The sequence below is a fragment of the Lathyrus oleraceus genome, chromosome 3 (assembly GCF_024323335.1).
Source record: "Lathyrus oleraceus cultivar Zhongwan6 chromosome 3, CAAS_Psat_ZW6_1.0, whole genome shotgun sequence".
Classification (NCBI taxonomy): Eukaryota; Viridiplantae; Streptophyta; class Magnoliopsida; order Fabales; family Fabaceae; genus Lathyrus; species Lathyrus oleraceus.
Window position 1 is genome coordinate 199625940 of NC_066581.1, and position 72089 is coordinate 199698028.

General features: G+C 39.1%; 2 non-coding genes across 2 annotated transcripts; both read left to right on the forward strand.

Moving 5' to 3' along the window:
• The first annotated feature begins 26168 nt into the window (after positions 1-26168).
• On the forward strand, positions 26169-26270 carry LOC127134117 (small nucleolar RNA R71). Its single transcript, XR_007807885.1, has one exon. It is a non-coding gene; the product is annotated as a small nucleolar RNA R71 (small nucleolar RNA).
• Positions 26271-37500: 11230 nt separating this feature from the next.
• Positions 37501-37602, forward strand: LOC127134118 (small nucleolar RNA R71). Its single transcript, XR_007807886.1, has one exon. It is a non-coding gene; the product is annotated as a small nucleolar RNA R71 (small nucleolar RNA).
• The last annotated feature ends 34487 nt before the right edge of the window (positions 37603-72089 follow it).

Sequence of the window (72089 nt, forward strand, 5' to 3'; positions counted from 1 at the left end):
ATTACACCCTGGGGAACATTCTATTATAGAGTGATGCCTTTTGGTTTAAAGAATGCTGGTGCAACTTACCAGAGAGCAATGACTACTCTTTTTCATGATATGATGCATAAAGAGATTGAAGTTTATGTCGATGACATGATTTCTAAATCAATTGATGAAGAGGAACATGTTGACATTTGTTGAAGTTATTCCAGCGTTTGAGGAAGTATAAACTCTGCTAGAATCCCAATAAGTGTACTTTTGGTGTTCGTTCTGGTAAGTTGTTGGGCTTTATTGTCAGTGAGAATGGTATTGAAGTTGATCCTGCCAAGGTCAAAGCAATACAAGAGATGCATGCGTCCAAAACTGAGAAGCAAGTCATAGGTTTTCTCAGCCGCTTGAATTATATTTCCAGATTCATTTCCCACATGACTGCCACATGTGCGCCTATATTCAAGCTTCTTCAGAAAGATCAGTCTTGTGATTGGACCGAAGACTGCCAGAAAGCTTTTGACAGTATCAAAGAATATTTTCTTGAACCTCCGATTTTGTCTCCTCCTGTTGAAGGAAGACCGTTGATCATGTATTTGACTGTGCTAGAAGATAGTATGGGTTGTGTTCTTGGTCAGCAAGATGAGACTGGAAAGAAAGAATTTGCAATCTACTACCTCAGTAAGAAGTTCACCGACTATGAGACCCGATATTCAATGCTTGAGAAAACTTGTTGCACATTGGCTTGGGCTGCTAAGCGTCTGCGTTAGTATATGTTAAATCGTACCACTCGGTTGATATCCAAAATGGATCCAATCAAGTATATATTTGAGAAGCCTGCTTTAACTGGGAGAATTGCCCGTTGGCAGATGTTGTTATCAGAGTATGATATCGAATACCGATCTTAGAAAGCGATCAAAGGTAGTATCTTGGCTGACCATTTGGCTCACCAACCGATTGAAGATTATCAGTCAGTGCAATATGATTTTCCTGATGAAGAGATTTTGTACTTGAAAATGAAAGATTGTGATGAACCATTGCTTGAAGAAGGGCCAGAACCTGGTTCCCGTTGGGGCATGGTATTTGATGGAGCTGTTAATCAATATGGAAATGGCATTGGGGCAGTGATTATTACTCCTCAAGGCACACATCTACCATTTACAGCTACATTAACTTTCAAGTGTACAAACAACATGGCAGAATATGAAGCTTGCATTATGGGGCTTGAAGAGGCCATGAATCTCAGAATCAAGTATTTGGATGTCTTCGGTGATCCGGCTTTGGTTGTGAATCAGATCAAAGGTGAATGGGAGACAAATCAACCCGGTTTGATACCATATAGAAATTATGCGAGAAGGATTTCAATTTTCTTTACAAAGGTTGAGTTTCATCATATCCCTCGGGATGAGAACCGGATGGCAGATGCTCTTGCAACATTGGCATCCATGATTGTAGTGAAATATTGGAATGAAGTTCCCAATTTATCTGTGACGCGTCTTGATAGGCCAGCTCATGTGTTTGCTATTGAAGAAATCAAAGATGAGAAGCCATGGTATTACGACATCAAATGTTTCCTCCAAAGTCAGATTTACCCGCCTGTGGCATCTTTGAAAGATAAGAAGACTTTGAGAAGATTAGCCGATAATTTTAACTTGAATGGTGATATACTGTATAAGAGAAACTTCGACATGGTTTTTCTCAGATGTGTGGATAGACACGAAGAAGACTTGTTGATGACTGAAGTGCATGAAGGTTCCTTTGGTACCCATTCCAATGGACATGCAATGGCAAAGAAGATGTTGCGAGCAGGTTACCATTGGCTGACAATGGAATCTGACTGTTGCAAATTTGTGAAGAAGTGCCACACGTGTCAAATTTATGATGATAAGATTCATGTTCCTCCGACATTATTGAATGTTATCTCTTCCCCATGGCCCTTCTCCATGAGGGGAATTGATATGATTGGGATGATTGAGCCCAAAGCTTCGAATGGACATCGTTTCATTTTAGTGGCAATTGACTACTTCACAAAATGGGTTGAAGCGGCTTCGTATGCAAATGTAACCAAACAAGTTGTTGTAAGGTTTATCAAGAATCAGATCATATGCCATTATGGTGTGCCAAGTAAGATCATTACTGATAATGGATCGAACTTGAATAACAATATGGTGGAAGCTCTTTGCAAAGACTTCAAGATTGCACATCATAATATTCTCCATACAGACCTAAGATGAATGGGGCTGTTGAAGCTGCGAATAAGAACATCAAGAAGATTATCCAGAAGATGGTTGTCACATATAAGGATTGGCATGAGATCCTCCCATTTGCTTTACATGGGTATCATACATCTGTCCGCACTTCAACAGGGGCAACCCCTTTCTCACTTGTGTATGGTATAGAAGCAGTGCTCCCCGTAGAGGTTGAGATTCCTTCATTACGTGTGCTCATGGAAGCCAAGTTGACTGAAGCTGAATGGTGTCAAACCAGGTTTGATCAGTTGAATTTGATTGAAGAAAAGAGATTGACTGCCATGTGTCATGGTCAGTTATATCAACAGAGAATGAAAAAAGCTTTTGATAAGAAGGTCAAACCTCGTGTATTCAGAGAAGGTGACCTTGTGCTCAAGAAGATTTTGACATTCAATCCAGATTCCAGAGGAAAATGGACTCCCAATTATGAAGGCCCATATGTTGTCAAGAGAGCCTTTTCAGGCGGCGCATCGATTCTTACAACTATGGATGGTGAAGAGTTCACTCGTCCTATGAACGCAGATGCAGTTAAGAAATACTTCGCCTAAAAAGAAAAGAACAACTCGCTAAGTTGAAAACCCGAAAGGGAGGCTTAGGCAAAAATGAGCGTCTCGGTGGATTGAAAACCCGAAAGAGCGATCCAGGAAAAAATTAGAGACATAAAAACAGAAAGAATTTCCCGATAAGTTGAGTACTCCACCTTGGGGTAACTTATGCAAAAATTAGGGATTTTGGCAAGTAACTACATTCTGCTGATCTTCAGTGATTTTTGAAGACTTGTTTGAGCACATGGGTTGATATCAGTTCATCTTCAGCAGCGGTCAAGAGTACGGCGGATATCAAGAGTTGGTAGAAGGATTAAGGATCATTTGTATTCAATGTAACCCTTTCCCATCTAAATTACCATTTTCAACTTTGTAAAATCTATGGAGTCTTGTCATTTACAGAGTACCATTCTATTAAATAAAGTTGAGCCTTTATCCAAATTGTTTCTACTCTTATTTACCTTAGCCAATAGTTTTAAATTTTATTATGATCATTTTGAAATTAAATAAAAATCAAGTTTCCTTTAAAATATAAAAGCAAGAACTTTTTCAAAGCAAGTAAAAGGAATATCAACAACATTTCAATAAATAGCAAGTCCTTAAGTGCGAAGCATCAGAGGTTCCCCAAGCAGTTAACTCTTCGGGTATCCCTAGACATTAGTGTTGATTCATTTCCTCAATGGAATGCCGTTATCCCCAACTGATAGATTCAGTTCCCCGGTGGAGTGTTTGATCCCTAGTGGAGCTTCTCTCTCTATCCCCAACAAAGTTTCGGCCTTCCCCAACGGATTTTCTGCTTTCTCTAGCTAAGTTCGTATCTCGTCAGCAGGGTTGATCTTCAGAGATTGTTTGATCTTCCCCGGTAGATTGCATTTGCTCCCAGTCAGAGTTTCCTCCTGGTTTCTGAGCAGCTTTTGTTGATTATTTTCTCTGTAGGGTTGTCTCCCATTTTTATGGTGTTGACTTAAAATTCCCCACAGATTGGATGTTCTATCCTCAGCAGGTCTCCTCCATCCTCAACTAGGGTTTGAGCCCTTTGGGATGTTGATCTCTCTATTCTACGATTGTTGTCTCCATATATTCTGTGGATTGACCGAGGATTGTACCAGTGGTTCAAATTCTTTGCGACACCTCTGTATCCTTTGTGATTGTTTTATCAGCATAATCATCATATATACATATATATATATATATATATATATATATATATATATATATATATATATATATATATATATATATATATATATATATATATATATATATATATATATATATATATATATATATATACATTTATATAATTTCATAATTTGCATATCTAGGATCTTCATTTGCTTGAGATTCTTATTCTCTGTTATGGTGGTACTTTATCCCCATACCAGATCTGGTGTCTGTCCTCCTTCAATTGTAGAGTGTCAGCTCCTTAAGCAGAAAGATTTTAACCTTTCTCTGTTTCCCCACTGAGTCTGTTTCCTCGTGGATGGTTTTTTATTTCAGTTTCCTCTCTAGTCACTTGAGGAACAAAAGTAATTTAAGCAAAACAAAGTTGTAATGTAAAGTGCTTCTAACAGTAAGAAAGTATTACAAAAAAAGTATTTAGAGCAAGAGATTTTCACGCAAGAGCAGCAACTCGTGAAAATTGAGAGAGAATGCGAATGATGTTTCTATGGGGATTGTGGAGATGGTGATAAGGAAGATGAAGTGGTTTCGTTTAGCATTTCTGCTTCTGAAACAGGTAGAGTTATGGTGGCAAGATTGAATTTTTGAGATGGTTGGTTAGAGGGTATAGAGGTTGAGGGAGGAGTATCAGAGGTTGTATATATGGGCGAAGGTTGAGGGAGTAAGGAAGCAACATGTTTAATTTTGACAGAGGGAGGGAGAGATACAAACTTACCAGGTGATCCAACCAGAGGTACTGGAGGTCTTGATCCAGATGGTTCTCCCAGCTTCGCTCTCTTTGCCTGCTTGGTCTTCTTAGATGGTTCTCGTGTCCTCTTCTAGAAATCTGGAGGAAATTCGGGCAGCCAGTCTAAGGAGAAATCTGAGATGTCTACTCCTTGTTTGTGCAGATCCTCTAAATAGTACGCGACTACCTCTAGAGGGTCGATCTTTGAGAAAAGATAGAGTCCATTTGGAATCTCCCTCTGATCTTTAAGTGCTTCCTAGGAGGTGTCCAAAGTTGGTTTGACCCTTACTTGATTAATAATTCCCATGCTCTTCAGGTTGCGAGCGTTCAGAGGTTTTCCAATATCTATCATCACGTCTTCCATGAGTCTGAGCTATATCAGATGGTCCACGAGGCCACTTTCAATGAGCACATCAGATATGAGTCTCCCCAGAGGAATGTAGTTTCTTGTCTTCATGTTGTTTATGGTATCTTTCATAGAGTCTCTAAGATATTTGAAGAGGAGTGCAGGAAGGAAGAGCTTCAGACCCTTGTGAATGCAGTAAAGAATGCATTTCTGGTCTGTGTTGATGTAATCTGAGGAGTTAGAGGTTGGGCGGTGATGGATGGTGCCTAATATGATCTTCAGCCATACCCGGAGGTTCTGATGCAGTTCCTTGTTCTTGGAATGCTTGCCTTCAGCATTCTGTTGAAAGATTGTAGGGTTTATCTCATGGGACAGATACTTTGCCCTAGGATTGATGTTGTATATGCGTCTTCCTCCAGTCTTCCCCATGTTCAGAAGAGCAGCAATAGATTTCTCTATGATAACTATCTTGACTCCCAGAACATAGGAGACAATGTAGTGATCGTCAGAGTCAGCGAACCTCCAGAATTCTTTTACCAGATTTGTGTAGACGGGGCCATAGAGGCGTTGAAAGTAGTTTTCCCACCCTTGCTTCTTTAGTTCATCAGTGAGGTCGACACCATTTCTTTTCATGTTGTCAAAATCCACCAAGGTTTCACACAACACTTCCAGCTTTTCAAACGGTGTTGCAAGGTGAATATGAGGCTCACAATCAAGAATGTGAGGTTCTTTGTAGATGGGAGTGGAAACGACGTCGGTGACTGCAGGGTTTTGATGACTTGAACTTGGAGCTTGCTCAGTTGAGTTCATTTGTTTAGAGAAGTTGTACACGGACTGTTATTGAGAATCCATGAAGATTGTTGATGAACATGAGATGAAGGTTGAAGAACTTGAGTACAACTGCAGAAATGCCTTTGAGAGAGAGGAAAAACTGAAGAGAGAGTTAGGTGTGTTTGTGAGTGAAAAGTGTGCAATTGTGAGATGTGAAACGTATAAATACCCAAAATAGGGCGCATACAAAACGACACAGAAATGGGAGTTTAGCACAAAAACCAAGTACACACGTTAGAGGGGAGAATGATTACATCTCATAAATGATGTCTAATCCCAAAGTCAGCATACTGCTCGAGGAGATCTCAAGAGACTGTTTCTTGATTACTGCTAGACAGCTGTCTAGAAGTTCCAAGGTCAGACGCATGATGCTCCACGTGTTACTTTATCTGATCTTCAGGAATACCAAAGGGTTGGTTCTTGAAGATTTCTAACTCAGATGACTTCTAACTGGTAGTAGCATCAGAGTCAGATACAGAATCCAACTGTTTACTTAAGAGTCTTATTTTGCTAATTCAGAGGCACATTTTATTTAGGACAATTTTGAATGTTTAAATTCTTTAAGATAAAAGAGAATCTATCTTCAGCAAGGGGTTTGGTAAAGGTGTCAGCCCATTGATGGTCTGTATCAATAAACTTTAACGTTACTACCCCTTTCTGAACATAGTCTCTAATGAAATGATGTTTTATTTCTATGAGCTTAGCTCTGGAGTGCAAAAAAGGATTCTTACTTAAACATATGGCATCAGTATTGTCACAGAAGATAGGAATGTTACTCTCAAAGATTTGAAGATCTTGTTGGTGTAAGCCCTAGAGGCCAATACTTTTGGTACTTGTATCGAATTATTTAAAAGGAATTTTCTTTATTATGGTTGATTAATAAAGTCCCTGGAATAGATAGTCCGTTTAATGTATTAAGTGTGACTTAATCATGAGAACACATTAAACATAAGGACACTATTCTTAAAGTATCCGTAGTCGAGCTTTAATGTGAAGTGGGATAACATTAAAGCATTAAGACTATTATGTTTGTAGACTGATGATCACATCTCATGGATCATGGATAAAGAGTTATCAAGTCTTAAACATAGGTATGAATATTAGGAGTAATATTTATACCGGATTGACCCGCTATGAGAATACTATATAGAAAGTTATGCAAAGTGTCATAAGTTATTCTCATGGTGATAATAGTGTATACCACTCTTCGACCTGAAACCACTATGGATCCTAGATGTAGAGTCGAGTGCTTTATTGCTGATCCAACGTTGTCCGTAACTGGATAACCATAAAGACAGTTGATGGGTACTCCACGAAGCATGCTGAGGGACATGAGTGTCCTAGATGGAATTTGCCAATCCTGCGTAACAGGATAAATGTCTATGGGCCCAATATTGAACTGGACAAGGGTGACACGGTCTATACCTTGTGTTCAATATAGACATAAGGGCAAAGGGGTAATTATACACATAATTATTATCACAGGAGGTTTTGTCAGATCATATGACATTTTCGTGACTTGGGTAGCAGTGATGTGTTGCTAGATACCGCTCACTGTTTATTATGTTAAATGTGTGATTTAATATAATTGCCAACGTCGCGAAAACCTATAAGGGCACATACAAAGGACGGATTGATGAGAGATAGAATAATTCAGGAACATCGTAAGGTACGGTGTACTTAAGTAGAATACGAAATATGGTAATGTACCAAATACTTAAGTGATTTTGGCATACTATGAGATATGGGCCAAAATGCACTTAAGTGGGCTTTTTGGCTTGAAGCCCACACAAGTGGTTCTATAAATAGAACCCCTTGGGTAGAAGCATTGTAACTCACTGAGACAAAAAACACAACTGAAGAGTTGGAATTTCGTATCTCTCTCTCACTCAAAGCCTTCATTCATAACAGCTAGCACTGCGATTGAAGGAATCCGTTCGTGTGGACTGAGTAGAGACGTTGTCATCGTTCGACGTTCGTGATCGCCCCATGGATCTGTATCAAAGGTTTTGATCATTATCAGAGATCTGCACCAAAGGTTTGAATCGCCACAAGAGGTAACGATTCTATCACTGATCATGCCCATTCGTAAGGATCACTAAATGGAGAAAATTTTAAATTCCGCTGCGCCTTGGATGGAAATTCTCCAACAGATCCTCTAGTTGATTCTTCATCTAGAGCATCTGAGTAGTGCATAGTGATGCTGAAATATATTCTGCTTCTGGAGTGGACAATGCTATGGTTGATTGTCTTTTACTGGCCCAGGATATCAGATTCTTTCCCAAGAGCTGATAACTTCCAGATGTACTTTTAAGTTCCATTCTGTCCCCTGTGTAATCTGCATCACAATAACCAGAAAGTCTATACTCTGATGTTTTCTCATACATCAGGCCCATGTTAGGAGTTCCTTTCAGATACCTGAGTATTCTTTTAACAGCTGTTAAATGAGATTCTCTAGGATCTGATTGGAATCTGGAACAGAGACATACAATAAACAGAATATCAGGATGCATAGTCAGATAGAGAAGAGAGCATATCATACCACGATAGAGCTTCTGATAAATCTTTTGACTAACTTCTTCTTTTTCCAGAATGCAAGTTGGATGCATAGGTGTCTTAGCAGGTTTGCATTCCGCTATTTCGAATTTCTTCAGAATGTCTTTTATGTATTTACTTTGATGAACATAGGTGGCTTCTGAAGCTTGATTGATTTGAATTCCTAGAAAGAACTTTAGTTCTTGCATTAAGCTCATTTCAAATTCTGCCTCCATTAGCTCAGAGAATTCTTGACATACAGAAGGGTTAGCTGAACCAAAAATAATGTCATCAACATATATTTGGCATATCACGAGGTCGTTATTAATGTTTTTACAGAAGAGTGTAGAGTCAACTTTCCCTCTAGTGAAGTCATGTTCCAGAAGAAAATTGCTTAACCTTTCATACCAAGCTCTAGGAGCTTGTTTTAGTCCGTATAAAGATTTCTTAAGTTTAAAAACATGTTCTGGACAATTTGAATTTTCAAAACCTGGAGGTTGATTGACATACACTTCTTCTGATATATAACCATTAAGAAATGTGCTCTTGACATCCATTTGATATAGTTTGATAGAATGATTTACAGCGAATGAAACAAGTAAGAGAATACATTCTAACCTGGCGACCGGGGCAAAGGTTTCGTTGTAGTCAATGCCTTCTTGTTGATTATACCCTTGTGCCACCAGTCGAGCTTTGTTTCTAACAACTTCGCCTTTTTCATTTAGCTTGTTTCTGAACACCCATCTGGTTCCAATAATGTGAGTGCCTTTGGGTTTGGGAACAAGATCCCATACGTCATTCTTTGAGAATTGATCTAGCTCTTCTTGCATGGCTAGAACCTAGTCATCATCTTGAAATGCCTTATCACTGGAAGTAGGCTCAATCAGAGATACTAGTCCCAGAGGAATTTCTTCAGGTACCTTGAATGTTGACCTAGTTCAGATGGGTTCATCCTTGTTTCCCAGAATCAAATCTTCAGAGATGTTAGGGCGACTTTTTGATTTCTTTTGGATCGCTGGGGCTTTAGTTCCTTCTGAACTTTGTATATCATATACTTCTGGTGCTTTGATCTTTTCGTCCGAACCTGCAAGAGTAATATCCAGATCTGCAAGTTCAACTAGCTTTGACTTTTCAGGGTCAAGCTTATCATCAAATCTGACATGAATTGATTCTTCCATAATTTTGGTTTCTGTGTTGTATACTCTGTAGCCTTTAGAGCGTTCTGAGTATCCTAACATAATACCTTTTTGTGCTTTTGAATCAAACTTGTTCAGATGTTCTTTAGTATTCAGAATAAAACAAGAGCATCCAAAAGGATGAAAATAAGAAATGTCAGGTTTTCTTCCTTTACACAGTTCATAGGGAGTCTTTTCCAGAATAGGTCTTATGGAGATTCTATTCTGAATATATTATGTTGTATTTACTACTTCAGCCCAAAAGTGCTTAGCCACATTTGTTTCATTGATCATGGTTCTGGCCATCTCTTGGAGTGTCCTATTATTCCTTTCTACAACTCCATTTTGTTGTGGAGTTCTAGGACAGGAGAAATCATGGGATATTCCATTAGAGTCAAATAATTCTTCAAAAAATTTATTTTCAAATTCTCCACCATGATCACTTATGACTCTGATGATTTTAGAGTCAAATTCGTTTTGCACTTTGGAACAGAAGCTAGTGAATACAGAGTGAGACTCACTCTTGTGCTTTAAGAATTTTACCCATGTCCAGCGACTAAAATCATCAACAATAACTAGTCCCTATTTCTTCCCATTGACTGATGTTGTTTTAACAGGACCAAACAGATCAATGTGAAGAAGTTCCAGAGGCTTAGAGGTAGAAACAATATTTTTCTTTTTAAAAGATGATTTTGAAAATTTTCCTTTCTGACATGCTTCACATAGAGCATCTGAAGAAAACTTCAGCTTGGGTAGACCTCTGACTAACTCGAGTTTATTTAGCTGAGATATCTTTCTCATGCTAATGTGGCCCAAGCGTCTATGCCATACCCATTGCTCTTCATGAACACACATTAAACATTTTACATTTTGTTCTTTTAAGTCTGAAATATTTATTTTATAAATATTGTTTATCCTCTTGCCAGTGAATATGACTGTTCCATTGTTCTGATTAATTGCTTTACATGTTTTTTGATTGAAGATTACGTCATACCCGTTATCACTCAATTGACTTATTGATAACAGATTATGCATTAATCTTTATACATAGAGAACATCAGATATAGAGGGAATAATACAATTACCAATAGTTCCGGAGCCTCTGATCCTTCCTTTCTGATTTCCTCCGAAACCTACAAAGCCAGCATCTTTAAGTTCCAGGTTTTGTATCATATACTTTCTTCTCGTCCTATGTCGCGAGCATCCAGAGTCCAAGTACCATGACTGGTGTCTTAACTTTGCTACATAAGATATCTGTAACATAAACAATCTTATCCTTTGGTACCCAGAATCTTTTGGGTCCTTTGTGATTAGTTTTTCCAGAATTTCTTAACACTTTGGGTTTTCTGGCATTATCAAAGCATTGTGCTTGTGTATGTGTGTAGTGATAAGAAAACGGGGATTTAGGTTTTTCATTAGTAGAAGATTTATCTTCACTAGGATCATACCCAATTCCTCTTCTACTGTTCTGATTGACCCCATAAATCATGGATGTCATTCTGCTTCTCTCTATCCCATTCTTCAGACACTTTTGAAAAGATTTTTCATATTCATAAATTACAGTGTTTGAAGTTTGTGGAGCTTGAGATAACGCTTCTTCAAGTTTTAAACATTGTTTATTTGTGGAATCTCTTTCTAATGTTAAAACTCGATTTTCATCTTTTAGATCTGAAAATGTTATCTCAAGTTTACCACATTCTTCGAGGGTTTCTTCAAGCACCTCTTTTACAGCTTTAAATTTTTGTTTAAGTTTCTGATATGAGTTTAGAGTTTCAGATAGGCATGATTCAAGGTCAGAGCGAGAAAGATCATAAAATACCTCTTCAGATTTAGATTCTCCATCTGATGTATTCATGGGGGTGGTAGCCATGAGTGCCACATTTGCCTGTTCATCAGAGTCTGATTGTGATGAGTCAGATCCACTATCATCCCAGGTAGTCATCAGTCCCTTTTTGGTTCTGACGGAACTTTTCTTGAAGTTTTCTCTTCTGGAGCTTTATTTCTTCAACTTGGGACATTCGTTTCTGTAATGACATGTTTCCTTACATTCATAACAAGTTATATCTTTGTTAGATTTACCTTTTGAAGTTGGTTCTGATCGATCTCCTTTGGATCTTGGTTTTCTGAAATTATTATTCCGTTTTCTCCAGAGTTGTTTTACTCTTCTGGTTAAAAGGGATAATTCTTCCTCATCATTAGAGTCATCCTTTTCAGAGTCATCAATGTCTTCTTCTTCAGCCTGGAAGGCTTTGTTTCTATCAGACTTGCGTCTTTCTGATCTAGACTTTAGTGCTACAGACTTGATCTTCTTCTGAGGTTCATCTTCCTCCAATTCTATCTCGTGACTTCTGAGTGAACTGACGAGTTCTTCAAGGCTGATGTTGTTCAGATCCTTTGATAGTTTTAAGGTTGTGACCATAGGTCTCCATTTCTTTGGCAAGCTTCTGATGATCTTTTTGACATGGTCTGCAGTTGTATATCCTTTATCTAGCACTTTGAGTCCTGCAATTAAAGTTCGGAATCTAGAAAACATTACCTCTACAACTTCATCGTCCTCCATTTTGAAGGCTTCATATTTCTGGATTAGAGCCAGAGCCTTTGTTTCTTTGACTTGAGAATTTCCTTCGTGAGTCATCCTCAGGGAGTCAAGTATTTCTTTAGCTGTTTCCCTGTTGGTGATTTTTTCATACTCATTGTAGGAAATAGCATTGAGAAGTATCATTCTGGATTTGTGATGGTTCTTGAATTCACGCTTCTGATCATTTGACATTTTACTTCTGGGAATAGTAACTTCAGCATCTGTCACAGGTGGTGTGTAGCCAATTATGACAATGTCCCAGAGATCAGTGTCGTAGCCCAGAAAGAAACTTTCAATTCTGTCTTTCCAATAATCAAATTTCTCTCCATCAAAGACTGGAGGTTTAGCGTTGTAACTATCTCTTTCATTGGTGTTAGCCATAGTTTCTCACTCTGGATCTCTCTACACTGTTAAGTGTTTGATTAGAAAATCAATAATAGAGTCGAAGATCTGATACCAACTGAAGGTGAGAAAAACAAGAAAGGGGGGTTTGAGTTGTTTTGGAAATAAAAGCTTTTTCAAAGAATAAGAACACATAGAATTTTATACTGGTTCGCTTGAAAAACAAAGCTACTCCAGTCCACCCGGCCAAGGTGATTTCGCCTTCAAAAAGGACTTAATCCACTAATCTTGAAATATTACACAACCAATTGTCTAAGAGAATAATCTCTTAGCCCTCTCAAGTATACAAACTGCGCATAGTCACTTGAGAAACAAAAGTAATTTAAGCAAAACAAAATTGTAATGTAAAGTGCTTCTAAGAGTAATCAAATTTCTCTCCATCAAAGACTGGAGGTTTAACGTTGTAACTATCTCTTTCATTGGTGTTGGCCATAGTTTCTCACTCTGAATCTCTCTACACTGTTAAGTGTTTGATTAGAAAATCAATAACAGAGCCGAAGCTCTGATACCAACTGAAGGTGAGAAAAACAAGAAAGGGGGGTTTGAATTGTTTTGGAAATAAAAGCTTTTTCAAAGAATAAGAACACACATAATTTTATACTGGTTCGCTTGAAAAACAAAGCTACTCCAGTCCACCCGGCCAAGGTGATTTCGCCTTCAAAAAGGACTTAATCCACTAATCTTGAAAGATTACACAACCAATCGTCTAAGAGAATAATCTCTTAGCCCTCTCAAGTATACAGACTGCGCAGAGTCACTTGAGAAACAAAAGTAATTTAAGCAAAACAAAGTTATAATGTAAAGTGCTTTTAATAGTAAGCAAGTATTACTGAAAAGTATTTAGAGCAAGAGATTTTCACGCAAGAGCGGCACCTCGTGAAAATTGAGAGAGAATGTGAATGATGTTTATGTGCGTCTCAGATGTGTCTCTCTAGAGAAGTAATATGTCCTTTATATAGTAGTTGAGAAGGATCGTTGGAGTGATGACAGAATCTTGGTCTTTGATGAGTATTTAATGTCATTACTTCTATTGTTTCTTTCTATAACCATTTTTTTCGCCTCTTAAAATCTTTCTTAAAATACTTCCTTTCCATAGTGAGATTTATTTTTGTTACGCTTTCTGGACTTGTGAATCTTCATCAGAGTCTTGATGTACCAGAGTCATTCTTCAGAGGATGATCACGTATGACTTCATCAGAGCTTCTCAGAGTACTAGTCTTCTTAAGTATCAGAGTCTAAGACCAGTAGTTTGTTGGAGCTTCTGACTTTTTGCTGTCTTTCTTTGATCAGAATCAGAGCTTCTTGGACGTACTCCTTACTTATGGGAGTCTGATCCTCTAATACTTTGTATCTGACCTACGTTTGTATATGATATATGATCAGAGTCCTTCGTAAATAATCAGAGTCCTGCATGAATGTTCAGAGTCCTGCACACTTAGAAAAAATCTCGTTAGAGTGCCATTTTTGGTTTCATCCTTTGTTATCATCAAAATCTTAGAAATCTATTGTAGAACCAGTTTTGTTCTTACATCCTTGATATGTTCACTTTAACCAGTGACAGATTTTCTCTTCTTTTGTATTCTATCCAGTAACTGATAGATGTAATCCCTATTTTTGCTCCCCTTTTCAGAGTCTATCCTTGATATGTTCATCTTAACCGGTGACGGATTTTCTCTTTGATCGGTCTTCTACCCAGTAACCGGTAGTTGTAAATCTTGCTTTGTCCCCTCGTAGAGTCAATCCTTGATATGTTCATCTTAACCGGTGACGGATTTTCTCTCCGACGGTTTTCTATCCAGCTTTTGATAGATGTAATTACTACCCTTTTGTTCAGTTGGTATATCCTTGATATGTTCATCCTAACCGATGACGAGTATCCTCCTTGACATTTGAGGCAAGTTAATCCTTGATATGTTCATCCTAACCGATGATGGATTTTCTTCCCTGTCGAGTTTATCCTTGATATATTCATCCTAACCGATGACGGATACTCTCCCCCTTGGTCTTCTGCCCAGTAACTGGTAGTTGTAAATCCTATTTTTCGCAGTTTGTCCCCAGCAAGGCTATTCTTACCCAGTAACCGGTAATAAATACTCCCTCCTGGCGATCCCCAGCGAGTCATCCTTGATATGTTCATCCTAACCGATGACGGATGCTCTCTCTGTCATACTTCTATTATCCCCTTACCCAGTAACTGATCGTGTTGGATTCGCAAGTGCACGAATAACATCAAAGTAATATAAAAGAATATCGATCCCATAGAGACCAATCGTCAATCTATCGATTACTATCGTTACAGTGTTTATCTAAGGCGGTATAAAAGAGATATTGGGTTTGCAAAATAACGGTAAATAATAAATGCAGGTAAAGACAGGTTGAATGTATCTTACGTCAGTTAAGTGATGTTTCGATTGTGTAAATAGAACTACTTATGAGGCAATATTTTCTACTCTTGAAAAGAATCCATTTAACAGGAACTGTCGCTTTCGCATATTCAGAACCGAGTTTACCCTTAAATTAAGGCCTCTTATTGTCACTTATAAAAGGTGCGCAGAATGCTAAAGTAGTAAACTTATTTTTAAGAAATGAGACTCGTAAACTTAGTTGAAAAGTGATTTTGATTTGGAAAGTTTACCCAAGGAGTTTCCTGATTTTAAATCTATCAACGCGTCCGAAAACAGTTTCAAAAATAGTTTTTCCTTAAAGTGATAAAAATTCCTAGTTACTAACCCATGGTGCTTTCGCACTCCTCAAATAATTAAAAGTAACCAAGTTTGTTTTAGAAAACTCAAGTTAAAAATCAAAACAACCTTTAAAGTATTTCTCCATATTCAATATGTGAAACATTACTTTAACCGTGATCCTTACATTCTGACCTTTAAAAGATTTAGCCAGACATGGTAACACAAACGAACACAACGGTGTTAATCATGATGAAAAGTTTGTTTTAGAATGTGAGGCGTAGAGAGCGAGTAAAGTGCGTAAAGTAAATAAAGTAAAGCGAGTGCGGAAAATAAATAAAGTAAAGTGAGTGCGGAAAATAAATAAAGTAAAGCGAGTGCGGGAAATAAATAAAGTAAAGCGAGTGCGGAAAATAAATAAAGTAAAACGAGTGCGGGAAATAAATAAAATAAAAGCGATGCGGAAAATAAATAAAATAAACGCGATGCGGGGAATAAATAAAATAAAAGCGATGCGGGAAATAAATAAAATAAAAGCGATGCGGGAAATAAATAAAATAAAAGTGATGCGGGAAATAAATAAAATAAAAGCGACAAATAAGAACCTGCTCCAAATGGAGGGCTTTAAATCTGGTACAAAAATAAACCTCCGACTCCTGAAGCTAAAGACGATAGCAACTCAAAGTGACCCAACTCAATCTCACTAAGGTGCGATAACCCCTCGATGTGACGGATTACCGCTATTACAAATGATAAATATATGCTTAGTGTTGTAAAACTAAGTTGGATCATTAGAAAACAAAATGGAACGAACTATTTATAGAGGATTTCAGCAGCTTGTAAAGACCATGGTGCCCTCCAACTTCTCCTTAATGGGAACCTGACTTCCAAAGGTGGCGCCCGCCATCCCTTCATGGCGCCCGCCATGTATGTAAATGGGGTGGATCATGGGAATGTGGCGGTTACCTCCTAGTTAAGGGCTGATGACTCATGGCTTCTCCTATAGCGGCCGCCATGTGCAACGCCATGTGTGTAATTTTGCTGAAAAACCCTAATTTTAGGTCTTTTTGCTTCATTTCTTCCAAAAGAGTCCGAAAGTGCTAAATATCTGAAAACAAGAGAAAAGAGAGCATAATACAAACAAAATGGTAATAAAGTCCTAATAAACATGTGAAATCCGAGTCAAAAACACGGTGTAATTCAGTGTGATCAAATTCTCCCACACTTAAACCTTTGCTTGTCCTCAAACAAAACTCTTTATAGTTTATGCAAGAAAAATCAGTATCAACTAGAGTTGATTCAAGGCAAAAAGACTTATGAGTTCATTCAAGGAATGTATCGTTAGGTACGAACGAATCAAACTAAGGATATTGTAGTGACACTTCCCGCAATTGCGGTCGTAGGCTTTGTTCCTATACAAATCAATCCACGTTACCCCACCATACCTAAGCCTTCTTTTTGTTTTCTTAAAGTCCTTTTTCATTCAGGTGCAATCACATTAAGCCCGTTATCCGTACATACTCATAGTAAAGTGATCGGTTAGTGATTATGATCTTAAGCATGGGGCTCTGGTACATAAGTTGGTGTAACCCCTTTATTCAACCCAATTTGCAGTCGTGGGGGATTGGATCGTGATCCACCCTACCAAGTTCAGCACTAGATACCTCTGAACCAACAAATAAATAGGCTTATTATTTTATTTTTCTAAGCATGGGGCTCCGGTACATAAGTTGGTGTAACCCCTTTATTTTACCCAATTTGCAGTTATGGGGGATTGGATCGTAATCCACTCTATCAAGTTTAGCACCAGATACCTCTGAACCAATAAACAAATAGGCTTATTTGTATATAATTTTTATTTTTCTTCTGCATGTTTCATATATGTCTTTATTTTGCTGGGTTAAATGACCGTGTGAGAGTCACCTAGCCCGGATTTTCATATGACTTGAGAACACAACAGGAATTTTTGTGATCATTCACTTATTTTCATAGGTCCCCTACGTAGAGCATGCTTAAGCCGGAGCTGACTGTTAGGATAAACTACTTAAGGACTTATTTGAAACAAAAATTGGGGCTACAGCATATGGGGTATCGGGATCGACTCTTATAATCATGAAGCCTAAGGTGTTAAGACAATACCGATTTTTAGAAAAAGTTTTCCCAAGTCTTTTACATCCTGTTATAAACCTGTCTTATAGCCTGAATGTTCAAGATGTACTATTTTCTTGGCAAAATGTTTTTTGGTGAGGTTAAAGAAATGGGGGAAATAAGGATACACTACACAGATGACTCGTCAGACACATGTTATTTTATTGAAAGGGAAAAAACAAACAACTAAAATAAACAAAACATACTAAAACTAAAAGAAAATGGTAAAATGCGATAAAAGTAAAGGAAAGAGATAAAAAGCAATAAAAATAAAGGAAAGATGAGAAGCGATAAAATCTTCTCCCACACTTAAACCAAACATTGTCCTCAATGTTTCGATATGAGATAGGGTAGGAGTAACCTGGAGGAGAGAGAGAGAGAACTAGGGGTGAGCACCGGTACCGTCACCGTCACCGCCCTAGTCAGGATGCCTGGGTCGACGACGTCTGGTTCGAGTACTAAGTCCTTCCTACAGCTGCTGAGAGCGACCTAGGAGAGATCCTTGGGTGGCCTCGATGAGAGCGAAGTGACGCTCATTAGTCTGTCGCTGGCGTTGCTTTTCATTAGTGATCGCAAGCAAGGACTCAGTGACACTCCGATGTGCTTGCTCACTACGCTGCTGGGAAGCTACCATAAAACTCATATTATCTGACAGTTGTTGGTTTATGGTATTCAGGAGGGTGTCACGCCTTTCGTCATGAGCCAGGTGCTCGCGCCACATCTCCTCAGTGATGTAGAAATTGGGAGTGGTACCTGCAAAAGGGTTAGAGGAAGAAGGTGAGGTGTGTGCAGGTGATGCAGTAGGAATATCACGAGCAGGTGACTGGTCGCGCCGGTCATACTCATCATCGGTCCCTTGCCCATCGTCCATAGGAACGTTATGTGGCAAAGGACCGGTAAAGGGTGGAGCATCAAGATCGTATGTCCAGTTCCTCGCATGTCGTACATCTGTCCGCTGAGAGCAAGGTAGAACAACACTAGGTACAGCTGCACCATGTATCATGAGGTAGAAACCACCTTCTCGCCGCACCTTGCATAATTTCACATCTTTCAAAAACTTGAAGTTAATGGTGCGGTGAGGGAGTGGTTCCAAGGTGGCTAACTCAACGTGTAGATTCAACGCTCTAGCAATGGAGGTAATCAAACCACCGAAAGAGATGGTTCCTCCTTTTTTGAGGATGGAAGACATATGGGTCAACATGAAAGAAACATGATTGATTCTGCGATTAGTGAGACAACCCTGTAAAAACAGCAATTCTCGGGCATTTACTTTGTTAGAATTTTCCCGGCCAAATATAGTACATGCCAAGAGGTATCGAAAAATACGTATGGCAGGGTTATGGATATTAGAAGCCAAAATTCCTTCAAAGGAAGTGACATTCACATTAGATAATCTATTCCAAAAAGTAAATGCCTCGAGTGCCCATTCAGTATCCAAGGGCATCTCACAGATAACACCATCACCATAAGGCATTCCGAGCAAACCCGTTAAAGCATCAATTTACTCGTATTCTACATTAAACATTCTAAAACAGACGGTACCTACCGTGCTAGCAGTGCCGGGGTAAACAGTGTAAATTAGGGAACTCAAAAATTCCCTAGTGAGCCTATCGTAGTTGGGTGCTTTACTAGCAAAAATATAGTGTAATCCTAGATTATCAAGCATGTGGAAAACACTATGGTATGTGCCTAGAGTGTACAAACAGTCTTCGCCGACATACCTGGTAGCGAGGATCTCCTGAGTTTGCAATCTTTGGAAAATCTTGTTTTGTCGCTCACCGGGCTTTCCTCCACGAAGAGTGATGTTGTTAAACTCCATTCCGACCATTAATGGTGATTGTAGAGAAAAATGATTATTTATAAGAAAGAAATGAAAAAATGGAATTTAATGGGTTTTTAGTGGAGAGATGGAGAAGTGAAGTTGGGAAATGGTAATGGCTTGTAGTGAAAATGAGAAGGTTGGAAATTTTTTATGAAATTTGGTGGAGTTGGGAGAAGAAGAAAATGGGTTTGGAGAGGTTGAAGAAGGTATAAATGGTGAAAAAGGGAAATCTACCCGTTACGTCATGGCGCCCGCCATGTCTTCGGATTTGGTTGGGCCGGCTATGCTCATTGCTACTTGGGCTTTTGTCCTTTTGTCTTCATTTTTTTGTAAAAAAAGAGAGGGGGGGTGCATATAGGTATCCATGAATGCTATTTTTTTTGTTTTTGATTTAAGCTTGATAAAACAAAATAAAACGAAATAAAATAAAATAAAATAAAGTAAAACAAAATAAAATAAAACAAAATAAAATAAAATAAAACGAAACAAAATAAAATAGTAAAGTAAAATAAAACAAAATAAAATAAAATGGACATAAAAACATAATAATTATAATAATGCATATATATATATATATATATATATATATATATATATATATATATATATATATATATATATATATATATATATATATATATATATATATATATGAGGAGTCAATAATAATTCACGAGTTCAGAGATCTTAGGAAAAATAAAGCAAGCATAATGTCAGAGGAAACAATAAAAATAGGAATAAATAATAAGTAACGGGAAAAATAGGGAAATTCAAACGGTATTTCTCGGTTCATGATGGCATCAATGCTCGGGGTATGGTGGAGTCTCTTCGTCTTCGTATCCTCAAAGCTCTACGATCTGGCGTCGGAGGTCGGCGATCTCATAATGCAGCATATCAGTCTCAGTGTCATGCGAGGCAACTGATACTTTAACCTGCAAAGCAACATCAGCAAGCTCCTGGCGAAGCCGAGCTATCTCCATGCGAAGCTTAACTAATTTGGACTGCATGCTAGGAGTCTGGAGATTCAGATTGTTGGTGCAGACTTTGATTCTGATCGGTGCGATTTTCGGCGCGTCTACTATCTCTCCCTGTCCTTCTATGGCGTAGGCCCAGTTGGCCTGATCAATAACACAAGTCACCTGAGGGTCAGGTAAGGTGAAGTAGTGAATGGTCTCACCCTCGATTAATAGCCTGTATTGATCCGGTTGGAAAGAAGATCTCCTCATGAGGTCACGGTCCAGACAGAAATCAATATCCATTAAGGTGTAGCTGCAGTAAGACGTCAGGTGAGATAGTCTTTTATCGAGTCCCAGGGCTGAAGCTATATGAGTCACTGTGCTTCCAACATGTATAGGGCTCGCAGCAGAGCGAGCATTAAGATATATACTCTCAATTAAGAAAGCTCCACAATCCACCGGGCGTGACTGAGTGGTATAGTACATGACGAAAATCTCTTCAGTACTCACATGCGTATCAGGGTCACTCTTCCCCAAGAAGGTGTGGGCAATGATCATCTGGAAGTATCAAAAAGCAGGGTTGTGAATCTTGTTGGAGATTTGGGTGGAAGGATCAGGACTACCTCCACACATAATATCACTCCAAAACTTCTCGACGTCTCGGCTAAGAAAATAGCTCATGGGGAGCTCAAACGAAGCATCATAGGCAGTCTGAAAACCAAGCAAGTCGCTGAAATGCTTGTGGTTGAAGTTGTATTCTGCCCCAAACAACCTGAAATTAATGTATCCTCTATCACTTGCGTGACCAACATAGGGCTCGTAGATAAGCGAGCTCAGGAACTCCTAAGTCAGGTTCCTGTAAGTCATGTGCATAGCATCAATGTATTCATCCCACTGCAACTGATTGCACAAATTCCTGACACTAGGCTCAATGCCTAATGCCTCCATGCAACTCGAGTCGAGATATCTGGTGGCCAGCATTTGGCGCTGTGAAAGCACGGCGTAGCGCTGCTCTTGAACTGGGTCACAAAAGATTACTGGCATAGTGTCGATATTCTCCATTCCTGAAAAGTTAGATTAGAAATAGAGGACACATGATATCGCAAATATTATAACTGTTAGTCTCCACATAGATATACATATATATAAAACAAATACAAATATAAATTGAAAATAGTAAAAGTAAAGGAAAATAAATCATGGGTTGTCTCCCATGCAGCGCTTGTTTAACGTCGTTAGCTTGACGATTCGAACTTTATACGTTAGAGGTAGGAACTGGAGGGTCGATCAGAGTTTGGTCATGACATTCTGTGGGGATGTCACCTCCTTGGTATTGCTTCAGTCTTTGTCCATTTACCACAAACGGATTACAGGAGTTGTTCTGGATTTCAACTGCTCCAGATTTTAGGATTTTGGAAACCTCAAAGGGGCCTGTCCATCTCGAACGCAGCTTACCTGGAAAAAGTCGTAATCTCGAATTGAAGAGGAGAACAGAGTCTCCTATATTAAATTCCTTTTTCACAATCCTTTTGTTGTGCCAAGCTTTGGTTTTTTCTTTGTATATAACAGTATTCTCATAAAGCGTTCTGGCGGAGTTCCTCCAATTTGTGAATATCAAGGATTCGCTTCTTGTTAGACGCCAGGTAATCCAAATTTTGGGTCTTGATGGCCCAATATGCCTTGTGCTTGAGTTCAAAATGTAAGTGGCATGACTTCCCATAGACCAACTGGTACGGTGTAGTTCCAATAGGGGTTTTGTAAGCAGTTCTATAAGCCCACAGTGCTTTTGTTAGCTTTTCAGACCAATCTTTTCTAGATATTGATACAGTTTTCTCCAAGATCTGCTTAATCTCTCTGTTAGATACTTCCACTTGACCATTAGTCTGGGGGTGATATGGTGTTGCTACTCTGTGTTTCACTCCATATTTCCTTAAGAGTTTATTAAATATCCTGGATATAAAATGTGATTCACCATCACTTATGAGAAGTCGTGGAACTCCAAATTTGGGAAAGATATTATTCTTGAACATCTTGATGACTACTCTTGTGTCGTTGGTGGGTGCATAGATAGCTTCTATCCACTTGGACACATAGTCAACTGCTACCAAAATGCACTTCTTTCCCAATGATGGAAAAGGTCCCATCAAATCGATACCCCAAACGTCAAATAGTTCTACTTCTTGGATGTTCTTCAAAGGCATTTCGTCACGTCTTAAGATGTTTCCAGCATGCTGGCACCAGTCACATCGAACAATATAAGCATGGACATCACGCCATAATGTCGGCCAATAAAGACCAGCTTGGAGGATCTTAGCGTATGTCTTGGATGTGCTTGAATGTCCACCATAGGGTGAAGAGTGACAATGTTCTATGATGTTTCTGACTTCTTCTTCCGGGACACAACGTCGAAATATGTTATCAGTTCCTCTTTTGAAAAGGAGTGGTTCGTCCCAATAGAAGTGTCTTATATCTTTAAAGAACTTCTTCTTCTATTGATAGTTGAGGTCAGGTGGTATGATATCAGCGACTAGATAGTTAACAAAATCAGCGTACCATGGTACTTTGCTAACTTCTGAAACTGTCCCAAGGTTGTCTCTATCAGGTTCAAGGGGAGCGGTATTTATCCTAGCTATCAATCTGTCATAGGTGAAGTCATCATTTATAGGTAAATGATATGGCTTTAAATGCTCTAATCTGGAAAGATGGTCGACAACTACATTTTCTGTTCCTTTTTTATCTCTAATGTCTAAGTCGACTTCTTGTAGCAAAAGGATCCACCTGAGTAATATAGGTTTTGCATCCTTTTTGCTCATAAGGTAACAGATAGCTGCATGGTCTGTATAGACTATAATCTTAGATCCTACAAGATAAGACCTAAATTTATCGATTGCAAAAGCTACAGCTAGGAGTTCATTCTATGTTGTTGTATAATTTAATTGAGCGGCGTCTAGGGTTCTACTAGCGTAATATATTACGTGTAGTTTCTTATCTTTTCTTTTCCCTAAAACAACTCATATAGTGAAATTGCTAGCATCACACATTATTTCGAAGGGTTTAGTCCAATCCGGGGTTTGTAGAATGGGTGCTGGAATTAACGCTTGCTTTAAACGGTTAAAGGCCTCGATGCATTTCTCATTGAAAATGAATTCAATGTCTTTTATCAGGAGGTCGGTTAGGGGTTTTGTTATTTTAGAGAAGTCTTTTATGAAGCGTCAGTAGAAACCGGTGTGTCCAAGGAAACTACGGGCTTCTCTAACTGTCTTAGGAGGGTTAAGGTTTTCTGTAACTTCTATATTTGCTTTATCGACCTCAATGCCTCTTACAAGATATTATATGTCCTAAGACTATGCCTTCTTTAACCATAAAGTGACACTTCTCCCAGTTTAACACAAGGTTAACTTCTACGCATCTCTCTAAGATTTTCTCAAGGTTAAAAAGACAGTCTTCAAAGTCTAATCCACACACCGAGAAGTCGTCCATGAATACTTCCATGATTCTGTTGAGATAATTCATGAAGATTGACATCATACAACGTTGGAAAGTAGCTGGCGCATTGCAGAGTCCAAACGACATTCGTCTGTAAGCAAACGTTCCGTAAGGACAGGTAAAGGTTGTTTTATCTTGATCCTCGGGGTGAATGGGTATTTGGAAAAATCCAGAATATCCATCAAGATAACAAAAGTAAGAGTGTCTGGCAACACGCTCAAGCATTTGATCTTCGAATGGAAGGGGGAAATGGTCTTTCCTAGTTGCCTTATTGAGCTTCCTATAATCTATGCACATACGCCATCCGCCTTCTATGCGTTAGTGACATTCTCTCCCTTTTCGTTCTACACAACTGTGATGCCTCCCTTCTTGGGTACCACATGTACATGACTTACCCACTTATTATCAGAAATTTGATAGATTATACCAACTTCCAGTAGTTTAAGGACTTCCTTTTTTACTACCTCACTCATTACAGGGTTGATTCGTCTCTGATGTTCTATGGAAGGTTTTGAATCCTCCTCTAGCGATATCCTAAGCATACACACGGATGGGCTAATACCTTTTAAATCAGAGATGTTGTACCCTAAGGCAGAGGGGTATCTTCTTAAAACATTCAAGAGTCAATTCGTCTCGTCTTGGTTTAAGGTGGCACTAACTATTACTGGGCGGTTCATTTCTTCATCCAAAAACTCATATCTTAGGTTCTTGGGGAGTTCCTTAAGTTCTTGGGTTGGTTTTTGAGAATTAGGTGAATGTTCTGGAGTAAGATCCAAACATTCGTTAGGTTCCGTTTCCTCTATCTCGTCATCCTTTTCATTCGGGCTTGAAAATGGTTCGATCTTAGGTTCTCCTTGATCAAATTTTCTTATGCACTCATCTATGATATCGATCGCATAACATTCGTCTTCTAGAATTGGTGCCATCAGGAATTTTGAAAGAATGAACTCGATCTTTTCGTCCCCTACTTCGAAGGTTAATTTCCCTCTTTTGACATCTATTATAGCTCCGACTATTGATAAGAATGGTCTACCTAAAAGGATAGGGATATATTCGTCTTCTTTGATATCCATGACCACAAAGTCTGTTGGGATATAAAGTTGACCGATCCTGACTGGAATGTCTTCTAAAATGCCTACAGGATACTTAATAGACCTATCGGCTAATTGAAGGGACATCTTAGTTGGTTGTAATTCTCCTAGGTTTAACCTTTTACATACAGCTAAGGGCATCAAACTTACACTAGCTCCTAAGTCTAGGAAAGCTTTGTCGATCACATGACTCCATAAAATGCAAGGTATAGAAAAACTACCAGGGTCTTTCTCCTTCTTAGCAAGTTTATCCTCGGAAATAAAGTTGCATTCCAAGGGTTTTGGATCGTCAAGCCTACGCTTGTTGGTTAAGATATCTTTGAGAAATTTGGCGTAAGACGGAATTTGGGTGATACTTCGGTGAAAGGAATCTCTACATGAAGCTTCTCTATTACTTTTATAAATCTTTTGTATTGGTTATTGACTTTAGTTTGTTTAAGTCTTTGCGGATATGGGATTGGTGGTTTGTACGGGGGTGGTGGTTTGTAAGTTTTATCCTTGGCTTCACCTTCTTGGTTGGTTTGTTTCTCAGGTTCCTCCAGTTCCTCTTCTTGGTTGGTAGGTACATTTTCTTTAGAAGTTTTGGTCTCTCTCATCACTGGGTTCTGAGGCCCTTCGTAAGCAGTCCCACTTCGTAATGAGATAGCGTTAGCTTGCCCTCGAGGGTTTGGTTGAGGTTGTCCAGGGAATTGTCCTCCATGTGTAGTTTGTGGGGCTTGGTTTTGTGCTACCTATGAGATATGGGTTTCAAGCATCTTGTTGTGAGTGATTATCTAATCAACCTTGGTTCCTAATTATGTTATAAGTTCGTTTATGTGAATGTTCTGGTTTAGGAATTCTTTATTTTGCTGAGTCTGGCCCGATATAAAGCTCTCCATGATCTTCTCAAGGTTAGACTTCCAGGGCAAAACTTGCATAGGTTGGTTTGGTTTTTGGGCTTGATAACCTTGCGGTCTCTGAGGTGCATGATTTTGGATAGGGTTCTGGTTTTTATAGGAAAAATTCGGATGATTCTTCTATCCCGGGTTGTAAGTGTTTGAAAATGAGTTACCTTGGGCGTAATTCACTTGGTCGGTGTTCAGGTCGTTCAAAAGGTTACACTCCGCTGATTCATGTCCTTTAGATCCACAGAGTTTGCACTATGTGTGCACTACTGTTGCGGTGTTAGCGTTTGTAGACATATGCTCGATCCTAAGGGCTAAAGCGTCCATTTTCGCCTGCATCATGTCTAGATAGCTTACCTCATGTATTCCACCTTGGGTCTCCTTTTTCTCTATTGATGCTCATTCAGTTCCACATTGGTAATGGTTTTGGGCCATATCCTCAATTAGGTCACAAGCTTCGGGATAAGGTTTATTCATCAGCGCGCCACCAGCGGCAGCGTCGATGCTCTTCTTGGTGTTATGATGGAGTCCATTGTAGAAGGTATGGACGATCAGCCATTGTTCTAGGCCATGGTATGAGCATACTCTTTATATCTCTCCCAAGCTTCGAAAAGCGATTCTCCTTGGTTTTGAGTAAATCTAGTTATTTGGTTTCGAAGAACAACAATCTTACTAGGGGGAAATATCTATCAAGGAATACTCTCCTAAGGTCTTCCCAGGTAGTTATTGAATTAGTTGGAAGTGAATCTAACCATAAACGTGCTCTATCCCTGAGGGAGAAAGGAAATAATCTTAAACGGATCGCATCGGGTGAAGCGCCGTTAGATTTAAAGGTGTCGGCTAGTTGGATAAAAACTTTTAAATGTTGATTCGGGTTCTCAGTAGCGAAACCCGTGTATTGGTTCTGTTGCACTAATTGCAACAAAGACGGTTTTAGTTCGAAATTGTTAGCAGGAATAAGGGGGTTTACTATACTCGAACTAGGTTCCTCGTCAGAGGGTTGGGAAAATTCCTTAAGAGGTCTCCTATCGCGATTCTCGGCCATAGCTTTCTTAATTCGGATGAGTAAGAGACGTGTACGAGTATAACATTTGGGTTCCGCTAAAGGATCTACTAAATTTCCGGTACTATGGGTTCTTCGCATTTACCGGCTAATGCATTAGTCTAGACAGTGTAACAACCGGGTACGAAATTTGACGAAGTTGGTCCCCGACAACGGCGCCAAAAACTTTGGTCGTGTTGGATTCGCAAGTGCACGAATAAAGTCAAAGTAATATAAAAGAATATCGATCCCATAGAGACCAATCGTCAATCTATCGATTACTAGCGTTACGGTGTTTATCTAAGGCGGTATAAAAGAGATTGGGTTTGCAAAATAATGGTAAATAATAAATGCAGGTGTCGCATCTCGAAAAATACGATTCCTCGCGATGGTCGCGGAAAAAATTACGTTCGAACAGAGTCGCCACCGAACTTTATTTATCCCAATAAAGGAATAGGAAAATATCGATAAAACCTTTAGGAAATTGAATAATGGTCGTCGCAACCATATTCGGGTTCGGGAGTGGATTACGCAAGAGGAAGGTATTATCACCCCTCACGTCCGTTGTACTCAACGGAAACCTTTTAGTTCAATTTGCGTTTTGAGTGTTAATTTATGTTTGCTTGTCTTATTCGAGTTATAAATATATTGAAAATAGAAATGGATGAGAACCTCAGAAGGGAGAAAGGGGAGGTTTTTTTATTAGTGTGCTCGCGAAGATACAACAATCTCCTGCCTACGTATCCTTATGATATAATAAGGAAATCAGAGCATTCGTAGTTCGGGAAACTACGGTTGGTTGGTGTCTTTTACCGAACAACTGTTTAGATCGCGTACTAAAGGCTAAACGTTGGCTTGTCTACTCTCGGCGGAGGCTTAAGGAGTAATTTGTCGTGCGCATTAGAAAGGATTAACAGTGTTCTTTTTGAAAAGAGTTTTGGTCACACGGGGGTGACAAGTTGTATTAATATGTTGGATGTTTTGATTGGTTGAGATATTTTTTGGTTGGATGACGATTACTTAGATAGTCGAGTAAGACAACTCGTATCCTAATAGTCGGGAAAGGAAATAAAAGAATCTAGTCCACTTTCTTTTTCATCCTTAATTATAGAAGGGATTTAATAATAATTAAGGTGTTTTGAATGGATGATGAATACTCGGATAATCGAGTAAGACAACTCGTATCCTAATAATAGGGAAAGGGAATAGAAGACTCTAGACCTCTTTCTTTTTCACCTGAGTGATTATGAAAATAAGGTTGTATATGGTCGATGTATTTTAGATAACCGACAAGTACTTGAATGGCTGAGTAAGACAACTCATATCCAAGCATTTGAGGAGAGGAATCGAAGGCTCAAGACCATCTCCCTTTTGATTATGAAATGATTTGATTAATTTATTAATTTACGGAAAAAATGACAATTATTCGAATGACCGAGTAAGAGAACTCGTATTCAAACAATTGAGGAGAGAAGTTGAAGGCTCAAAGTCATCTCCCTTTTCATTTAGCTTACTATGAAAATATTTTGATTAAGTTATATGTTTGTGGAAAAATGATAGTTGTTCGACTAACCGAGTAAGAGAACTCGTATTCGAACAACTGAGGAGAGAAGTTGAAAGCTCAAAGTCACCTCCCTTTTCATTTAACTTGTTGTGAAAGTGTTTTGATTTAATCGGGGTTTGGAAGTTTGTAGAGGAACGACAATTATTTGACTAACCAAGTAAGACAACTTGTATTCAAATAAATCGAGGAGAAAAATTGAAGACTCAAAGTCATCTCCCTTTTCGTTTCTTATTCAAAAAATGATTCGATTTGATTGTGCTTATGTGAATTAGGAATGACGACTATTTGACTAACCGAGTAAAAGAACTCATATTCAAATAACCGAGGAGAGGAATTGAAAACTCAAAGCCATCCCCCTTTTCATTTCCAAAATGAAATGGTATTTGATTGTGATTGGGTATTTTAATTTGATTTGGATAAAATACTCGACATTGGATCGAGGTTTGAATTTGTGTTTGCGGATGAATTAGATTATAGTGAGTGTATCAATCATCTACTCGATTAATTAATAACCGAATGAGTTTCATTGTAAGAAAGCCCAAGAGTAAGCTATGTGAGGTTGATGGTGATGCATAAAAGTGATCGACTTACAAGGGTATGAAAATGGGGCTCGATATTGAATCGAGAAGTAATTGACATTTAAGTAGTTTATGATTTTTGAATCGATGAAATTGAAATGAGTTGATGATGAAGTTGAATAAAATCGAGTTTGAGGATGGTTTGAAATTGTAATAATGAAAAAAATGATCAATATTTAATTATTAAAATTAATTTATTAAAATTCAGTTAAATCAATTCATTAAGTCAATTAAGATTAATTATCAAAATTATTTAACTAAATCAAATAATTAAATAATTAAATTAATTAAAATTAATTAAAATTAATTAAAATTAATTAAAATTAATTAAAATTAATTAAAATTAATTAAAATTAATTAAAATTAATTAAAATTAATTAAAATTAATTAATCAAAATTAAACTAATTAAGAAAATTTTAATCAATTAATTAACTTAATTGGAAGAGAAAGAAAAAAAGTCAATTAATGCGTTCAAGCCCATTGACGGTTTAAGCATACATCTTTCAAAAATTTGAAGTGATGTTGGGTAAATACTTCAGTCAATAATACCTTATTCGTATCCTTGATATTTAGCAAGGCTTGAGTTTGGGCTGCTATATCTTGAACAGATATTGGTTCAGACTTTGCGTCCTTTATCGCCCCGACCTTCAAAGACACAACTCTATTTTCAGGTTTTGAAACACCATTCGCTGTTGATTTCCCAACCTTTAGTAATACCTTTTGATGTTATGCCTATAGAAGTTAACCTAGCTAACTCGAATGACTCTTGAAAAACTCCATATGGTTTGAGCTTCTCAAGAACAAGTGCCAGAGCTGGTCCATGAATGTCTTTGACTACCTTTTCAATCATTTCATGCCCACTAACTCTTAGTATCCCAGTAATACAAGTTTCTGTTGCCTTGCGAACACCAAAGGATTTATCTGCCATTGCAGACTAGGCTGGCATCAGCAGTTGTGCATCTTTAGCAAAACTACTTAACCCAAATAGTTGCCTAGATGGCCAATCAAAAGATCCTTACGCTCTTCCGCACCTAATTCGGAACAAACTGCAGGATCTTCTTTCTCCGCTAATACTCAAACTAATCCAAAGGAGCATTTCAAAGCAATTTTTACTAGAAGCGGTAGAGAGTTGACAAGTAAAAAAGGTGAGGAAATTACAGTTGAGAATGATATGGATGCTGTGCTGGAAAATGAGGATGTGGCTTGTGGGAAGAAGAAAGTGGTAGAAACTGCTCAGTTCGCGCCGCGATCTCCCTTCGCGCCGCGAAAACGGCAGAACCAACAACTGATGGAAGAGCAGCGGTGTGAAGCGGAAATGAATAAGGAAATCGAACCAAGAAATAAGAAAAAAGGAGACAAAGGAGTGAATGTCATTCCAGTTCAACATCTACCATATCCGCACGCACCATCAAAGAAGGATAACGCTAGACACTATGCACGGTTTATGGACATCTTCAAGCAGCTTCAAATCAACATTCCATTTGCTGATGCATTAGAACAAATGCCACGGTATGCCAAGTTCATGAAGGACATTCTTACAAAGAAAAGGAGACACGTGGAAGACGAGACCATACTGCTTGATGCACGGTGTAGTGCTATCATCCAAAAGACTCTCCCAAGGAAGGAATCCGATCCGGGCCGGGTTGTTCTACCGGTGACCATTGGAAGCACATACACTGGAAATGGTTTGATTGACTTGGGCTCTAGTATAAATTTAATCCCTCTCTCCATTGTTAAAAGATTAGGGAATGTTGAGATTAAATCGACGAGAATGACTTTACAACTAGCCGACAAGTCTACCACTTTACCATACGGAATTGCTAAAGACATGTTAGTGAAGGTGGACAAATTCTTGTTTCCGGTAGATTTCGTAATAGTGGAGATGGATGAGGACCGTGATGTGCCCCTAATTCTTGGAAGACCTTTTATGAAAACAGCTCGGATGATGATTGACGTAGATGATGGACTAATGAAGGTGAGAGTACAAGATGAAGAGGTGACCTTTAATCTTTTTAAAGCTATGAAGCATCCACATGACAAACATGATTCATTCCGAAATGATGCAATTGAAGAAAAATACCATGATGGAAAGGCCAGTCGCAAGGAGTTTCATGTCGGACAAATGGTACTGCTTTTCAAATCAAGGTTCAAGTTATTACCGGGTAAGCTGAAGCCAAAAGGGTCAGGACCGTTCGTTGTCAAGGAAGTACGAAATTATGGAGCCATTGTAATCGAGGATCCAAAGTCACAAGAGAGTTGGACCGTAAATGGTCAAAGACTCAAAGTTTACCATGGTGGCGACATAAATCGTGATGTGGATGTCGTGTCTCTATTTAAACCGGGCTAATCAGTGGACCGTCAAGCTCAAACGACGTTAAACAAAGCGCTTGTTGGGAGGCAACCCAACGTTGTAAGTCTGTATTTTAATTTTTTTTTCTGCTGTGTGAGTTTTTGCTGTGTTAAATTTTGAAAAAAATTGGGTTCTGGTTTTTACAGTTTGCCCCGCGAACAAAGTTCGCCCCGCGAACTGCATGACAGGACCAGTTCGCCCCGCGAACAGTAAATAACAGAACTAATTTTTTTTGAAATTTCCTTCAGTTCGCCCCGCGAACAAAGTTCGCCCCGCGAACTGAAAAAAAAAAAAAAAAAACTTTTGTTTTATGTCATTTTCGTTTCATTCCTATTTTCACGAACTTAGGAGATTCTTTCAACAACCTCGCTACTCCACATCCAAACCTCCAAATTTCAAAACTTCCCCTTTCCATTCCTTTCTTAAGAGGATTTTGTTGATTATGCTAAGTGGCCTGAGGGCAGGCCAAAAATTTTGGGGGGGTGCAGGAGGTGACCATGGCGATGAGTTGAAGGAAGATTGAGGAGTTTGTTGAATTTTAGAGTGTGTCTTGATAATTGCATGAATACTTTTTGAAATTTAAGTGTGTTTTAATCAAATATTGGTTTGCCAACATTTTTGTTTAATTGTTCTTACTCATAAGTCAAGCTTTAAGCAACCGAGAAATGATCGCAAAGAAAGAAGCATAGGACACTTCGAGTGGTGATGATAAGAATTAGTGTCGGCATTTCAAGGTACACTTTATCGCTTTCTAGACTTAACATGAGTAGTTTGATGGTGTGTGCAAATTCCATGTCATAAATTAATTGAAGTATATGTCATTTTTGAATCAAAATAGGACTTAGCCAGTTGTGAGGAGACTTTCCATTGTACACTAAAAAGCGGGAAACCGAGCATTGTTTTAACTCATTCTTATCATGCTAAATCATGCATCAATCCATTTTTGTGTGAAATTTTTGAAAATGATAGAGGCATTGTTTGTGAGAAAAACCACTTGACCAAAAAGTTTGAATCAACTAACCTTGTGAGGAATAATCCTTAGTTAACCCCCTTTGAGCTTAATTTAGGATTCATTTGATTGATCATTGTAAAATCAATTGAAAATTGTGGAATAAATGAATCCTAATTTCTTTTGTATCAGTTGAAACCTCAAACCGAGTTGTTTGCAAAATTTTGCCTTTTGCTTATGTCTAAGTAGGGAGCATTATTGAATAAATTTGGTTTTGGAATCTAAAGTTGGGGAGAGTAAAGTGAAAAGTTGATTAGAAACTTGGAAAAGTGAGTTTCTATGAAAGGGTAAAAATATGAAAAGAAACAAGAAAAAGAAATCACCCTTGAAACCATAGAGCATAGAAAAAATTAGAAAAAGAAAAGCAAAGGAAATGCTCATGGTTGTGTGGATTTGAAAAGAAAAAGAAAAAGAAAAAGATAGGGCTCAAAGAAAGGGAAATTGTGTAGAGTGAATCTTTGGGAATGCTCCCTTAGGATAGGCAATTTGGTTGAATTGTCTTAATCATATCCTTTCTTGTAACCTAAGCCACATTACAACCTTTGAAAGACCTCTTGATTCTCATTTTTCACATGATTTGGTACTTGTTGTGATAACCGCATGATTTGAGTTGTTGTTGATTTAATTGCTTGGATGAGTGAAAGTAACCCTTCATGTTATTCATCATTATTATGATGTGTGTGTAAGCTTGATTCAATTTTGACATATATGGCTTTGAATTCCTTGGAATGATTTTTGCACTTTACCATTTCCCTTATTCATATTTTGTCTAGAATTGAGATAGGTGAATTGAGAAAATGCCAAACACTTTTGAACCATTTGAATGTTCTTGGTAAATCCTTGTTTCAATCTTTTGTGTCATTGCTTTGATTGTAAGGGTGGAAACTTTTGTTTAGGGACAAACAAAATGCTAAGTTGGGGAGAGTTGTTAGGGACCAATTAGTACTACTTTTTATACCATTTTATTGGTCCCTTTTACCAAGTTTTGATGTAATTACACACTTTTATTCTCACTATTTTGTATAAATGCAATTAGGTTTAATTTATTTTGATTTGAATAGTTATTTCACATATTTGTTAGTTTTGTAGAATTTTTGGATGAGAAAGCTTTGGATTGCAGCATCATAATATGGAAGATTTTGGATGAAGCTTGCAAAATAAGGAAACTGAGGCAGCTTCAGTTCGCCCCGCGAACAAAGTTCGCCCCGCGAACTGCATGACAGGACCAGTTCGCCCCGCGAACAAAGTTCGCCCCGTGAACCCTGCGAATCCAGCAAACTGATTTTTGGGTCAAAAGTGCTGTTTTGAAGGCCAGCTGTTTTTGCCATTTTGGGTCTGCCTTGGAATTGCTTTTCTGCATTGTATGACAATGTCCAATTAGGGAAATGTCAACCTTTTTGGTAGAGACAAAATAGTTTAACCTAGGTATTGAAACATTATCATTCATACATTGTGCTGTAGAGCTTTTGTAATAGAGAAAAACAGAGTTTTTCTTCAAAAACCTTCTGCTTTGTAACAATGGTGATGAGGAGCTAAACTCCCTTTTGTCAAGATTGGAGGTAGTAGCTATTCTCATCTATCTATGTATTCACTTTGATTTATATATGAGATAGAGATTGTTGATGTATTGATTACTGTTTTTGCTTTAAGTTGAAAACCAGATTTGAGTAGTTGTCGAGAGAGATTACTCGAGTTTAGACATAAAACAGATTTTCAAGTAGTGAATAAGTTGTAGAGATAGATTTATTCATTACTATTCTTTGATATTGAACATTAAAGGTTGCTATATTGATAGTTAGGTGGAGAGATCGTCTAAGGATCAATATAGTAACTATCACGATATCATTTAGACATAAATGACTTTGAGAGGATATTTGAACATCATCAATAATCTTGAATCTAATTATTTATCATAGGGAATCATAGATATTTGAAATAGTGAACTCCAATCTTGCCAAGCTTTTATATTTGACTAAACCACTTTATAGTCTTTGTTAACTTTCACTTACAAAATATTTCTCCAAACAAAACAACCCTGTTACTTTCTAACTTATAACATTTGAATTATAGAACGGCGGTAATATTACCCAATCTCTGTGGATACGATACAAAAATATTTGCCAAAGATATACTCTTTCAACAGGTAACAGATAGCTGCATGGTCTGTATAGACTATAATCTTAGATCCTACAAGATAAGACCTAAATTTATCGATTGCAAAAGCTACAGCTAGGAGTTCATTCTATGTTGTTGTATAATTTAATTGAGCGGCGTCTAGGGTTCTACTAGCGTAATATATTACGTGTAGTTTCTTATCTTTTCTTTTCCCTAAAACAACTCATATAGTGAAATTGCTAGCATCACACATTATTTCGAAGGGTTTAGTCCAATCCGGGGTTTGTAGAATGGGTGCTGGAATTAACGCTTGCTTTAAACGGTTAAAGGCCTCGATGCATTTCTCATTGAAAATGAATTCAATGTCTTTTATCAGGAGGTCGGTTAGGGGTTTTGTTATTTTAGAGAAGTCTTTTATGAAGCGTCAGTAGAAACCGGTGTGTCCAAGGAAACTACGGGCTTCTCTAACTGTCTTAGGAGGGTTAAGGTTTTCTGTAACTTCTATATTTGCTTTATCGACCTCAATGCCTCTTACAAGATATTATATGTCCTAAGACTATGCCTTCTTTAACCATAAAGTGACACTTCTCCCAGTTTAACACAAGGTTAACTTCTACGCATCTCTCTAAGATTTTCTCAAGGTTAAAAAGACAGTCTTCAAAGTCTAATCCACACACCGAGAAGTCGTCCATGAATACTTCCATGATTCTGTTGAGATAATTCATGAAGATTGACATCATACAACGTTGGAAAGTAGCTGGCGCATTGCAGAGTCCAAACGACATTCGTCTGTAAGCAAACGTTCCGTAAGGACAGGTAAAGGTTGTTTTATCTTGATCCTCGGGGTGAATGGGTATTTGGAAAAATCCAGAATATCCATCAAGATAACAAAAGTAAGAGTGTCTGGCAACACGCTCAAGCATTTGATCTTCGAATGGAAGGGGGAAATGGTCTTTCCTAGTTGCCTTATTGAGCTTCCTATAATCTATGCACATACGCCATCCGCCTTCTATGCGTTAGTGACATTCTCTCCCTTTTCGTTCTACACAACTGTGATGCCTCCCTTCTTGGGTACCACATGTACATGACTTACCCACTTATTATCAGAAATTTGATAGATTATACCAACTTCCAGTAGTTTAAGGACTTCCTTTTTTACTACCTCACTCATTACAGGGTTGATTCGTCTCTGATGTTCTATGGAAGGTTTTGAATCCTCCTCTAGCGATATCCTAAGCATACACACGGATGGGCTAATACCTTTTAAATCAGAGATGTTGTACCCTAAGGCAGAGGGGTATCTTCTTAAAACATTCAAGAGTCAATTCGTCTCGTCTTGGTTTAAGGTGGCACTAACTATTACTGGGCGGTTCATTTCTTCATCCAAAAACTCATATCTTAGGTTCTTGGGGAGTTCCTTAAGTTCTTGGGTTGGTTTTTGAGAATTAGGTGAATGTTCTGGAGTAAGATCCAAACATTCGTTAGGTTCCGTTTCCTCTATCTCGTCATCCTTTTCATTCGGGCTTGAAAATGGTTCGATCTTAGGTTCTCCTTGATCAAATTTTCTTATGCACTCATCTATGATATCGATCGCATAACATTCGTCTTCTAGAATTGGTGCCATCAGGAATTTTGAAAGAATGAACTCGATCTTTTCGTCCCCTACTTCGAAGGTTAATTTCCCTCTTTTGACATCTATTATAGCTCCGACTATTGATAAGAATGGTCTACCTAAAAGGATAGGGATATATTCGTCTTCTTTGATATCCATGACCACAAAGTCTGTTGGGATATAAAGTTGACCGATCCTGACTGGAATGTCTTCTAAAATGCCTACAGGATACTTAATAGACCTATCGGCTAATTGAAGGGACATCTTAGTTGGTTGTAATTCTCCTAGGTTTAACCTTTTACATACAGCTAAGGGCATCAAACTTACACTAGCTCCTAAGTCTAGGAAAGCTTTGTCGATCACATGACTCCATAAAATGCAAGGTATAGAAAAACTACCAGGGTCTTTCTCCTTCTTAGCAAGTTTATCCTCGGAAATAAAGTTGCATTCCAAGGGTTTTGGATCGTCAAGCCTACGCTTGTTGGTTAAGATATCTTTGAGAAATTTGGCGTAAGACGGAATTTGGGTGATACTTCGGTGAAAGGAATCTCTACATGAAGCTTCTCTATTACTTTTATAAATCTTTTGTATTGGTTATTGACTTTAGTTTGTTTAAGTCTTTGCGGATATGGGATTGGTGGTTTGTACGGGGGTGGTGGTTTGTAAGTTTTATCCTTGGCTTCACCTTCTTGGTTGGTTTGTTTCTCAGGTTCCTCCAGTTCTTCTTATTGGTTGGTAGGTACATTTTCTTTAGAAGTTTTGGTCTCTCTCATCACTGGGTTCTGAGGCCCTTCGTAAGCAGTTCCACTTCGTAATGAGATAGCGTTAGCTTGCCCTCGAGGGTTTGGTTGAGGTTGTCCAGGGAATTGTCCTCCATGTGTAGTTTGTGGGGCTTGGTTTTGTGCTACCTATGAGATATGGGTTTCAAGCATCTTGTTGTGAGTGATTATCTAATCAACCTTGGTTCCTAATTATGTTATAAGTTCGTTTATGTGAATGTTCTGGTTTAGGAATTCTTTATTTTGCTGAGTCTGGCCCGATATAAAGCTCTCCATGATCTTCTCAAGGTTAGACTTCCAGGGCAAAACTTGCATAGGTTGGTTTGGTTTTTGGGCTTGATAACCTTGCGGTCTCTGAGGTGCATGATTTTGGATAGGGTTCTGGTTTTTATAGGAAAAATTCGGATGATTCTTCTATCCCGGGTTGTAAGTGTTTGAAAATGAGTTACCTTGGGCGTAATTCACTTGGTCGGTGTTCAGGTCGTTCAAAAGGTTACACTCCGCTGATTCATGTCCTTTAGATCCACAGAGTTTGCACTATGTGTGCACTACTGTTGCGGTGTTAGCGTTTGTAGACATATGCTCGATCCTAAGGGCTAAAGCGTCCATTTTCGCCTGCATCATGTCTAGATAGCTTACCTCATGTATTCCACCTTGGGTCTCCTTTTTCTCTATTGATGCTCATTCAGTTCCACATTGGTAATGGTTTTGGGCCATATCCTCAATTAGGTCACAAGCTTCGGGATAAGGTTTATTCATCAGCGCGCCACCAGCGGCAGCGTCGATGCTCTTCTTGGTGTTATGATGGAGTCCATTGTAGAAGGTATGGACGATCAGCCATTGTTCTAGGCCATGGTATGAGCATACTCTTTATATCTCTCCCAAGCTTCGAAAAGCGATTCTCCTTGGTTTTGAGTAAATCTAGTTATTTGGTTTCGAAGAACAACAATCTTACTAGGGGGAAATATCTATCAAGGAATACTCTCCTAAGGTCTTCCCAGGTAGTTATTGAATTAGTTGGAAGTGAATCTAACCATAAACGTGCTCTATCCCTGAGGGAGAAAGGAAATAATCTTAAACGGATCGCATCGGGTGAAGCGCCGTTAGATTTAAAGGTGTCGGCTAGTTGGATAAAAACTTTTAAATGTTGATTCGGGTTCTCAGTAGCGAAACCCGTGTATTGGTTCTGTTGCACTAATTGCAACAAAGACGGTTTTAGTTCGAAATTGTTAGCAGGAATAAGGGGGTTTACTATACTCGAACTAGGTTCCTCGTCAGAGGGTTGGGAAAATTCCTTAAGAGGTCTCCTATCGCGATTCTCGGCCATAGCTTTCTTAATTCGGATGAGTAAGAGACGTGTACGAGTATAACATTCGGGTTCCGCTAAAGGATCTACTAAATTTCCGGTACTATGGGTTCTTCGCATTTACCGGCTAATGCATTAGTCTAGACAGTGTAACAACCGGGTACGAAATTTGACGAAGTTGGTCCCCGACAACGGCGCCAAAAACTTTGGTCGTGTTGGATTCGCAAGTGCACGAATAAAGTCAAAGTAATATAAAAGAATATCGATCCCATAGAGACCAATCGTCAATCTATCGATTACTAGCGTTACGGTGTTTATCTAAGGCGGTATAAAAGAGATTGGGTTTGCAAAATAATGGTAAATAATAAATGCAGGTGTCGCATCTCGAAAAATACGATTCCTCGCGATGGTCGCGGAAAAAATTACGTTCGAACAGAGTCGCCACCGAACTTTATTTATCCCAATGAAGGAATAGGAAAATATCGATAAAACCTTTAGGAAATTGAATAATGGTCGTCGCAACCATATTCGGGTTCGGGAGTGGATTACGCAAGAGGAAGGTATTATCACCCCTCACGTCCGTTGTACTCAACGGAAACCTTTTAGTTCAATTTGCGTTTTGAGTGTTAATTTATGTTTGCTTGTCTTATTCGAGTTATAAATATATTGAAAATAGAAATGGATGAGAACCTCAGAAGGGAGAAAGGGGAGGTTTTTTTATTAGTGTGCTCGCGAAGATACAACAATCTCCTGCCTACGTATCCTTATGATATAATAAGGAAATCAGAGCATTCGTAGTTCGGGAAACTACGGTTGGTTGGTGTCTTTTACCGAACAACTGTTTAGATCGCGTACTAAAGGCTAAACGTTGGCTTGTCTACTCTCGGCGGAGGCTTAAGGAGTAATTTGTCGTGCGCATTAGAAAGGATTAACAGTGTTCTTTTTTAAAAGAGTTTTGGTCACACGGGGGTGACAAGTTGTATTAATATGTTGGATGTTTTGATTGGTTGAGATGTTTTTTGGTTGGATGACGATTACTCAGATAGTCGAGTAAGACAACTCGTATCCTAATAGTCGGGAAAGGAAATAAAATAATCTAGTCCACTTTCTTTTTCATCCTTAATTATAGAAGGGATTTAATAATAATTAAGGTGTTTTGAATGGATGACGAATACTCGGATAATCGAGTAAGACAACTCGTATCCTAATAATAGGGAAAGGGAATAGAAGACTCTAGACCTCTTTCTTTTTCACCTGAGTGATTATGAAAATAAGGTTGTATATGGTCGATGTATTTTAGATAACCGACAAGTACTTGAATGGCTGAGTAAGACAACTCATATCCAAGCATTTGAGGAGAGGAATCGAAGGCTCAAGACCATCTCCCTTTTGATTATGAAATGATTTGATTAATTTATTAATTTACGGAAAAAATGACAATTATTCGAATGACCGAGTAAGAGAACTCGTATTCAAACAATTGAGGAGAGAAGTTGAAGGCTCAAAGTCATCTCCCTTTTCATTTAGCTTACTATGAAAATATTTTGATTAAGTTATATGTTTGTGGAAAAATGATAGTTGTTCGACTAACCGAGTAAGAGAACTCGTATTCGAACAACTGAGGAGAGAAGTTGAAAGCTCAAAGTCACCTCCCTTTTCATTTAACTTGTTGTGAAAGTGTTTTGATTTAATCGGGGTTTGGAAGTTTGTAGAGGAACGACAATTATTTGACTAACCAAGTAAGACAACTTGTATTCAAATAAATCGAGGAGAAAAATTGAAGACTCAAAGTCATCTCCCTTTTCGTTTCTTATTCAAAAAATGATTCGATTTGATTGTGCTTAGGTGAATTAGGAATGACGACTATTTGACTAACCGAGTAAAAGAACTCATATTCAAATAACCGAGGAGAGGAATTGAAAACTCAAAGCCATCCCCCTTTTCATTTCCAAAATGAAATGGTATTTGATTGTGATTGGGTATTTTAATTTGATTTGGATAAAATACTCGACATTGGATCGAGGTTTGAATTTGTGTTTGCGGATGAATTAGATTATAGTGAGTGTATCAATCATCTACTCGATTAATTAATAACCGAATGGGTTTCATTGTAAGAAAGCCCAAGAGTAAGCTATGTGAGGTTGATGGTGATGCATAAAAGTGATCGACTTACAAGGGTATGAAAATGGGGCTCGATATTGAATCGAGAAGTAATTGACATTTAAGTAGTTTATGATTTTTGAATCGATGAAATTGAAATGAGTTGATGATGAAGTTGAATAAAATCGAGTTTGAGGATGGTTTGAAATTGTAATAATGAAAAAAATGATCAATATTTAATTATTAAAATTAATTTATTAAAATTCAGTTAAATCAATTCATTAAGTCAATTAAGATTAATTATCAAAATTATTTAACTAAATCAAATAATTAAATAATTAAATTAATTAAAACTAATTAAAATTAATTAAAATTAATTAAAATTAATTAAAATTAATTAAAATTAATTAAAATTAATTAAAATTAATTAAAATTAATTAAAATTAATTAAAATTAATTAATCAAAATTAAACTAATTAAGAAAATTTTTAATCAATTAATTAACTTAATTGGAAGAGAAAGAAAAAAAGTCAATTAATGCGTTCAAGCCCATTGACGGTTTAAGCATACATCTTTCAAAAATTTGAAGTGATGTTGGGTAAATACTTCAGTCAATAATACCTTATTCGTATCCTTGATATTTAGCAAGGCTTGAGTTTGGGCTGCTATATCTTGAACAGATATTGGTTCAGACTTTGCGTCCTTTATCGCCCCGACCTTCAAAGACACAACTCTATTTTCAGGTTTTGAAACACCATTCGCTGTTGATTTCCCAACCTTTAGTAATACCTTTTGATGTTATGCCTATAGAAGTTAACCTAGCTAACTCGAATGACTCTTGAAAAGCTCCATATGGTTTGAGCTTCTCAAGAACAAGTGCCAGAGCTGGTCCATGAATGTCTTTGACTACCTTTTCAATCATTTCATGCCCACTAACTCTTAGTATCCCAGTAATACAAGTTTCTGTTGCCTTGCGAACACCAAAGGATTTATCTGCCATTGCAGACTAGGCTGGCATCAGCAGTTGTGCATCTTTAGCAAAACTACTTAACCCAAATAGTTGCCTAGATGGCCAATCAAAAGATCCTTACGCTCTTCCGCACCTAATTCGAAATCCACCAAACCAATTGCAACATATGTAACCATTTGATCAAGATGAACAACTGCTATCCAAGAATCTAGAGTATTCAGTACACATTCTCTCATGTGCTTCTTTCTTCTCTGACAAATAGAATGGTAGATCAGAATAACGATAAGTCTCGCTGGGATATGGAACGGACCATCTTTGTGAGCAAAGAGAGGAATGAAATCTGCTTCTTTGTAATGGTAATCTGATGAATCAGATCTGATGGTGGAAATAAGGGAGTGTTGCCTAATTCTAAGTCCAATGTCTCAGAGCAAACCAACAGTCCACACAAAATGTCTTTTTGGGTTTTTTGTTCTTATTATGTACATTAAGGTTAAAAGACCACAAACACAAACAAGTATATACAAACACAATATATTCACAAAGTATGGCTCAAATGACCAAAGTGAAAATGACATTAAAGTAAACAATTTGAATGGTATGAATAATGGCAAATGAATAAAGACTTAAAATTAAAGTGCATAACAGTAAATGGCTTGAAATTAAATGTTAGTTGTTAGTTGATTAGAAGTTAGTATTGCTTTTGCTTTTGTTTTGTTTAAGTCATTCTTTGAAAAACACTCAACCTACTTATCACAAGCTTGTATCCTTGAACCAAGACATCTTCTAAAGGAAGGAAAAAAGGCCAAGTTTCCATACAATACCATGAAAGAGGGGAGACTTGCAATCTCACTTACTAGAATGCTATGCCTTTTGTGTCACAAATTTAGCGCTATGTTAAGCAATCGTAATTGGACTTATGTAGAAGTCACAACTATTTGAGGTCGGGCAATAGAAATTTTAGTGTTAATGCATGTTAGAGACATGGTATTATGAACCATGCTCCTAAAACATACCACACTTAAAAAGAATATGCAAAAGGGTGGACCTAATCTCATCCACACTCATGTTGATTTTTCAATCAACTAACCTTAGGATATGGAGATATCATAGGTCCATGACATGAATGAATAGAGAAGGGTAATGAGATAAAAAGGGAGGGGAAATGGAATCAACACAAATTGGTCAAAGGAGGAATTTTACCAAATTAAAATCATTTATTTATTTTGGGAGATGAAATGTACATTTCATCAATCCCCTAAATCCAATGATTTTAACTCAACAAAGTCAAATCAACCTTGACCAATGCCCAACAACACAAGTCAAACTCAACAAGTCAATATCAAATGCTCAACACAATTTATTTTGCAATTAAACAATTAAAATCAATTAAATAATGCATTAAATTAAATTATGATTTGTCAAATTCCTAAAATTTCATAAAAATACCAAAGAAATGGCCATGAGATTTATCATAGGTCAAACAAGGTCAAAAGACCTTGGAGAAAATATTTCATAATTTTTGGAAACTTAAAAGTATTTTTAAACAATTAAAAATATTCACAAAATCAATTAAATAATGAAAATTATTAATAATGATCCAAAAAATAATTTTCAGAAAATGAAAGAGAAATTTATTTAATTTCTTTTTGGTGAAACTCTCATATTTTTTGGATCAATATTAAAATTAATATGAATTAATGAAAATAGAACAAATAAAATGAAAATCAAATAATCAGAAAAAACGTGGACCACTTGATCTCCCTCATTAATTGAGGTGGCAGATCAAGTGTTCACAAACGCGCAATCCACAATGGTTTTTAGTCAGCGCGCCAAAACAATGGTCATTTACACCAACGCTTAAGATTAAATCATTTCAAATGGATCCTATGGTTCTGAACCTGCCAAATCACCACCGGAGCTACAACTCCGGTCTCCTTCTCCTGTGAGCTTCACCGGACTAATTCAATCACAACCATCACCAAAATAAAAAAAGAAGGCATGATATTAAAGTAAAAATGGCACTGAGCTCGAATCTGGCATCAATTCATCCTAACTCCAAGTATATTGAGAGATACAAGGAGTTAAAATTTGAGGTGCACGACCTGAGTTACTTCGATTTGACCTCAAAGCAACTCAATCTTATTGCATACATTGGTAGGACTTCAGACAACCAAAGATCCAAGAGAATTATGGAAAATTAAGTGAGAATCGAAGAGATGAAAATTTCTGGAAAATACCTTCAATATAGGTCTGAATTTGATTGGTCTTGCTCTTGCTTGTGCTTGATCTTACTCTGAATGATTGAAGGAGTAGATTAGAATGATCAAAAGGCTTTGGATCCCTAGAGATTTGAATCTCAAAATAGTGAGATTCAAACTCAATTTCCAATGAAAATTCTCAGGTTTATCCTCTCAAATGGAAGGGTTTGAAGGTGTGGATTCAAAGCTGGCACGCAGGGTCCCTAATTCTGAGCTTGGAGGGTTCTATTTATAGCCAATTCAATTGATATTTGCACACTTGAAGTGAACTTCCAAAATTAGCAATTTGTGATGCATGGGGTGCATGGGCGTGTATAGGCCTATGAAATGACTCCATCTGACCCATAATTGAGTGTAAGCAAGGCTGAAGTCATGTTGGAATTCTAGGCAATTGTGCATGGCTATTTGAAGTTCAATCTTGCCAAATGATGATGCAATGTTCAAGCCATGCGCAGCGCATTCAAATCTTGTCCAAAACGTATGAAATTGAACTTTTTGGAAAGGTTAGATCAAGAGGAACAACTTTCATGTTGAACACTTTTTCATTTGAAGCTTGTATCATGGTGAATATTGACGTGGAAGTTTGGAAAATCAAACATGTCAAATGTTTTTCTAAGTGTCAAGCCATATGTTCACTTATTCCACCTTGGCTAACGTTTTATCTGAGCTTAAAATGAGAAACATTCCTTCATAAAAGTTGTATATCTCTCAAAGTCTTTCAAAATGGTAACAAATTTGACCTCATTTGGATTTAATATGAAGAAGTTATGCATTTTTGAAGTTGAGGAAAATCACTTATTCAATGGCATTGGTTCAAAATGACCTATAATGTATCCTCATATCACATGCTAATAAAAGTTGAATTAGCTCTTCCTCCAAACATCAAAGTTGAAGTAGACGTATTTAAATGGATTGTGAAACTAGGAAATCTTTCATCTCATAGAAATTGATCAAGTTATGGCCTTGGGAAGTTGACCTCCAAATTAGGGTTTAGACAAAATGACCTATAATCTTTCACCATAAAAAATGACTTTCCAAGCAAAACTAGGTCTTGACCTCAACATGAAAGTTGTTTGGAATGTCATTTTGAGTAACTTTTATATTGGAATGATTTTCTTATGACAAAACATGTAGGAGATAGGATTTAGGGAACCCCAGTTTTGATCAGATGAATTCCTCTGGTCAACCACGATCAACCAACTTACTAGCTTGCAATTATCTTGACTTTTAGGACTCATGGGAGATCATATATGTATAATATGATGAAATTTTAAGTACCCCTTGAAATATTGGATCAAATGTTGAAGAAGCTTGTTGAAGAAATTACACAAGACACCCAGATGAATTAGGGTTTCCAAGGCAAACCAACTCCAAACTCTTGATGATTTCTTAATCAAAATAACATGTGAAGATCATGGGGATCCATATATGATGCCTAGAGCCATTATAGATGATTCTTGATTGAGCTCTTAGTAGTGAGGGTCTTAAACCCTAGATATGAGCTTGATAGATCAAAGGTGAGCATGTGCCATACCAATAAAAGAGTTAGACAAATGAAAAGTCATATTTTTGGTATTTTGGTTAGTAAAATGATAAAAATACAAAGTATGATACAATCAAATCGTGCTTGGTGATTTCTCCCAATATAAACCCAATGAGAGAGGGGTAAAGAGGATGCCAAGGTGTGATCCCAAAATTGCATATGATGAGAATAGCATGAGGGATCTTAGGGTCAAAATTGGGGTCTTACAGCTGCCCCTATTTAAGGACATTCTAACTGAGGAGGTGAAGGTTAAAGTCTTCGTATCGACTCCGTAGAATGGGCTTAAATAACAACATATAGAAACAAATTTTGGTCCCTAAGAGACCTCATGATACATATGATGTGAATGTTAAAATAAATCTTTTAAGGGAAATGTTGCCACAAAGGAAAAGAATCTGAAGAGACCAAAAGTCCGTAGGAGCGTAATGCATTCCGTAAGGAAAACTCACTGGGGAAACAGAGACTCTGAGGGGATAAAAAGGTTGTGCGTAGGCCAGGCTACGACTCAAAACTACTGGGGGATTACGAGGGATTCCATGAAAAATAAATCAATGGAAAGACTCGGTCAGGAAAAAGAACGACATGGGGAAAACGGGTAGATCAGAGCAAAAGCTGAAATTCTCGAGCCAAGCAGGAAAATGGCGATTTCACTAAGGAAATGCGCACTCGCACTCAACTGGGGAAGAAATGATCTTCGACACAGGAGTAACATAAGTATATTATCTATTATCGGTTACTGGGTAAGGGGATAAGAAAATATGACAGGGATAACATCCGTTACCGGTTCGGGTAAACATATTAAGGATGACTCGCTGAGGGCATCCAGGAGGCGTATTCATTACCAGATACTGGGCAAGAATAGACTTGCGGGGGAAAAGTTAAAAATAGGATTTACAACTACCGATTACTGGGCAGAAGACCGAAGGGGAGAGAATATCTGTCACTGATTAAGGTGAAATATCAAGGATAGTCTCAAAAGAAAGAAAATACGTCACCGGTTAAGATGAACATATCAAGGATAAACTTGCCTGGGGTGTTAAGGAGGATACCCGTCATCGGTTAAGATGAACATATCAAGGATAAACCACATAAACAAAGTAGGAATTACATCTATCGAATGCTGGATAGAATACCAGAAAGAGAATATCCGTCACCGGTTAGGATGAACATATCAAGGATAGACTCCGAGGGGAAGAATAGGAATTATATCTATCAGTTACTGGATATAAAACCACAAAGAGGATATCCGTCACCGATTAGGGTGAACATATCAAGGATAAACTCTACAAAGGGGAGAAAAGCAGGATTTATAACTACCAGTTACTGGACAGAAGACCGCAAAGAGAAGGAAACCTGTCATCGGTTAGGATGAGCATATCAAGGATTAACTCTCTGGGGAACAAAAATAGGGATTGCAACTACCTTTTTACTGGATAGAATACCAGAAAGAGAATATCCGTCACCGGTTAAGATGAACATATCAAGGATAAACTCAAAGCTAGGGGAAGAAAACATCTGACATCGGTTAGGATGAACATATCAAGGATATACTTCCTGGGAAACATAAAAACAAAATCCACTGGGGAGAAAAGGGGTTACTCTTGCTTGGTATTGGACAGAGGTAACAAACTGCAAACTAAGAAGAATATTACCAGTTATTAGGTAATAGACTCTTAGATAACCAAAGGCATCTACCTAGGGAAGATCTAGAAAGAAATGGTCAATCAAGACTCAACCCAATGAGGATATAACTCAAGGGGAGTGGTTTCATCCAGGTAATCGTCTGGGGAGGAAACTGAAATAATAATCTTCCACGAGGAAATATCTCAGTGGGGAATATGAGAAAGGTTAAAGTCTTTCTACTTAAGGGAATGACACTCTACAATTGAAAGAGGACAGACACGCCATATCTGCGTGGGGATAAAGTACCACCATAGCAGAGAGTCAAAATAATAATGAATCACAAGGTGCAAAAATGCAATAATGAAGTTATATGGGTGTATATGTATATGTATATGTAGTGATCATGCTGACAAAACAATCGCAAAGGATATAATTGTCGATGATTTGAATCATTAATACAATTCTCGGCCAATCCACAAAAGGGAGAAACAACTGCAGGAGAAGAGATCGAACGCCTCGAAGGCTTGCCCCTGGCCGGGGAAGAAAGGAGAGGATCCGCTGAGGAAACTACTGTCAACTCCGCGGGGAATTTTAGGTCAACACCATATCACATGGGAGACAACCCTGCAGGGGATGAACACAAATGGCTGCTCAGAAACTCTGACTGGGGACGAATCTGATGGCGACTTGTGGCGGTCCATAATTCTGCCAACACCATGCAAATTGCTGCAATAAAATGCCTATAACCCGAGGGAGGATAACAAACATAGTTGGGGATGACGACGGACTTGGTTGGGCAAACAAACAAACATCGGATACTCAAAAGATGTTAGGGATGAAACAGGGATCATGGCAACTACTTAGGGAGAACCAATAAGCTCCAGATTTAGGGCTTACTGCTTTCAAACCGATGTTGATATTCCTCTTGAATGAAATCAATTGCTTAAAGTAATTGCTTTTATATATTTAAGAAAACATGATTATTGTTTTAAAATTTTAAATTTCAAAAATGATCATAATAAAATTTAAATCTATTTGGCTGAATTAAACAAGAGTAGAAACAATTGGATAAAAGCTCAACTTTATTTAATAGAATGGTAGTTTGTAAATGACAAGACTCCATAGATCTTTACAAAATTTGGAAATCGGTAATTTACATGGAAAAGGGCTACATTGAATATAATGATCACTAATCCTTCTACCAACTCTTGATATCCACTGTGCCTTTTGGCGACTGTTGGAGATAGTGAACCAAAATCTAACAATGTGCTCAAGACAAGTCTTCAAAACTGGAGATCAGTAGGATGCAGTTACTTGCCATAAATCCATAATTTTTGCATAAATTTCCCCAAGGTGTGATACCCAATTTATCGGGATAACTCTTTCTGATTTATGTCTCTAACTTTTGCCTGAACCGTCCTTTCGAGTTCAATCCACCGATACACTAATTTTTGCATAAGCCGCCCTTTCAAGTTTTCAACTTAGCGAGATGTTATTTTCTTTTTAGGCGAAGTATTTCTTGACTGCATCTGCATTCACAGGACGAGTGAACTCTTCACCATCCATAGTTGTAAGAATCAAAGCACCGCCTAAAAAGGCTCTCTTGACAACATATGGGCCTTCATAATTAGGAGTCCATTTTCCCCTAAAATCTGGGTTGAAAGATAGAATCTTCTTGAGCACAAGGCCACCTTCTCTGAACACACGAGGTCTGACCTTCTTATCAAAAGCTTTCTTCATTCTCGGCTGGTACAACTGACCACGACACATGACAGTCAACCTCTTCTCTTCTATTAAATTCAGCTGATCAAACCTGGTCTGACACCATTCATCCTCAGTCAACTTGGCTTCCATGAGCACACACAGTGATGGGATCTCAACTTCTACTGGAAGCACAACTTCCATGCCATAAACAAGTGAGAAAGGGGTTACCCCTGTTGAAGTGCGGATGGATGTACGATACCCGTGCAAAGCAAATGGGAGCATCTCATGCCAATCCTTGTACGTCACAACCATCTTCTGGATGATCTTCTTGATGTTCTTGTTTGCAACTTCAACAACCCCATTCATCTTAGGTCTGTAGGGAGAAGAATTATGATGTGCAATCTTGAAGTCTTTGCAAATAGCTTCCACCATATTGTTATTCAAGTTCGAACCATTATTAGTAATGATCTTACTTGGCACACCATAACGGCATATGATCTGATTCTTGATAAACCTCACAACAACATGCTTAGTTACATTCGCACACGATGTCGCTTCATCCCACTTTATGAAGTACTTAATAGCCACCAAAATGAAACGATGTCCATTTGACACTTTGGGCTCAATCATGCCAATCATATCAATTCCCCACATGGAGAAGGGCCATAGGGAGGAAATGACGTTCCACAGTGTCGGGGGAACATGAATCTTATCTGCATAAATTTGACACTTGTGGCATTTCTTCACAAACTTGCAATAGTCAGATTCCATTGTCAGCCAATAGTAACATGCTCGCAACATCTTCTTTGCCACTGCATGTCCATTGGAATGAGTACGAAAGGAACCTTCATGGACTTCAGTCATCAATAGGTCTGCTTCGTGTATATCCACGCATATGAGCAGAACCATATCGAAATTTCTCTTGTACAATACATCACCATTCAGGTAGAAGTTGCCGGCTAATCTTCTCAAAGTCTTCTTATCTTTCAAAGATGCCCCAGTAAGGTAAATATGACTTTGGAGGAAAATTTGATGTCAAAATACCATGGCTTCTCATCTTTGACTTCTTCAACAACAAACACATGAGCTGGCATATCAAGACGCACAGTCAGATTGGGAACTTCATTCCAAAACTTCACCATAATCATTGAAGCCAACGTTGCAAGAGCATCTGCCACCCGATTTTCATCTCGAGGGATATGATGAAACTCAACCTTTGTAAATAAAGTTGAAATCCTCCTCGCATAGTCTATATATGGTATCAAACCGGGTTGATTCATCTCCCATTCAACTTTGATTAGATTATTGGGATATTTTGATTTTGGAGAAGTGAATTTGTGACAAAATATTATGCAGATGGACAATTATATTGTTTATTTATGTTTTTTGTGATTACCATTTTCAGAATAAAGTAAAAACTAAAACGCCATAGATGTGGATGAATATAATTATATTTTATTAATGATCAGATTTGAAAATGGCCAAACAATGTTCACTTCTCCCTTAGGCATAGGAGAAGGATTTTCAAAACAAATAAAAGCAATTACTTAGATTGATGCATAATAACAGGAATATCAACAGCAGTCCAATTGTTGCAAGCCTTTCCATGCATCACAAAATTGGTGCAGTCTTCCTCTTCGTCGTCCTCTAGCACAACAACTAAGTGTTGCTCATTGCCATGAATGAACCCTCCATTACGGAAGCTGAGTTGCATACCCCCTGATCTAGTAGCTGACGAACCTTGTTGAAAACCCAGACCGATTCTATTCTTGTTATCGGAGACCTCTACCATTCGTCCCCACTGATCAACATTTCCTTCTTCAACAATCTTCCTTGCATCTTTGAATGAGGACATAGGTTCCCCAACTCTCTTCTCAGCAACAATAGACAAGGCTTGGAACGGAGTTCCAACCTCATCCTCAACTTCAACATAAGAGAAAGATGACATGTGGCTAACCAACAGTGCCTTCTCTCCGCCAACAATGACTAACTTCCCATTCTTGACAAACTTGAACTTCTGATGCAATGTGGAGGTAACGACTCCTTCCTCATGAATCCATGGCCTTCCCAACAAACAACTGTAGGCCGGGTGGATATCCATTACTTGAAAAATAATCTGGAAGTCACTCTGACCTATCTTCACTGGAAGGCCCACTTCACCAATCACCGTCTTGCGCAAACCGTCAAAGGCCTTGACAATCACACCACTATATCTCATAGGTGCTCCTTGGTATGACAACTTTGATAAGGTTGACTTCGACAACATATTCAGCAAGGACCCGGTGTCAACTAGTACATTAGATAAAGCGTCATCTTTGCAATTCATGGAGATATGCAGGGCCAAGTTATGATTCCTATCCTCAGGGAGTTCCTCATCACAAAAACTGAGATTATTACAGGAAGTGATGTTAGATACAATATGATCAAACTGATCCACCGTAACATCATGTTCCACGAAAGCTTGCTCTAGAACTCTTTGATGTGCTTCGGAATTCATTAGCAGAGACAGTACTGAAATTTTTGAGGGGGTTTGGAGCAACTGATCCACCACGTTGAACTCACTTTTCTTTATCAATCGAAGTACCTCATCATCATCGTTAGTCTTCAAATTCCTGGATTCACCAGACTGACGCTTTGGAGCACTAACTGGGTCTACTGTAGTCACTACCACCTTCTTACCGACTGAACAATCTTCTACATCTTTTGGGAACACCGGCCCAAACACTCGACCAATGCGAGTCACCTTAGTAACATAAGAAATGCTTACGACAAAACTGGTTGTAGGTAATGGAACCTCTTGACCATCTTTCACCATAGTTGCATTATACTGATAAGGAACAGCTTTATCGGATGTGTACGGGACTGGACCAGCCAACTGTATAACCAACAGCGATACCGATCTCTTACTGATACTATTACTATTGCTGCTATCAAATGAAATCACAACTCTCTCTGGTGTCTTGAACACTAGCACTATTACATTGACATCATCATTTATGTGATGGGATTGAACAATCTAGATCAAGCCTTCATCCATCAACCGCTGGATGTCCCTCTTCACAATCGTACAACCTCTAAGATTAACACTGCAGATAGCACAACCATCATGGTCATGCTCACAATCGCTCACAAAAAATATATCCTTGTGCATCGTCACCAAGGACCTTCTAATGAAGCGTACATCGAATACCTTGAACTCCCCTGGACAACTGTCCACCATATTAATAGATGAATTTCCATGGGTAGGTAGTGGGTTAACTTTCACATTGGGTGCACGGTCCCAAAGGACACCATTCCTTTTTTTACCAGCTTCTGAACTTCATATTTGAGAGGGTAGCAGTTCTCAATATCGTGTCTGGGAGCTTCTCGATGAAAAGCATAATGGAGTTCCGGTTTGTACCACCATGGAAGTGGTTCGGGGATTTGCGGAGGATTTCTTGGTTGTAGCAGGTTCTTGAGAACCAATGATGGATATAGTTCTGCCTATTTCATAGGAATAGGGTTGAAAGAGACCTTCTTCCTCTCAAAACTTTGTTGCTAATGATTGTTGGTATTGTTGTTGTTTTAGGTGTTTGTACATTGCGGTGTTTGTTGTTGTTGACGTTGTTGTTGTTGAATTGGTGTTGATTGGTTTGCTGAAAATACAGGAATTACGGAAGACACTTGATGATGTTGTTGACTGGGTGGTTGACTTCTTCTGATCTGAGGCCTCCTCTGCCTCCCACATGAAATTGCATTGGCTTCACTGTCCTTCTTCTTACCAAAAATGCCGATGTACCTCTTGATGGATGATACCTCCTCTCTAGACAACCGTCCTTCTTGGACACCTTCTTCGAGCCTCATCCCCATGTTTACCATCTTGGTAAAATCACTGGGGGCACTGGAAATCAGCCGCTCATAGTAAAATGAGCTCAGGGTCTTCAGAAATTTTTTGGTCATCTCCTTTTCCTCTAAAGGAGGGGTAATCTGAGTAGCAAGCTCCCTTCATCTCTGAGCATACTCCTTAAATGTCTCCTTGTCTTTCTGAGACAATGATCTCAACTGATCTTGGTCGGGAGCCATATCAACATTATACTTATAACGCTTCACAAATGCTTCGCCCAAATCGTTGAACGTGCGGATACTCGCACTATCCAACCCCATGTACCATATCAACGCAACACCTTCCAAACTGTCTTGAAAGTAATGGATCAATAACTTATCATTATCTATTTGCGTAGACATCTTGCGGGCGTACATCACCAAATGGCTGAGTGGACATGTGTTCCCTTTGTATTTTTCAAAGCCAGGCACTTTGAACTTCACTGGAATCTTCACATTCGACACTAGACACAACTCGGCAGCACTCTTCCTAAATAGGTCTTTACCTCTCAAAGTTTTCAACTCCTTGCTGTAGCACCTCAAATTTGCACCTATCATTGTACATACATTTTCATATTAGGTCATAGCATATCATGGTCCATTGCATAGCATTTGCATTGTTCACAGTTGCCTCAAGAGCAAGCAATCAAGAATTAGGTCAAACTAATCTCCTGATCAGTCAACCAAGCAAGCAAAGGAATTTCTCACTGAACCAAGGCCTTGGAGTTTGTCCAACAAGTTCACATGGCTTGGAGGTTTATTTGTAGTATTTTGGTCAAGGGTTGAAGACTTGGAGATCATCAGTTCATACATAGACAGTCAAAAGTCAAAGAAAGTCAACTGTCAGTCAAAGCAGTGGATGGTGGCCATTATTGTGGAATTTGGGCACCATGGTCAATGATCAAGAGTTCATACAACCTGGGACATCATTTGAAGTCAAGTTCTCAAGGAATTAGGGTTTGGAAGTCATCAGTCAATGCATAATCAGTCAGAAACCCTAAAAGTCAACTGTTGGTCAACTGTCCATTTAATCAGTGATTGGATGATTGGAATTGGTTTGTGAGAGTTCATTCATGTCCAAATAGTCATCATATATCATGTCAAACACCATCATGGAAGAATTTGAAGCCAGATCAGAAATTTCCCAAAATGGAAACTGGGCCTGTAACTGAAACTTACCAAAAATGGAAAGTTTTGATCCTCAAACTTACATCATGATACAAGCCTCAAATGAATTTTTGCCCAACATGAAAGTTGAAGATCTTGTTCTCCCATTTCCAAAAAGTCCTAGAACTCTCAATTCCCATGTGTGGTTGGCAAGTTATGGTCGAATCGACTTCAGAAAATCTTGAACTTCAAAGGGCCATATCTCTCAAACCGTTTGGCCAATTTTGGTGGGGTTTTTTCCTACAAGTCACATTTGATCCCCTCTTTCCAAAAATATAAATTTTATGAGCCAAAACTTCACCAATCAAAATGGCATATTTTGACATTTCTCATTTAAATGTAAGTTTGACCAAGAGTTGACTTTTTGGTATAAGCATATTTTCAACATTTGGCCAATTGGGAAAGCTCAGAAATGTCATTTAGAATGTGTTTGCAAAGTCAAAATATGCAGCACATGTGAATCATACTTGGTTGCTTGAATTGTAAGAAAGGTACAATCTCACCATACTTGTCCATACCATCCACCATGCCTTGCCTTGTACCTCAAAAGAACAGCTATTATGCAACATTTTTCTGTCATTTAGGACCTCATCTTGCAGCCTAAACCAACAACAATAGAAGGCCATGCTTAGTTGCTAAAAATTGGGCAAAAGTACAAATGCTACCATACTTCCAACAATAAGTTGTACTGTCCATAGCAGATTTTTCATCCACCATTTTGCTGTCAAGGACAAGAGCATTAGCAGCAGCATGGCATACAACTCACTCATGTTGAATCTCTCCTACTGGCATTCCTATTTTTCTGCCAAGAACAACCATACCTCTAGGAACCATACTTGTACCATAGCAGGTTTTAGGGATGAGATTTGGCTGTCATTTTGAAGGCTATGGGCTGCATAACAAAAAGACTTCATTCTGTAGAAAAGGATCCGGGGCCATTTTTAACCAAAAAGCTGTCAAAAACTTCAAAAAAGAAATTAAATCCTGCTAATGGCCAACAGCAGAGGGAACAGCAAAACAAAAACCTCATGCATCAGATTTCTCTGCCATCTTTGAAAACAGTTTGGCCCTGCATTAACACAACTTCCATTCCATTATTTTCCTGTCACTTAGAAAACCATCAACAGCAACTTTGCTGACCAATTCAATGACCTCAAAAGACCAACATAACACTGCAGCAAAAAATATTTGATTCACCTTGCCCTCACCTTGCATTTTCTGTCAAAACATAACAAACTAAAACCAATACAAGAGAACTTGACTGAGGCCTTGGTACAGACCCTTGGCATTTTCTTCTGAAACCTGTCACAACCTGCTTTGCCTGGCACAAGGTTCCTCATCATTTTGCTGCTATGAAAAACAGCAACAGCAGCCAGCACATAACAAGGCATTGGACTTCACTCACTCCCAGAAACCTCACTTTGACACTCTTTACAAAATCAACAAACCCCCAAAAAACTCAATAACCTGCCATAGACCAACCTTGCCAACTTCTAACAGCAGCAACCTAGCAACCTTCATTACCAAAACCCTGCCACAAACAGCTAGCCACCATCCAACTGCATACAGCATTATCTCAAACCAAAGCCCTTGCTCACTTGCAAAACCAAGCCTTGCCTTGTAACCCTGTCATAAAAATCAATTGCAACACATGACCAACCATATTCCACTCATCTTTCATTCACCTTGCTATTGACAGATTTGAAGAAAACTGTCAAGGCTCAAAAACCACAAAGAACCTTCACTCATTTTTCCAACCAAAACCCTTGCTAGCTGCAGCCAACACACCAGACATCTTGCAATTTTGCTGTCAAAAACAAAACAGACCAACCAAGATCAACCATTCACCTTGCTTTGGCCAAACTCAAAAAAAACCTGTCCAAAACCAAAGTTGCCTGAGCCCTGCATTGCTTCTTCAAACCTTGCCTTGCAACCAATATGACCAACTGCACACATCATTCATTCCTCTAAAAGACCACACTTTCCAAAACCTGTCCAAGGGTACTTCCAAACCTAGGCCTGGCACTGTTATGTCACCATCATTTTCATCATGTTAAACCAACCAAACCATTAGAACTTCATGGATGCACACTCACTCAAAAACCTCACCTGGCCATTTTGCTTTGCATTTCAAAAATCCTGTCACCACATCCAAACAGAAAAACCAAGAAAAATTCACTGATGCAAATCACCTATCCACTTTGCTTTTGGCATTTTACCAAACCAGTCCAAAACATCAAAGTTGAACATTGAAAGCCTCCACAAGTCAAAGGATTTTTCATCCATTCATCATCAGGAGGGCCATTGAGCAACTGTCTCACTTCAGTAACATCAAACAACTCCAAGAACACATTTGCCCTTCAAAATAGGTATGGATTTCGACCCTCCCCTTTTGTCAAATTGATATATGATTTTAAAAGGTCCTTTTATGCTGAGCATCATGATGTCCCTATTTTTGAAAATGGTTGTGTGTGCATGAAGTTATTTGGAAAGCAAGTTTGGTTTTGAAAGTTGTTTTTGCTCGATTCTTGACTTGTGTAGTGTTTTAATGAAAATCAATGGTAGATTCTTGTTTGCCACTGCTTGCTGATCATTTCCATGTATACAATTTTGATTTCTGGGCAAGATTGTGAAGTCATGATTTTTGGACATGAACCCTAATCCCCAATTGTATTTTTCCAGAATTTTCTGTCCCATTTCTCACGTGCATAGTTTTTTCCCCCAACAACCAATAGAAACATTCCAATCCTTGCCCAAAACGACTGTGTTTTGATTAGTGGATTCCAATATTACCAAAATGCCATTCTCTCAATATTAATTCAATTAATTTCACATTCAAATCACCAATCTTGCAAAAATCATAAAAGCTTCAATTTTAATCCAAATTCAATGGGATTTTTTGTGTTGTGTTCATCATGATCTCTACTTTTTTATCATTATTTTTCCAGAATTTTTGGATGAGTGGTTTTTAAATGGCCTTAGGGTTTGTGACATGTGACCAAATATTGTACACTTTGCCAAATCAATTGTGAAATGATGAGAATGTATCCAATGGCTCCCAAATTTTTTGTGCTCAAACTAGACACATTCATGGTGATTTTGGTGTAGAGTTTGTGAATTTATCATTTGTGGTTTGTGAGATATGATTTTTTGAATTAGGGTGTGACAATTTGTGTCACACCATTGATGACCAACTTCATGATTTTCATTGCCATGCTTCTTGACCTCCAAATGGATTGAAATTTTGCATGAGCCTACTCTTGTATGTCTAGTTTACATGTGAATTTTCCTGGATTTAATTGAACTATTTTCTATTTGTTTGAGATTTTTCTTCCCTGCCTAGTCAAATGTTGACTTTGTGTGACACATGTTCCCATTTCATTTGTGAAATTCTCATACTTTATTGGATGGACATGAAATTTTACATGAGATAACTAGACATCTTCATCTTTGCCATGGTTTTGATCCCGTTCATTTATCATACACCATTCTTGACTTATGATTTTTCTAAGTTGATGCATGTTTGGTTGACTTCATTGAGCATGTTCAAAATTGCTTTGACTTTCTGATTTTCATTGGCTGCCTTCCACTTGTCCAAATGAGACGAAATTTGACATGCTCATCATGCTATGTGTTAGGTTTGATCATGATTTATTTGGTGATTTTTGGAAAATGTTTAGATTGCTTTTGATGCAAGTCTTGCTGTTGACTTCTATGAGCTTCTGTTTGCCATGTTTTGACCTAAATGGTTCATGAAATAATGATAGTAATTGATATGAGTGTGAACCCAATTGGTTATGTTTCCTAATGGTTTGAGCATGATTTTGGATACTTGCCCCTTGCTGCTTTGACTTTCACATTCATCTTTGACCCTAGGCTTGCCCTAGTGGTCCTGTTACTCACCTTTGAGCTTGTGTTTTCAGGTTGACCATCAAATGGCCATTGAGACCAATTCTTTTGATTGAGCTTGCTTAAAAATCATTGTCTAACTTGTTTGTTTTGTAGGTGGCTTGGCTCACATGCCTTAAGCCTTGTGCCTTGCACATCCATGTGCCTCCAATTAACTGTTGGTGTCTGTTTCTGTTTGTTTTGTTTGAAGTTGCATACTAACATCTGCTTGACTATTTCAGGTGCTTTTAGTTGCTTAGTTCCTTGTGAACTTTTTGCTTTGCTTTGCTTGTATAAGCAATTTGCATTGAGGTATGTCTCTTTTACTCCATGTAGTCTGGAAGACCTGGCCTGTTACTTGGCCAGGCAACTGTCTGAAGTCCTCCTTAAGAGGCAATGTTTGTGGGTGTTTACTTTTGTCCTTGCATAGAGTCAAAGACCTCCTAAGTGAAGAGGCAATTGGTGGAAGGTAGGGATATGCAATCTATCCCCCACTATTCAGTGTGTCATCTGCTTTGCTCACACCACTGTGTTGATGCATTGCAGATACAAACCCAAGATCTTGTACAATTGTACAGTTGAGTCAGTTTTAAATGTGTAGAAGGGTTCCCACTTTCTGAACCCACACATTCTTGTCTTGAGCTCTCCCAGGCCAGGGATAAGAGCTGTGAGGTCTCATCCTCACTTCATCCTTTCATCTGCTTCACCTTAGCCCCTCAATGGCAAGGTTAAGAGCAACATTCACCCAGTTCCAGAGGTTTGTTTGTCGAGGTTGATATGACCCCTTGACTAAAACCTAACCCTTGTTTGAGCCACTTGCTTGTGTATAGCGTGTGCTATCTGTGCTTGTAGGATTGTTTGACTTGCTTCCTGTGCAAGTTAGGATAGTTTGACTTGCTTCCTGTGCAAGTTAGGATAGTTTGACTTGCTTCCTGTGCAAGTTAAGTGTGTGTGGCTTGCTCCCTGTGTGAGCCATACTTAGGATAGGTTGGCCCTTGTGCCATTTAGCTAGAAACCTTAACTTAGGGATGATTTGCATGATAACATCTAGGCTCGAGTCGTAGTCTCCCTAGTTGTGTCTCCCTCTGTTATCTGGTTAGGCTAGTCCTTTATCCCTGCGTAGGGGAACTACATCGCCCTGATCTTCATACCAGATGAAGTATGTAGGCAGGAGATTGAGCTGATCTCTCCGGGCGCCTTTTTCTTTTTTGCGTGTGTTGTCTGACAGTTGCTAGGCTCGAGTGCCTGACTCCTTAGCAATTTGTTGTCTGTGTGTTTGAGTGTGTTTGACAGTTATAGGCTCGAGTCCCAGACTCCCTATTAACTTGTTTTGTCTTGTTGTGTGCTTGGAAGCTGATGTAAGTCCATCAAGTGGCATTTGGGTTCCAGTGTGTGTGTGTTTTAGGTTCGGATGCTGACATAAGTCCAGTGATTGGCAGTCGGGCTCCACGTTTGCCTTTGCCTGTGTTTGTTTGTGTGCGTGTCAGCCGAGCTACGAATGCTCTGATTCTTCTCTCGTCCGAGAAGATACGTATGCATAGGATGCGATATCCTAGCGAGCATGTGTCGTTTCCCCAGTCCGAACTACTTCGACTCTGATGTCTATGCCTGATAGACTAAGTAGGCCCAGGGTGCGACATCCTGCCGAGTCAGTTTCAGTCAGTTTCTTGTGTCTCTTTCAGCCAGTGTGTGTGAGTATTTGAGCAGTGTTTAGCAACCAATTTTCCTTCCTTTTGTGCGTGGATCCCGTAGAGTACTACGGATGCGTAGGGGTGCTAATACCTTCCCTTCGCATAACCGACTCCCGAACCCATTCTCTTTGGTCGCGAGACCATGTTCTTTCCCAGGTTTACTCTGAGCGTTTCCTTTCCCTCTTTTGGGATAAATAACGCACGGTGGCGGCTCTGTTGTTCTTGTTTTCCCGCCGGTTTTTCGCGTAATGCGACAGCTGGCGACTCTGCTGGGGATAAAGAGAAGTTGACCTATGCTGGTCCATCTTCCCTGAGCGAGTCTCTCCTAGCGCTCTCTAGGTTAGGGTTTTGGTTGCTTTGTGCTGTGTTTATTTATTGCATTCATTATTTACTGTTTGCATTCATTGTCTATTGTTTGCATTTATGTTTGCATTAATGTTTGCATTTATTCATCTGTTCACCTGGCTGGTTGTTTGTTTCTCTCTGTGTGGGGGGGAAGAGTCAGTTGAGGTAAAAGGTCCGATACCCAGACCATGAGTGAAAATCTAGGATACCTAGGAATAGAGTGATTCATGGGAAGCGGGTGGTATGGCGCCACTTAGCGGAACATTGATATCACGAGCAGTTCAGACCCTGGTGGGATGCTGTCGTTACATACTTCGGGTGTGTATATGACAGTATTCTGCGAAAGGTTATTTATGCTGCGTTTCTCTCAAGCTTTACCCTGGCCTAGACTACACCCGTGAGTGGGGAAGGGTTATTTTATTACAGGTACCGTTGGTGACTCGGTTCCGTTGGTGACTTTGGTTCTGTTGGTGACTCTAGTTCAGACGACAGTGTGATCAGTTTGACCATAAGTTGGATTTATGTTCTGATCTTGAATGAAGCTTCGACCTAGTCAGAGTTTGCACAACCAGCCAGTCCAGTCTGCATCATGTGCATCATAGCATATTTATTTTTCAAAAGAAACGCAATGAAAAAAATCAAAAAAAAAGAAATAAAAAAAAAGGGAAGAAAAAAAGAAAAAAAAGAAAATTTTCAAGGAACTCAAAGGAGTTTATTTGCAAAAATTTCAAAACATGAAAAAACCGGGAAAATTTTTTCACCTGATATATCTGATGAGATATTCTCATATATGATCAAAATGCTAAATATTTCAAAGTTTGCAAATAAAACCCTCGAGTTCCTTTGAAATAAAGACAAGCATATGCATAAACACTTCATGCATCATTTGCATCAGCAGGTTCTGTTCCGGTCTCCCGTCCTGTGGTCTGACCCTGCGATCTTCATTTATTTTGAAGACGCACTTTGCCGGTATTATACCAGAGCCATCTCTGCCAGATTGATGGATCATCCTGAGCAAGAGAATTGTGAACTCAGAGAGATATTTGCCAGACTTTGTACTGTTGATGGATTTATTCCTGGTTAACCGATCCCGGGCTGGTATTGGCTACTGTTCTGGGGCACTTAATGAGCAAGATTTGTTCAAGAGTGGAGGATTCGTCCATGACGATCAACCTGAAGAAGAGGATGCTGCTATCTTGGAAGAGGACGCAGAGGACTTGAACAATTTCACCATTCCTGGTGGTGTCTGCCACAATTGGGTCACTGTGGGCTTTCCTACAGTTGTTCATAAGTCTTTGTAATAAACACTTTGTTTAAAAACCCTTCTCCCATGCCAAAAGGAGAAGTGATGACATTGTTGGCAACATTTTGTGCAATGATATTTTCATTCAAATAATTCATGTTAAACATTTGTTTTTCCATTTGTTTTCCCTTTTCGCTTTTTGCATGAAATTGGTGATCACAAAGAACCTTTAAAAACAGGAATAAAAGCAATCTTTTCATCTGCATAACGATTGTCTTGTTTGTTTTTCAAAAAGCTTTTCATCTCTAAATCTTTATGCAGGTTGTTTCTCAAACCCATTGAACATAGTGATCGGACGTCATCTCCCAATTTTGAATTCCCTGTATTCGAAGCGGACGAAGATGATGTTGAAGGGATTCCTGACGAGATTTCCCGACCTCTTGAGCAAGAAAAGAAGATCACTCAGCTGCATCTCGAGAATCAGCAGAACAGCCAACTGGGGCATTATCAAAAAAAAGAGAAAAAAAGAAAAGAAAGAGGAGGGTGCAAAACCAAATCAAAAGAAATCCAAATCAAAAGAAAGAAAAAAGAAAGAAAGAAACAAGAAAAGCAGCACCCTCAAAGTCCCAAGTTGACTGATGCTGAATTCAATCGAAAAGAAGAGATCAACTGCCATGTGTCATGGCCAGTCATATCAGCAGAGAGTGAAGAAAGCATTCGACAAGAAGATCAAGCCTCGTGTGTTCCGAGGGACCCTGTGCTCAAGAAAGTCTTGTCTTTCGTGCCCGATTCCAGGGGCAAGTGAACCCCAAGCTATGAAAGTCCATGTGTTGTCAAGAGAGCCTTTTCAGGCAGTGCTTTAACACTTACATCAATGGATGAAGAAGTTCACTCGTCCTGTGAATTCCGATGCAGTCAAGAAATACTTCGCCTAAAAAACAAAACAAAAAAGCAAAAGCTCGATAAGTCGAACACCCCAAAGGGCGACTTAGGCAAAAAGGAGCGTCTCGGTGGATTGAAAACCCGAAAGGGCGATCCAGGCAAAAGTTAGAGACATTGAAAAAAAAAAGGGGAGAATTTGCATCCCGCTAGATTGAACACCTCACACTGGGGCAATCTAGGCAAAAATTAGGGATTTGGCAAGTAACTGCATCGTGACAAGACTGTGCTCTATATCTGTCATCCGTCAGGGATTCTCGATTCATCGTCGACTGAAGCTTTGAATACATCGAAAATTCAGAATGGTAGAGGAAAGGTCATTATGTTCAATGTAGCCCTCTCCAATATATATCACCAATTTCAAACTTGTACAGATCCATGGAGTCTCGCCCTTTGCAGACTACCATTCCATCACATCAATTTGAGCTTTTATCCAATTATTTGCATTCTTATTTGTTTCAACTCAACAAACGTTTTGCATGTTTTAATTGATAAAGTATCATTGTTTTCAAAATAAACAAATTTTTCAAAAAATTGTTCTTAAACAAAGTGAACTTTCACAATGATGGAAAGATACTTAGGAGACCCACAGTGCTCTCCCGGGGGTAGTATGATTACCAACAGGTAAGACAATTGTTCGCATCTCAAGCGTGACTGTATCCTTGTCCTACAGAGCCTCGTATGGTCTCTCCTCAATGAAGTTGTCCGACGCGGTGTTGTTCGAAGAGGTTCATCTTCATGTCCCCAGTAGTGCAACATTTCTCCCTCCAAGTCCCTATTAGCCCTATCGTGGGGCATCCCCAGTAGAGTGATGTTTGAGCCTTATCATGGGGCATACCTGGGGCACGTTCTTTTATCTAACGATCCCCTCAGAGTCCAATCAGGGGCAAGGGATAGTTGAACGGTGAAAAGACAGCGAAGGATTACGACAACGATCCTGGAAGGTTAATCAAGAAGACTCTTCAAAGTCTGATGATTGGAAGGTATGTATAAATCCCAAGAGTTCAACCTCCGTGAAGTACGAACGAGTTGGGAATACAAGATGATGGAGCAGAAAAGTCCAGAAGAGTCTGGGAGTTCTTAAATGTGGAAAGTCAACACTATGGGTGGATGATGGATACCAGTGTTCAACGAGTCGACCGACATCCCTGTCAAACAAGCTGTATCTCCCCAGAGGATTGAGAGTGTGATCTCCCTGGCAGATTCGAGATCGTTGTCTCCTCAGCAAGCCTGAAGGTTATCACGTCCCCAGCCCAAGCCAGTATTGAAGCTATCAGAGTTATTTCCCCTGCAGAGACGCCTGTAGACAGTACCTTCTTTCCCCAGCAGGCTTATGCTTGCAAATTTCCCCAGTTGAGAATCCCTGCTGAGCGCCTGGCAGCTATTTTCCCCGGGAGTCCCCTAGGGGAGTTTATCTGTAGACCGTTGGTGTGTTCCCCAACAATTGGTTTCGTGATGCTATTATCTCCAGTATGGCCGTGAGTGCTTATCCTAAGCAGGATCGTTCTCCTCAGCAGAATGGTGTTGGTTTTTCCTCAACAAGTTCCCCGAGTGGAGCGGGTCTCATGAAATACATCTCCAGCAGTGATTCTCCTACATATGGATTGGTTGGGTCGTCCCTAGTGAAGTAGCATTTATTTCTCCAGCAGAGTTCATCCTACCCGTGGATTGGACGGGTTTCTGTAATAGACTGATATCTGTATCCCCAGCGGAGTTGTGACTGTTTTCCAAGTCTGAAGCTGTCTTCCCAGCAGAGGTTGTGTTGATGGTTTTTCCCCAGCAAGGTTTGTCTTTCCCCGGCAGGATGGAAGTTGACATGGTTATAGGATCCCCAGCACAGTTCCTGGAGCTCCCCGGTGTTGTCTCTGAAGGAGACGTGTGTTTATGCATTCATCATTTAGATAAGCATAGCGTATCGCATCATTAGTGCATAGCATTTCCATAATCATGGGGCATTGTGTAAAGCAAGAAAAGACTCATGTATCAACATTGCAAGCATATCCATTAACCCTAGGCCGTGGCGATCAGCCGAGGTTGGGTTGTTGGAAAGAGTTTAGCATCGCGCCGTTGGATCGGCTTCAGGATTGGGTTCATCAGCATGGTTGAGAGGTTGGTGTTTTCCGAACAAGTGATTCCTCGGTCGAGTGGGTATCCCCATCAGTGTTACCCCCAATTGTTAGCGTCTTGCCAGCTTGAGTCTTTTCCTTAAGCAGATATGGGTGTGTCTGATCTCTCCATGTAGAGTCTACCCCTTAAGCAGAAAGTGTCAATCTTTTCCTGCCATTTCCCCACTGAGATACATCCTCGTGGATGACGGTTGCTTCCGTTCCCTCCCTAATGGGATGGGTTTTCCCTATTGAGTTCTTTCCTCATTAGGATGAGTCTTGATTCAGTCTGCCTTTTTGGATCGATCCTAAATTGGCTTCTTGTTGACTATCTCTTGTGTTGCCCTGGGGCATAAATGAATAGTCGCTCACTAACCGGCACTCATTCATTTCATCCTCAGCGGAATGTGTTGGCCTCTACCACCAAACCGGTAGCTGTAAGTCCTATCTTTGTGGTTTTCTACCCACTAGCTGGTAGTTGTAAAATCCCACTTTCCTCCCCTTGTTGGAATTAACCCTTTGTGCTCATCCCGATGATGACTGGTTACTTTTCCGTGGTTTTCTGCCTACTAACCGGCAGATGTAATCCCCTCTTTGTGATATTGGTAGTCTCGTCCCCTCGGGATACTGGCCTTGATCAAGCAGTATTGTCCCCATTGGGTCTTCACTTTCTTTTTGGATACTTGCTCCAAGTTAGCAACTTTATCCTCTTTTGATTGGTCATCTTTTGCATACCTAGTCTGGTACCCAGATGCCTTTCTTTTCGGTCGATTGTTCATTTAGCAACCTACAACCCGGGTATGGATAATCTTCCATGCGAGTGTATTATCTACGTTTTGACGGCTATAGATAATATGTACTTATGATTTTCCGGTATTCAGACCGAAGGAGTTTCCGACGATCAGGTCGATGTACTCATGGCACAAGGCCAATTTTCCGGTATTCAGACCGAAGGAGTTTCCGACGATCAGGTCGATGTACTCATGGCACAAGGCCAATTTCCCGGTATTCAGACCGAAGGAGTTTCCGACGATCAGGTCGATGTACTCATGGCACAAGGCCAATTTTCCGGTATTCAGACCGAAGGAGTTTCCGACGATCAGGTCGATGTACTCATGGCACAAGGCCAATTTTCCGGTATTCAGACCGGAGAAGTATTCTCCTCTCCGTTGGTGTCGATAAACGTCGAGTTTTTCCCGATCATCCGTTGATGATTTGGTTGTGTTCACTCTCCCCAGTAGAGTTTTCTCCTCTCCGTTGGTGTCGATAAACGTCGAGTTTTTCCCAATCATCCGTTGATGGTTTGGTTGTGTTCACCCTTCCCAGTAGAGTTTTCTCCTCTCCGTTGGTGTCGATAAACGTCGAGTTTTTCCCGATCATCCGTTGATGATTTGGCTGTGTCCTCCTTCCCAAGTGAAGTATCCTCCTCTCCGTTGGTGTCGATAAACGTCGAGTTTTTCCTAGTCATCCGATGATGTCTAGTTGTACCTCTCCCCAGTAGAGTTTCCTCCTCTCCGTTGGTGTCGATAAACGTCGAGTTTTTCCTAGTTATCCGATGATGACTAGTTGTACCCCTCTCCATGCAGAGTTACCTCTCCGTTGGTTTCGATAAACGTCGAGTTTTTCCCGATCATCCGTTGATGATTTGTTTGTGTCTTTCTTCCCTAGTAGAGTTTCCTCCTCTCCGTTGGTGTCGATAAACGTCGAGTTTTTCCTATTCGTCCTATGACGTCTAGTTGTACCTGTCCCCACGTGGATTTACCTCTCCGTTGGTCTTGGTAAACGTTGAGTTTTTCCCATTCCGTCTGTTGACGTATGGTTGTATCCCTTCCGGTCATTCATTAATGTCTGGTCACCTCTCCGTTGGTTCAGATAAACGTCGAGTTTTTCCTAGTTGTCCGTTGGCATCTAGTTGTGATTGTTGTTCCCATTCATCATCGTTGTGATGTCTGGATGTGGCTGTACCCTTTGGAAACAAAAACAAAAAATATATATACCCAGTAATAAATATCAAATCCCAGTGGACGTTTCCATTGGTGGATCCCTGTATTGTGCAAATTCTACGGTTCTCGGTATTCAATCCCTGTTTACCCAGAAAGTCTGACAGCCGTTGCTCTCATCCATTCGGGTTCCCAGCTGATTGAATAGGGGCAGCTGTAGCACCTCAAATTTGCACCTATCATTGTACATACATTTTCATATTAGGTCATAGCATATCATGGTCCATTGCATAGCATTTGCATTGTTCACAGTTGCCTCAAGAGCAAGCAATCAAGAATTAGGTCAAACTAATCTCCTGATCAGTCAACCAAGCAAGCAAAGGAATTTCTCACTGAACCAAGGCCTTGGAGTTTGTCCAACAAGTTCACATGGCTTGGAGGTTTATTTGTAGTATTTTGGTCAAGGGTTGAAGACTTGGAGATCATCAGTTCATACATAGACAGTCAAAAGTCAAAGAAAGTCAACTCTCAGTCAAAGCAGTGGATGGTGGCCATTATTGTGGAATTTGGGCACCATGGTCAATGATCAAGAGTTCATACAACCTGGGACATCATTTGAAGTCAAGTTCTCAAGGAATTAGGGTTTGGAAGTCATCAGTCAATGCATAATCAGTCAGAAACCCTAAAAGTCAACTGTTGGTCAACTGTCCATTTAATCAGTGATTGGATGATTGGAATTGGTTTGTGAGAGTTCATTCATGTCCAAATAGTCATCATATATCATGTCAAACACCATCATGGAAGAATTTGAAGCCAGATCAGAAATTTCCCAAAATGGAAACTGGGCCTGTAACTGAAACTTACCAAAAATGGAAAGTTTTGATCCTCAAACTTACATCATGATACAAGCCTCAAATGAATTTTTGCCCAACATGAAAGTTGAAGATCTTGTTCTCCCATTTCCAAAAAGTCCTAGAACTCTCAATTCCCATGTGTGGTTGGCAAGTTATGGTCGAATCGACTTCAGAAAATCTTGAACTTCAAAGGGCCATATCTCTCAAACCGTTTGGCCAATTTTGGTGGGGTTTTTTCCTACAAGTCACATTTGATCCCCTCTTTCCAAAAATATAAATTTCATGAGCCAAAACTTCACCAATCAAAATGGCATATTTTGACATTTCTCATTTAAATGTAAGTTTGACCAAGAGTTGACTTTTTGGTATAAGCATATTTTCAACATTTGGCCAATTGGGAAAGCTCAGAAATGTCATTTAGAATGTGTTTGCAAAGTCAAAATATGCAGCACATGTGAATCATACTTGGTTGCTTGAATTGTAAGAAAGGTACAATCTCACCATACTTGTCCATACCATCCACCATGCCTTGCCTTGTACCTCAAAAGAACAGCAATTATGCAGCATTTTTCTGTCATTTAGGACCTCATCTTGCAGCCTAAACCAACAACAATAGAAGGCCATGCTTAGTTGCTAAAAATTGGGCAAAAGTACAAATGCTACCATACTTCCAACAATAAGTTGTACTGTCCATAGCAGATTTTTCATCCACCATTTTGCTGTCAAGGACAAGAGCATTAGCAGCAGCATGGCATACAACTCACTCATGTTGAATCTCTCCTACTGGCATTCCTATTTTTCTGCCAAGAACAACCATACCTCTAGGAACCATACTTGTACCATAGCAGGTTTTAGGGATGAGATTTGGCTGTCATTTTGAAGGCTATGGGCTGCATAACAAAAAGACTTCATTCTGTAGAAAAGGATCCGGGGCCATTTTTAACCAAAAAGCTGTCAAAAACTTCAAAAAAGAAATTAAATCCTGCTAATGGCCAACAGCAGAGGGAACAGCAAAACAAAAACCTCATGCATCAGATTTCTCTGCCATCTTTGAAAACAGTTTGGCCCTGCATTAACACAACTTCCATTCCATTATTTTCCTGTCACTTAGAAAACCATCAACAGCAACTTTGCTCACCAATTCAATGACCTCAAAAGACCAACATAACACTGCAGCAAAAAATCTTTGATTCACCTTGCCCTCACCTTGCATTTTCTGTCAAAACATAACAAACTAAAACCAATACAAGAGAACTTGACTGAGGCCTTGGTACAGACCCTTGGCATTTTCTTCTGAAACCTGTCACAACCTGCTTTGCCTGGCACAAGGTTCCTCATCATTTTGCTGCTATGAAAAACAGCAACAGCAGCCAGCACATAACAAGGCATTGGACTTCACTCACTCCCAGAAACCTCACTTTGACACTCTTTACAAAATCAACAAACCCCCAAAAAACTCAATAACCTGCCATAGACCAACCTTGCCAACTTCTAACAGCAGCAACCTAGCAACCTTCATTACCAAAACCCTGCCACAAACAGCTAGCCACCATCCAACTGCATACAACATTATCTCAAACCAAAGCCCTTGCTCACTTGCAAAACCAAGCCTTGCCTTGTAACCCTGTCATAAAAATCAATTGCAACACATGACCAACCATATTCCACTCATCTTTCATTCACCTTGCTATTGACAGATTTGAAGAAAACTGTCAAGGCTCAAAAACCACAAAGAACCTTCACTCATTTTTCCAACCAAAACCCTTGCTAGCTGCAGCCAACACACCAGACATCTTGCAATTTTGCTGTCAAAAACAAAACAGACCAACCAAGATCAACCATTCACCTTGCTTTGGCCAAACTCAAAAAAACCTGTCCAAAACCAAAGTTGCCTGAGCCCTGCATTGCTTCTTCAAACCTTGCCTTGCAACCAATATGACCAACTGCACACATCATTCATTCCTCTAAAAGACCACACTTTCCAAAACCTGTCCAAGGGTACTTCCAAACCTAGGCCTGGCACTGTTATGTCACCATCATTTTCATCATGTTAAACCAACCAAACCATTAGAACTTCATGGATGCACACTCACTCAAAAACCTCACCTGGCCATTTTGCTTTGCATTTCAAAAATCCTGTCACCACATCCAAACAGAAAAACCAAGAAAAATTCACTGATGCAAATCACCTATCCACTTTGCTTTTGGCATTTTACCAAACCAGTCCAAAACATCAAAGTTGAACATTGAAAGCCTCCACAAGTCAAAGGATTTTTCATCCATTCATCATCAGGAGGGCCATTGAGCAACTGTCTCACTTCAGTAACATCAAACAACTCCAAGAACACATTTGCCCTTCAAAATAGGTATGGATTTCGACCCTCCCCTTTTGTCAAATTGATATATGATTTTAAAAGGTCCTTTTATGCTGAGCATCATGATGTCCCTATTTTTGAAAATGGTTGTGTGTGCATGAAGTTATTTGGAAAGCAAGTTTGGTTTTGAAAGTTGTTTTTGCTCGATTCTTGACTTGTGTAGTGTTTTAATGAAAATCAATGGTAGATTCTTGTTTGCCACTGCTTGCTGATCATTTCCATGTATACAATTTTGATTTCTGGGCAAGATTGTGAAGTCATGATTTTTGGACATGAACCCTAATCCCCAATTGTATTTTTCCAGAATTTTCTGTCCCATTTCTCACGTGCATAGTTTTTTCCCCCAACAACCAATAGAAACATTCCAATCCTTGCCCAAAACGACTGTGTTTTGATTAGTGGATTCCAATATTACCAAAATGCCATTCTCTCAATATTAATTCAATTAATTTCACATTCAAATCACCAATCTTGCAAAAATCATAAAAGCTTCAATTTTAATCCAAATTCAATGGGATTTTTTGTGTTGTGTTCATCATGATCTCTACTTTTTTATCATTATTTTTCCAGAATTTTTGGATGAGTGGTTTTTAAATGGCCTTAGGGTTTGTGACATGTGACCAAATATTGTACACTTTGCCAAATCAATTGTGAAATGATGAGAATGTATCCAATGGCTCCCAAATTTTTTGTGCTCAAACTAGACACATTCATGGTGATTTTGGTGTAGAGTTTGTGAATTTATCATTTGTGGTTTGTGAGATATGATTTTTTGAATTAGGGTGTGACAATTTGTGTCACACCATTGATGACCAACTTCATGATTTTCATTGCCATGCTTCTTGACCTCCAAATGGATTGAAATTTTGCATGAGCCTACTCTTGTATGTCTAGTTTACATGTGAATTTTCCTGGATTTAATTGAACTATTTTCTATTTGTTTGAGATTTTTCTTCCCTGCCTAGTCAAATGTTGACTTTGTGTGACACATGTTCCCATTTCATTTGTGAAATTCTCATACTTTATTGGATGGACATGAAATTTTACATGAGATAACTAGACATCTTCATCTTTGCCATGGTTTTGATCCCGTTCATTTATCATACACCATTCTTGACTTATGATTTTTCTAAGTTGATGCATGTTTGGTTGACTTCATTGAGCATGTTCAAAATTGCTTTGACTTTCTGATTTTCATTGGCTGCCTTCCACTTGTCCAAATGAGACGAAATTTGACATGCTCATCATGCTATGTGTTAGGTTTGATCATGATTTATTTGGTGATTTTTGGAAAATGTTTAGATTGCTTTTGATGCAAGTCTTGCTGTTGACTTCTATGAGCTTCTGTTTGCCATGTTTTGACCTAAATGGTTCATGAAATAATGATAGTAATTGATATGAGTGTGAACCCAATTGGTTATGTTTCCTAATGGTTTGAGCATGATTTTGGATACTTGCCCCTTGCTGCTTTGACTTTCACATTCATCTTTGACCCTAGGCTTGCCCTAGTGGTCCTGTTACTCACCTTTGAGCTTGTGTTTTTAGGTTGACCATCAAATGGCCATTGAGACCAATTCTTTTGATTGAGCTTGCTTAAAAATCATTGTCTAACTTGTTTGTTTTGTAGGTGGCTTGGCTCACATGCCTTAAGCCTTGTGCCTTGCACATCCATGTGCCTCCAATTAACTGTTGGTGTCTGTTTCTGTTTGTTTTGTTTGAAGTTGCATACTAACATCTGCTTGACTATTTCAGGTGCTTTTAGTTGCTTAGTTCCTTGTGAACTTTTTGCTTTGCTTTGCTTGTATAAGCAATTTGCATTGAGGTATGTCTCTTTTACTCCATGTAGTCTGGAAGACCTGGCCTGTTACTTGGCCAGGCAACTGTCTGAAGTCCTCCTTAAGAGGCAATGTTTGTGGGTGTTTACTTTTGTCCTTGCATAGAGTCAAAGACCTCCTAAGTGAAGAGGCAATTGGTGGAAGGTAGGGATATGCAATCTATCCCCCACTATTCAGTGTGTCATCTGCTTTGCTCACACCACTGTGTTGATGCATTGCAGATACAAACCCAAGATCTTGTACAATTGTACAGTTGAGTCAGTTTTAAATGTGTAGAAGGGTTCCCACTTTCTGAACCCACACATTCTTGTCTTGAGCTCTCCCAGGCCAGGGATAAGAGCTGTGAGGTCTCATCCTCACTTCATCCTTTCATCTGCTTCACCTTAGCCCCTCAATGGCAAGGTTAAGAGCAACATTCACCCAGTTCCAGAGGTTTGTTTGTCGAGGTTGATATGACCCCTTGACTAAAACCTAACCCTTGTTTGAGCCACTTGCTTGTGTATAGCGTGTGCTATCTGTGCTTGTAGGATTGTTTGACTTGCTTCCTGTGCAAGTTAGGATAGTTTGACTTGCTTCCTGTGCAAGTTAGGATAGTTTGACTTGCTTCCTGTGCAAGTTAGGATAGTTTGACTTGCTTCCTGTGCAAGTTAAGTGTGTGTGGCTTGCTCCCTGTGTGAGCCATACTTAGGATAGGTTGGCCCTTGTGCCATTTAGCTAGAAACCTTAACTTAGGGATGATTTGCATGATAACATCTAGGCTCGAGTCGTAGTCTCCCTAGTTGTGTCTCCCTCTGTTATCTGGTTAGGCTAGTCCTTTATCCCTGCGTAGGGGAACTACATCGCCCTGATCTTCATACCAGATGAAGTATGTAGGCAGGAGATTGAGCTGATCTCTCCGGGCGCCTTTTTTTTTTGCGTGTGTTGTCTGACAGTTGCTAGGCTCGAGTGCCTGACTCCTTAGCAATTTGTTGTCTGTGTGTTTGAGTGTGTTTGACAGTTATAGGCTCGAGTCCCAGACTCCCTATTAACTTGTTTTGTCTTGTTGTGTGCTTGGAAGCTGATGTAAGTCCATCAAGTGGCATTTGGGTTCCAGTGTGTGTGTGTTTTAGGTTCGGATGCTGACATAAGTCCAGTGATTGGCAGTCGGGCTCCACGTTTGCCTTTGCCTGTGTTTGTTTGTGTGCGTGTCAGCCGAGCTACGAATGCTCTGATTCTTCTCTCGTCCGAGAAGATACGTATGCATAGGATGCGATATCCTAGCGAGCATGTGTCGTTTCCCCAGTCCGAACTACTTCGACTCTGATGTCTATGCCTGATAGACTAAGTAGGCCCAGGGTGCGACATCCTGCCGAGTCAGTTTCAGTCAGTTTCTTGTGTCTCTTTCAGCCAGTGTGTGTGAGTATTTGAGCAGTGTTTAGCAACCAATTTTCCTTCCTTTTGTGCGTGGATCCCGTAGAGTACTACGGATGCGTAGGGGTGCTAATACCTTCCCTTCGCATAACCGACTCCCGAACCCATTCTCTTTGGTCGCGAGACCATGTTCTTTCCCAGGTTTACTCGGAGCGTTTCCTTTCCCTCTTTTGGGATAAATAACGCACGGTGGCGGCTCTGTTGTTCTTGTTTTCCCGCCGGTTTTTCGCGTAATGCGACACTTGCGCAACTCAAGAAACTGATCTTTTATTTC